This window comes from Xenopus laevis, chromosome 6L (genome assembly GCF_017654675.1).
Source record: "Xenopus laevis strain J_2021 chromosome 6L, Xenopus_laevis_v10.1, whole genome shotgun sequence".
In the NCBI taxonomy this organism is placed as follows: domain Eukaryota; kingdom Metazoa; phylum Chordata; class Amphibia; order Anura; family Pipidae; genus Xenopus; species Xenopus laevis.
Window position 1 is genome coordinate 4552359 of NC_054381.1, and position 71005 is coordinate 4623363.

General features: G+C 42.3%; 5 protein-coding genes and 1 long non-coding RNA gene across 20 annotated transcripts in view; 3 read left to right on the forward strand and 3 right to left on the reverse strand.

The window, feature by feature from the left end:
* LOC108719568 (thiosulfate sulfurtransferase) overlaps positions 1-4108 on the forward strand; it is a 7097-nt gene extending 2989 nt beyond the window's left edge. Inside the window, exon 2 of the mRNA XM_018268515.2 lies at positions 3805-4108. Within this exon, the coding sequence (XP_018124004.1) occupies positions 3805-4091 (287 nt within the window). The 3' untranslated portion in view covers positions 4092-4108. The remainder of the gene's footprint in view (positions 1-3804) is intronic.
* A 7720-nt stretch (positions 4109-11828) lies between these two features.
* LOC108719506 (oocyte zinc finger protein XlCOF6-like) lies at positions 11829-33833 on the reverse strand. Of its 10 annotated transcripts, XM_041566838.1 has the most exons (8): positions 27592-28137; positions 26611-26768; positions 21575-21635; positions 19977-20087; positions 18991-19101; positions 17996-18106; positions 16471-16581; positions 11829-14376 (listed from the first exon to the last, which is right to left on the reverse strand). In XM_041566838.1, exons 3-8 carry the CDS (start codon positions 21600-21602, stop codon positions 12362-12364), a joined length of 2487 nt encoding a protein of 828 aa, XP_041422772.1. In that variant the 5' UTR covers positions 21603-21635; positions 26611-26768; positions 27592-28137; the 3' UTR covers positions 11829-12361. The 10 variants fall into 10 exon arrangements, with proteins under 10 accessions (XP_041422772.1, XP_041422773.1, XP_018123882.2 ...); XM_041566839.1 differs by lacking the exons at positions 26611-26768; positions 27592-28137 and adding an exon at positions 33397-33833; XM_018268393.2 differs by lacking the exon at positions 26611-26768.
* LOC108719518 (gastrula zinc finger protein XlCGF58.1) lies at positions 28287-34024 on the reverse strand. The gene is made up of 2 exons (XM_041566897.1): positions 33840-34024; positions 28287-30742 (listed from the first exon to the last, which is right to left on the reverse strand). The coding sequence occupies exon 2, from the start codon at positions 30666-30668 to the stop codon at positions 28683-28685; it is 1986 nt and encodes a 661-aa protein (XP_041422831.1). The 5' UTR covers positions 30669-30742; positions 33840-34024; the 3' UTR covers positions 28287-28682.
* Positions 34025-41916: 7892 nt separating this feature from the next.
* LOC108719511 (oocyte zinc finger protein XlCOF6-like) lies at positions 41917-48061 on the forward strand. The gene is made up of 2 exons (XM_018268402.2): positions 41917-42051; positions 45738-48061. The coding sequence occupies exons 1-2, from the start codon at positions 42030-42032 to the stop codon at positions 48044-48046; spliced, it is 2331 nt and encodes a 776-aa protein (XP_018123891.1). The 5' UTR covers positions 41917-42029; the 3' UTR covers positions 48047-48061.
* A 5133-nt stretch (positions 48062-53194) lies between these two features.
* On the reverse strand, positions 53195-59573 carry LOC121394833. 5 transcript variants are annotated; one of them, XM_041566990.1, is made up of 5 exons: positions 59479-59573; positions 58966-59064; positions 58578-58654; positions 57225-57378; positions 53195-54155 (listed from the first exon to the last, which is right to left on the reverse strand). In XM_041566990.1, the coding sequence occupies exons 3-5, from the start codon at positions 58585-58587 to the stop codon at positions 53612-53614; spliced, it is 708 nt and encodes a 235-aa protein (XP_041422924.1). In that variant the 5' UTR covers positions 58588-58654; positions 58966-59064; positions 59479-59573; the 3' UTR covers positions 53195-53611. The 5 variants fall into 5 exon arrangements, with proteins under 5 accessions (XP_041422924.1, XP_041422923.1, XP_041422921.1 ...); XM_041566989.1 differs by having other exon boundaries at positions 57225-57381; XM_041566987.1 differs by lacking the exon at positions 58578-58654 and having other exon boundaries at positions 57225-57381.
* Positions 59574-65582: 6009 nt separating this feature from the next.
* Positions 65583-71005, forward strand: part of LOC121394837 — a 7007-nt gene continuing 1584 nt past the window's right edge. The window contains exons 1-4 of one of the 2 annotated variants that reach the window (XR_005962024.1): positions 65583-66801; positions 67211-67388; positions 67868-67949; positions 69312-69648. This is a non-coding gene — a long non-coding RNA (uncharacterized LOC121394837). Of the gene's footprint in view, positions 66802-66878; positions 67389-67867; positions 67950-69311; positions 69649-71005 lie in introns of those variants that run through there. The other variant, XR_005962023.1, reaches the window with a different exon arrangement.

Consider the following 71005-nt stretch of genomic DNA (forward strand, 5'->3'; position numbering starts at 1 on the left):
CCCTCATCTACTCCTCCACTCACAGGCACCCTCATCTACTCCTCCACCCACAGGCCCCCTCATCTGCTCCTCCACTCACAGGCACCCTCATCTACTCCTCCACTCACATGCACCCTCATCTACTCCTCCACTCACAGGCACCCTCATCTACTCCTCCACTCACAGGCACCCTCATCTGCTCCTCCACTCACATGCACCCTCATCTGCTCCTCCACTCACAGGCACCCTCATCTGCTCCTCCACTCACAGGCACCCTCATCTACTCCTCCACTCACAGGCACCCTCATCTACTCCTCCACTCACAGGCACCCTCATCTACTCCTCCACTCACATGCACCCTCATCTACTCCTCCACTCACAGGCACCCTCATCTGCTCCTCCACTCACAGGCACCCTCATCTACTCCTCCACTCACAGGCACCCTCATCTACTCCTTCACTCACAGGCACCCTCATCTACTCCTCCACTCACATGCACCCTCATCTACTCCTCCACTCACAGGCACCCTCATCTACTCCTCCACTCACAGGCCCCCTCATCTACTCCTCCACTCACAGTCACCCTCATCTACTCCTCCACTCACAGGTCCCCTCATCTACTCCTCCACTCACAGGCACCCTCATCTACTCCTCCACTCACAGGCACCATCATCTACTCCTCCACTCACAGGTCCCCTCATCTACTCCTCCACTCACAGGCACCATCATCTACTCCTCCACCCACAGGCACCCTCATCTACTCCTCCACCCACAGGCACCCTCATCTACTCCTCCACTCACATGCACCCTCATCTACTCCTCCACTCACAGGCACCCTCATCTGCTCCTCCACTCACAGGCACCCTCATCTACTCCTCCACTCACAGGCACCCTCATCTACTCCTCCACTCACAGGCACCCTCATCTACTCATTCACTCACAGGCACCCTCATCTGCTCCTCCACTCACAGGCACCCTCATCTACTCCTCCACTCACAGGCACCCTCATCTACTCCTCCACTCACAGGCACCCTCATCTACTCCTCCACTCACAGGCACCATCATCTACTCCTCCACTCACAGGCACCCTCATCTACTCCTCCACTCACAGGCACCATCATCTACTCCTCCACTCACAGGCACCCTCATCTACTCCTCCACTCACAGGCACCCTCATCTACTCCTCCACTCACAGTCACCCTCATCTACTCCTCCACTCACAGGCCCCCTCATCTACTCCTCCACTCACAGTCACCCTCATCTACTCCTCCACTCACAGGCACCCTCATCTACTCCTTCACTCACATGCATCCTCATCTACTCCTCCACTTACAGGCACCCTCATCTACTCCTCCACTCACATGCACCCTCATCTACTCCTCCACTCACATGCACCCTCATCTACTCCTCTACTCACATGCACCCTCATCTACCCCTCCACTCACAGGCACCCTCATCTACTCCTCCACTCACAGACACCTTGATACTGATCTATAGCCCCAGTCCTGGCAGGCAGCTCCAACTCACAGATACAAACACAGTTTTCACACGCCTGAACTCCTATGCCCTGAACTCCTATGCCCTGAACTCCCAGGCAATTTGACTTGGAACCAAACAGCCCTTATCAGTATGAGGAAATGTCATCCAGCACCGGCCCAGCAGGTTTCCCAGGGCAGCAAGAAGAATTTGGGGAGGGATAATAAGGATTTGGCACGGGATACACAGCTGGGCTTTGGGAGTAGTTGTTGTCAGGCTCATCTCCCCAGAAATAGCTTTAATGTGATTTCTCTCTCACTAAGATTCACATTCCAATAGACATCCTGAGCCTGTGAATATTCTGTGTCTCCTCTCAGCCGACTGGCACCCACTAACCAACAGCCAAACAGACATCGTGAACATCAGAAGGCCCAGTGCCTTGGGATTATCCTAGATTCTGCGCCATCCTTCACTCCTCATATCCAGTCACTTATTAAATCATGTCACTTCCACCTAAGGAACATATCCAAAATACCATCATTTATCACCCAAGATGCTGCCAAAATTCTTATTCACTCTCTCATCATATCGCGTCTAGACTACTGTAACTCTCTATTAATTGGCCTTCCCCTCCAGAGACTGTCAGCTCTCCAGTCCATAATGAACACTGCTGCGAGGCTCATACACCTCAGCAACCGCTCCTCCTCTGCCAGTCTCTCTGCCAATCCCTACAGTGGCTTCCACTACCTTTCAGAATCAAATTCAAATTAATGACCCTGACATTCAAAGCACTTCATAACTCTGCCCCACCCTACATCTCTGAACTCATCTCTATAAACTCACCCAACCGCTTACTACTCTCCTCTACTGTAGGGCAAACAGTATTCTCGTCACTATCGGCGCTGATCCAGGACACGGCACACAGACAACGGCATCAATGCAAAAAGGTTGGCTTTATTTGAACACACACATGCGGTTGTGGATTACAGCGGTGGATACACAAGGCTGTCTGACTTACGCGTTTCTTGCCGGATCACCCGGCACTTCCTCAGAGTCTCTGGACTCTGAGGAAGTGCCGGGTGATCCGGCAAGAAACGCGTAAGTCAGACAGCCTTGTGTATCCACCGCTGTAATCCACAACCGCATGTGTGTGTTCAAATAAAGCCAACCTTTTTGCATTGATGCCGTTGTCTGTGTGCCGTGTCCTGGATCAGCGCCGATAGTGACGAGAATACTGTTTGCCCTACACTGAATACCGGCAGGAAGTGGCCGGCGTCTCGCACGGGCTGCGACCGGGAAAACACAGCGCTACTGGGTGAGCTCCGATGCGGATCGCATCATTTTTTGTATTATTACTCTCCTCTACTGACCTGCTCCTCAACTCTTCTCTCATTACCTCCTCACATGCTCACATTCAAGACTTTGCAAGGGCTGCTCCCTCCTCTGGAACTCTCTCCCACGGTCTGTCCGACTTTCTCCCAAACTTTCTGCTTTCAAAAGATCCCTTATACACACGTATTTAGAGAAGTCTCCCCTCACTCTGTTTAGCTACCAAATGCAATATCATATGTTACATCTCTCACCTGCTTATTTCTAATCTTGCCACTCCCACACCTTGTGTCTCATTCCCTTCCCTTTAGATTGTAAGCTCTTTTGTGCAAGGCACTCCACCCCTTGTATGATACAAGGGGTGGAGTGCCTTGCACAAAAGAGCTTACAATCTAAAGGGAAAGGAATGAGACACAAGTGTGAGAGTTACTGGTTGCTACGTATGAAATTCTGTATAAATACATTTATTTTGCATCACTGTAAAATATGTTAGCACTCTAAAATACATTATTATTATTATTCTTATTATTAATAATGATAATAATCAGAAGCACCCAGCCATGAGAACACCCTGCCCTTGGTCATTTTGGTCATTGTCACTCAGGACACTCCCTGTAATGGGCCCCATGGGCATAAGCAGCGGCACAATCACAGACACTATGGGCATTTATTTGCAGGGGTAACTACAGAGGAAGCAGACCCTGCGGCTGCAGGAGGTCTCATGTGGCCCTACTTAATATACAATATCCACAAATAGTGGTGCAAACATATCAATAAATATATTTATAGCAAAATAAATCTATTGGACATTTTGGGGGCCTGGCAGCCCAGTAATATCTAGCAACACCACTGTTTATTGGCTCTCAGGCACATTCTCTAAAAAACCCATTTGTGAGTACGTGTGGCTTCTCCATGTATATGAAGTCACATGACACAAGGGCAGAGCCAATCAGCACTGAGTGTGACAGTTTATACAGGCAGTTACTCTGCTCTGAGTTGGTCTGGGTCTCGTCTCTTTCAGGCATTGAACCCGGACACATCTCTGGTGCCGTCAATCTTCCCTTCTCCAGTTTTCTAACCAATGAGGGTTATGAGAAGTCACCTGAAGAGATCCAGCGTATGTTCCAGGAGAAGGGGGTGGACCTGAACAAGCCAATGACTGCAACTTGCCGCCGAGGAGTCACAGCTTGCCACGTGGCCCTGGCTTCTTTCATTTTGGGCAAAGAGAACACAGCGGTCTATGATGGCTCCTGGTCCGAATGGTTCCACCGGGCCAAACCCGAGTACAAGGTGTTTGAGAAGAACTAGAGAAGCAGAGGCAAGATGGCAACTGTGTTTAGTTCATTGACCTCTGCCAGGGGCCACCAGAGCCACAGCCTCCACCGCTGTAACTGCCAAACCACCTCCTGCATTATGGAGACCTTGTAACCCATAGCAACCAGCTGGTGGCAATCATTATTCTAAGTCAGCAAAAGACAACTGCTTATTGGTTGCTATGGGTTACAAGACCCATTTCTGCATAAACAATGTTATAGACTATAACAGGAAAATGCTGTCACCATATAACCCATAATGCTTTGCTTCAACAAAAGCCAGACTTGATATCTGGATAAAGCTGCAGGGGGGGGGAGAATATATATAAATATATATATATATATATATATATATATATATATATATATATATATATATATATATATATATATATAAATATACAGATATTCCTTTAGTTCTCAGAGGATGCTGGGAATTGTGGTTCAACTAGATCTTGAGGGAGGGAAGGCTTCTCTGGATTGGAAAAGAGAATCTGGACTGCTGCCTGGTTCTTTGGGCTAAAGGTTTCCTAGCAACCAGGCATTTGTTTGAATGGCAATAAATAATTAAAAGAAGATAAATCGGTCTTCTGGTTGCTATGGTGACTGACTCTGGACACGATAAGATTTGGGCAAAATACAATGGCATATATTTTTAAAAACATTCGGGATGTTACAGGTTAAAAATTATTTTATTGGCCCAAAACTTCTGCATCGGGCAGATTTCATAAACTCCCCTTTGTCACTGATGTGGTACAATCCTTCCTTGTGCGTTTCCTTCGGACCAAATCAACGGCACGAGCTGCTGAGGGGAGAGGCTAAAGTTCTGCAATTAAAATAATAAGTGTTTCTAGGGTTTGGCAAAAAAAAAACAAAAAAACCCAAAAAGATTTGCAGCTTGAAAAAGGAACTAAAGTGTTTTGAAAGTTTGTTATGATGTTAGTGAGCCAATAAAGGGATCACCTTTGTATTTTTTGTTATACGTTTGTCCTGTGACCGGGTAACATGGTACAACAACAAAATAAATGTGTCACAAACAATCAGCTTCACAATGGGAGTTTCTGAGCAGTTACATTGAGACACATGTTTTTACAATTGCTGCATTAGGAAGTATTATACTGACACCTTGTGGCTAAATAGTAGAACTGCAGGGTGTAAATTTGATCTATAAGCTGCAAATCCAGAGTAGCAGAACAGTGGTGAACTGGCGCCATCTAGTGCTGCACAAATGTAACTGCAACACAGGCTTTCACTTATCCCTATGGCAATGATCTTCTATATTGTATGTGTTTATATTTTATTTGTATTGCGCTCCTTGAGGGCAAAGTAATGTACAGCAGAACAGTAAATAAGAAGAAAAAACAGGGGGTCATTACAATATATTGTTGGCTGGGGGGGGGGGGGCTGCCTCTATTAGGGGCTCACACAACCCACCCAGGTCCCCCAGGCCCCTGCCACAGCCACAAAGCCCTTCTGCATGTGCTTTAAGGGTTCATCTCCCAGGGAGAGAAGAGGGTCTGGATGGTGGGGCCCACTGGGTTTTTTCCTGGTGTCCTTCCGGCTCAGTCCAACCAAAAACTTACTGAACATGAAATAAAATCTGCGGCATCACCAGCTGGCACACTCAATATAGGCCCGGCCTCTATACATCAGGCCTTGTACAAGAATCCGAAGTTTGTAGCATTAATGGCCATAAGTCAGATAAAAAGGAGCTGAAACAAAAATCACAAAACAAAATAAAAATATATTAAAAATAAAAAAATTAATAAAAAGGGTGACATCTAGTGGTTGACAGTAAATAATGCAGGTCATTCACTTACTGCAGTGAAAAGAAAAGGGTGACACCTAGTGGTTACAGTAAATAATGCAGGTCACTCACTAACTGCAGTGAAAAGGAAAGGGTGACACCTAGTGGTTACAGTAAATAATGCAGGTTACTCACTAACTGCAGTGAAAAGGAAAGGGTGACACCTAGTGGTTACAGTAAATAATGCAGGTCACTCACTAACTGCAGTGAGAAGGAAAGGGTGACACCTAGTGGTTACAGTAAATAATGCAGGTCACTCACTAACTGCAGTGAAAAGGAAAGGGTGACACCTAGTGGTTACAGTAAATAATGCAGGTCACTCACTAACTGCAGTGAAAATGAAAGGGTGACATCTAGTGGTTACAGTAAATAATGCAGGTTACTCACTCCTGTAGTAAAAAGGAAAGGGTGACACCTAGTGGTGGAGTGATGTAAGTGCACTTACAAATCATTTCTATATGATTAGTTATCCATGGCCCTGGATCCATAGGCAAATCGAGTTGTAGACAGTAAAATCAGACACAGGGTTGGTGACATCTCTTGCTTAGACATGATAGTGGCACAATATCCAGCTAATAAGGGAAATAAAAGTTGCTGTAGTTGTAAATGTTAATTTTCGCGATAGTTCCCCTTTAAGTGGGTCACTAGTAATCACCTTGAGCTTCTGTGACTTGACAAAGTGACTTGGACGGTGACTATTAAAATAAACAAAGTTTCTGTTAGTGAAACACGTATATGTCACGCTCTGTCCGACTTTCTCCAAACTTTTCTGCTTTCAAGAAATCTCTTAAAACGCCCTTCCTTAAAACAAATGTGACTTGTCGCTCAAATGGTAAAAAAAACGTGTAAATAACATAAACACAATCCCACTTTAAATAGGAAAAACCGCCAACATTGTGACTTTTGCGCAACACAGGATATGATGTCACTGACATGATGATGTTGAGGATGAAGCTTCATTGTATTAAATACATTTTGATAAATTAGCAGATTTACGATAGTTCGTCTGAGGGAAAAATCCGCCTGGCGAAACGCAGATAAAGTTCCCCAGCGACAGATTTAATTAGGGGGTGCTAGAAATTTTCAACCCATACAAGTCTGAGATTTCTATAGAACATTTGGTGGACAAACAAGGGACTTATTAAATCAGCTGTATAATTCATTTGTTGGGGATCTTATTACAGAATTGAAATTTCCAACATACAGTCATGTGAAAAAGTTTGGGAACCCGTCTTAATTCTTTGGAGTTTTGTTTATCACAGGCTGAGCTTTCAAAGTAGCAACTTCCTTTTAGTATATAACTTGCCTTATGGAAACAGTAGTATTTCAGCAGTGACATAAAGTTTATTGGATTAACAGAAAATATACAATATGCATCGGTACAAAATTAGACAGGTGCACAAATTTGGACACCCCAACAGAGATATTACATCAATACTTAGTTACAAATGTAACATCCTCTAGACGCCTCCTATAGCCTTTGATGAGTGTCTGGATTCTGGATGTGGCTATTTTTGACCATTGGTCCATACAAAATCTCTCCAGTTCAGTTAAATTTGATGGCTGCCGAGCATGGACAGTCTGTTTCAATCATCCCATAGATTTTCCATGATATTCAAGTCGGGGGACTCCAGAATATTGTACTTGTCCCTCTGTATAAATGTCTTTGTAGCATCAGCGTCAGGTCCTACCACTGCCAACTGAGAGACTTTGGGGTGAGTGATTATTTGTACCCTGGGTACCCCTGGAACTATAGCAGGGTGACACCCCAATGTTTCTATATATCTGTAACCTTGTTATGAGCTAAGGGGGCCCAGTCTGAAGGTCAGTTAGGGGGAGATTTGGGGTGAGTGCTTATTTGTACCCTGGGAACCCCTGGAACTATAGCAGGGTGACACCCCAATGTTTCTATATATCTGTAACCTTGTTATGAGCTAAGGGGGCCCAGTCTGAAGGCCAGTTAGGGGGAGATTTGGGGTGAGTGATTATTTGTACCCTGAGTACCCCTGGAACTATAGCAGGGTGACTGTTACCCCAATGTTTCTATATATCTGTGACCTTGTTATGAGCTAAGGGGGCCCAGATTTCAAAATTGAATATAAAAAAAAAATCTGTTTGCTCTTTTGAGAAATGGATTTCAGTGCAGAATTCTGCTGGACTATCACTATTAACTGATGTGTTTTGAGAAAAAAACATGTTTTCCCATGACAGTGTCCCTTTAACTCCTGATTGTTAGTTCCCCAGCAAAGACATGTCTGTTAATTAGGTGCCTTGTCTTACATTGTATCAACAGTCTGAGCCAGCCGTGCAGAGAATAGAAAAGACACACAAACACTGCTTTCAACAGCAATACATATACAGACACACAATGTAAAAACCAAAAGAAAAATTGTAATGAATGTATATTAATAAAATTATATATAGGAGCAGATTTATTAAGGTTGGAATGGTAAATTTGAATTTTCAAATCTTTTTTTACCTGCGGGTTGCGGGTAGAAGTTTCGGGTGTGGGTATAGACGCGGGTCAGCAGTTCTGCAGGTTTGTGGGTTGGGCCGCGGGTCTTCTGAATAGCGATTTTTACTCCTTTTTTCTGATCACGTCTACTTTCGATGATGTCACTTCCGGTTTACAATGACAGCACTTCCTGATTTTTGATCAGTGGGTCCGGGTTGCAGGTTGTGGGTATGGGTTGAGTACTGCGCAGGACTCCAGCATAGGGACGTGGATGTCATGGTATGTACTGGGTGCACGGGTTAGTTAGACCAGTGAAAACGGGCAGCTGTTGCTCCAACTAGGAGGTAGAGGGAATAGTTCCCGACAGATATTTTGTCAGTTGGAGTATCACTAAAGATTAGTCTTTTATACAGGGTCGGACTGGGGGGCCCAGGGCCCACCGGGACCGCTTTCCAGGGATCCCCTCCGGCCTCCGCTTCCGCCCCCTACTGAGGCGCCACTCAGCGCGCACACACGCATTAGGGTACGAACAGTGAATGCACAAACGGCGCCACCCAGCGCCATAATTATTTTTGGGGGGGATTCAAAATATGGGGATAGGGTGTCTGGCCCGGCGGGGGGCCGATGAGGGTCAGGACCCACCGGGCCAGTCTGACACTGCTTTTATATTTGGAATTTAACCTTTAGGTGGGATGCTCCTACTTCCAGCCCTGATTATGAATATTGTTCTTATGCTCCTTCATATTCCCACCTCCCTCCCATAATATTGTGTATATTTAGGTGCCAGAACGTTTGTGGGGAGTTTTGGGCAGCTCCATATATGAGAAATCAGACCCAATGCCCTTTCTGCTCCGCACTTAACCTGCACTAGCGGAGCTGAATTTCTCATTTTAAACCCAGAAATTTGATTCAACGGCAGATTTATTGATGTAGTCAAAGAAAGTGCAGCCAGTCGGGCAGGTAAAAAAGAAGCTTTATTCCATTTTGTTAAAAGTCAAACGTCCTAACGCGTTTCGTATCAAAGGATACGTAATCATAGGCAACTAATCATCGCCCCTATGATTACATATCCTTTTATACGAAACGTGTTACGACTTTTAACAAAATGGAAAAAGCTTCTTTTTTACCTCCCCGACTGGCTGCAGGAGTGCGGCACTTTCTGTGACTGAATTATCACCACAAGCTCCGGGTTCGGCACCCAGAGCCATTTACTGTTTTTTTGGAGTGCGATGATTGCTGACTTCAATGTTTACAATGTTAATTTAAACGGAGATATTTAAAGTGTCGGACCTGGGGTTTCTACACCCAGGTCACCTCTCCCTACGGGTGAGCTATAGTTCTGCAATTGTTTTTGGCACTATGTGCAGAGAATTGTTCTGTGCTTTATTAATGTTACTAAGTTGTATGAGGGATTAGAGCCTGCTGTGTTTTTCTTTTTGTGCAGATTTATTAATGGTTGAAATTCAAATTTTTTTTTATGGTCAAATTCGACTGGGGAATTATCCAAACTCGATTTGAGCTTTTTAAAAAATGTGATTTTTAAGATTTATCCTACTCTGGCCCTTTAAAGAATTCGACTATTCGCCACCTGAAACCTGCCGAATTCATGTACAAGCCAATGGGAGGGGTCCAGTGATCATTTTGGAGACGTTTGTAGTCTTCCTGACGTTCAAGTTTTTTGGGGGGAATTTGAATCAAATCTAATTCGAGTTTTCGGATTGGTAAAATTTGGCTAGGTTTTAACAATTCGATTTTCAACAAATTTCCCCCAATCGAATTTCGAATTCAATCGAATTTATTAAGAGTTAAAAAAAAACTCATGAATTCAAAATTTGACCCTTGATAAACCTGCCTGTTAAATTTACCAGATACAGCTTTTTGCTGCCCCTTGAATTCACTTCTAATATCCTTATAAATGACAGTTGGGTGCAGATACACAGCATCAGACACATCACTGTAAACACTCCCCCCCTCCCCCCAGTCCCAGCTGTTTCAATGAAATTTGGGGCCTAAAGTGAAAGTGAAGCTCGAGGCACAGTGCCAATCATTTGTTATTTATTTTCTATATTTTTTTTATTTTTTATTATTTATCCAGACATGCAAGTAAGATCCCTGCAGAAATGTCATGCTAGTAAGAAATGGCTAATGAGTTTATTAACCCCATACATGCCAGTATAAAATGGACAATGAGCATGTCAGTAACGAGTATATTAAAGGGATACTGTCATGGGGAAACATGTTTTTTTTTTCAAAACACATCAGTGTTGCTCCAGCAGAATTCTGCACTGAAATAAATTTTTCAAAAGGGAAAACAGATTTTTTTTATGTTCAATTTTGAAAGCTGAAATGGGGCGAGACATATTGTCAGTTTCCCAGCTGCCCCCAGTCATGTGACTTGTTCTCTGATAAACTTCAGTCACTCTTTACTGCTGTACTGCAAGTTGGAGTGATATCACCCCCTCCCTTTCCCCCCAGCAGCCAAACAAAAGAACAATGGGAAGGTAACCAGATATCAGCTCCCTAACACAAGATAACAGCTGCCTGGTAGATCTAAGAACAACACTCAATAGTAAAATCCAGGTCCCACTGAGACACATTCAGTTACATTGAGTAGGAGAAACAGCAGCCTGCCAGAAAGCAGTTCCATCCGAAAGTGCAGGCACAAGTCACATGACCAGGGGCAGCTGGGAAATTGACAAAATGTCTAGCCCCATGTCAGATTTCAAAATTGAATATAAAAAAATCTGTTTGCTCTTTTGAGAAATGTATTTCAGTGCAGAATTCTGCTGGAGTAGCACTATTAACTGATGTGTTTTGAAAAAAACATGTTTTCTGATGACAGGATCCCTTTAAGTCTTTGTATCACTATTAGATATATTGTACTGTGTATTATGTTATACTAACAGTAGGTGGTGCTGTATAAAGAGGTATAAAAGGAGATTTTGCACACTTGTATGTATGTTAGCTTGATAAAGAGCCGTGACGGGCTTGAAACTTTGCTGTGAAATATTGCCCTGCTATTGAATAATAAAGGCTTTTTATTCAACTCTGGAGCGCTGCCCATTCGCGGATTCCTTGATAAAACTAACCCCAACTGGTGTGAATATAATAACAACCTTAGATTGTGAGTTTCGCTGGGGCAGGGACTAATGTGAATGATATATAATCTCTATAAAGTCTGATTATATGGATAAAACACAATAAATACTTGCCTGTAAAAAACAGATTCTCTGATGAAAACGGTTTAGATAACCCTTAACATCGTTACTGCAGTGGTGTAACTATAGAGCAGTGATTCCCAACCAGTAGCTCATGAGTAACATGTTGCTCTCCAACCCCTTGGATGTTGCTCTCAGTGTCCTCAAAGCAGGTGCTTAGTTTTGAATTCCACCCTTGGAGGCAAGTTTTAGTTGTATAAAAACGAAGTATAGTGCCAAGTAGAGCCTCTTGCAGGCTGCCAGTCCACATAGGGGCTACTAATAGCCAATCACAGCCCCGATTTGGCACCGCAAGGGACTTTTTCATGCTTGTGTTGCTCCCCAACTCCTTTTACATTTGAATGTGGCTCACGGGTAAAAAAGATTGGGGACCCCTACTATAGAGAAAGGGTGGCCTAGGTCTGCTTCCCCAATAAAAGCAACAATGTGAGGGATTGTGGGTGACCAGAAATACATATGAAATTGTGGGTGACCTGCAATATCAAGTCACTCATGGGGGGCAAAGAAAAAAATAATTGTGGGCCAGTTAGGCCATTGCTTGTATGAAGTAATATGTGGCCACTGACTCCATCTGTGTTTGGAAAGTTTTTCCTGTTCAGGGTCCCTCTCCTGTGTGAGAAGATGAGTATTTTGGTTCTACTTGCTCTTGTACATTTCCCATAATCGATGCGGACAAATGGTTTCTCATCATCAGGTGGTGCCCAAGGCTTTTCTTGTTCAGGAATTGTCTCTCACAGTTGTGAATCCAAATGATTTAATCCCAGTGTGAGTCAGCTGATGAGATTTCAAACAATATCTACGACCGAAGCACTTTCTACATTGTGTTCACTGGAATGTTTTTTTCCCTTGTGAATCTTTTGGTGGCTATTGAGGATTGAACGAATTGCAAAGCTTTTCCCACACTCTGTACAATCAAATGGTTTCTCCCCAGTATGGACATATTGGTGGCATTTCAGTTCATACTTTTGTTGAAAACATTTCCCGCACTCTGTACAGGGGTAAGGCTTATCCCCGGTGTGAGTGTCACAGTGTCGATTTAAGGTTTCCTTAGTGGTAAAACTTTTGCCACATTCGGGACAGGTGTAAGGTTTCTCTCCTGTATGTCTCTGCTGATGAACCTTAAGATTTCCCTTCATTAAGAAGGATTTACCACACTCATTACACTGATAGGGCTTCAGACCAGTGTGAGTCTGTTTGTGGGACTGGAGCCAAATCTTTGATAGGAAGGTTTTATTGCACTCTGTGCAGGCAAAGGGTTTCTCTCCTGTATGAATCCGCACATGAGCATTTAGGCTCCTCTTCTGCCTGTAGCTTTTCCCACACTCATTGCAGACATAAGGTTTCTCACCGGTGTGCATCATTTGGTGTTGGCCGAGGCTGTGTTTGTGAGTGAACTGTTTCCCGCACTCTGTACAGACAAATGCTTTAATCCCAGTGTGAATCTTCATATGAGAAGTGAGATGGCTCTTATGACGGAAACATTTTCCACACTCTGTGCATCTATACGGTTTCTCTCCTGTGTGAAGATATTCATGTGATCTAAGGTTCGCTAACCTGGCAAAACTTGAATTACACTCTTTGCACACAAATGGTTTCTCCCCAGTGTGTAAGAGGTGGTGCCTTTGCAGTTGGACCTTTGTTGCAAAACAATTCCCACACTCTGTGCAGGAAAAAGGCTTATACCCAGTGTGAAGACGACGATGTCGATGAAAATTTCCCCTGGACACAAAACGTTTCCCACATTCGGGACAGGAGTATGGCTTTGATCCAGTGTGAGTCCGAAGGTGACATGTAAGAAACTCCATTAGTCTGAAACGTTTCCCACATTCAGGACAGGCAAATGGTTTCCCTCCTGTGTGAATCAGGAAGTGCTCGTGCAAAAGTTGTTTTGTTATAAATATTTTCCCACACTCTTTGCAGATAAAAGGTTTCTTTGTAGAATGAATAATTGAATGTCTACTAAGCGCCCCGTTCTGGGAAAAGCCTTTACCACATTTGGTACAAACATAAGGCTTCTCTCCGGTGTGTGTGCGTTCATGAATGCGCAAAGTTGTTTTTGTTTTGTATGATTTGCCACACTCAGTGCAGGGCAATGGTTTCTCTTTAGCACCCGTCCCTTGGTGCCTGTGAATGTTGCCCTTACCTGATGACATTTTATTGCCCCCAGTGCTGTGGGTGAAGGGTCCCTTTCCCGTATGAACCCGGCGGTGCTGTCGGAGGATGGTTCTGTGTGAGAAACATTTACCACAATCAGCGCAAGAGAAGGGTCTCTCTGTGTGAATGCGCCGATGGATGAGGAGGTTCCCATTGCTGCCGAATCGTCTCTTGCACTTAATACAGACAAAGGGATTTATAATTCTGAATGATTTAGGGAGTACATTTTGTTTGGTGCTTTTACCAAATGCTTTCCTTGTCTGATTTTGGGTTTTGCCTGGAATATTATTGATCTTTTTCTGACTTTCACAAAGCTTTTCCTCAGCGTCAGGCTGTGTGTGTTTTGTTAATCGGTGGGTTAAAAGCAGCTTCCCCCCTGTTACTGAACAAAGTTGGAGCATTCGGTTCTGTTGTGCTTTTGGGGCAGAAGTCGTCTCCTTGGTGTGAGGTTTCTGAAGCATCGGAGGTTGGTTACTGTGGGCAGATCTGGCATTACATGTAGAGGACTTCCTGTTTGTGTCACTTCCTGTCTGGTTCCTCACACCAAGCCCTTCTCTCCTCTCTCCATTCATCTTTGTGATTTCTGATCCATATGGAACCAGTCTGTATCCAGCAGCGCTGAGTCTCCTCCTCTCCTCTTTGTTCTCTGTCCAAATAAAAACACAGAAATGTCCCATAATTATTATTTCTCTAAAAGAATAGTTTTGTTTTCTTGTTGTGACCATCGTCCTGACATAACATGTCACCATACTTAGGGTTTTGAATAATTTTACCAGCAGGGGATGGGGAATGGCCAACAAGAGGTGTTTTGTGATGTCAATGGCCAGGATTTTGATGTCATAGGGGGCTGAATCATCCATTTGTGAAGGGTGGATTGGCAACAGAAGTGTAAGAGCTAGGGAGGGGAGACATGGGCAGTTTAATGTGGGCCTGACAATGCCAGCCTTAGGCACATTTGACCAATTGAGTCCAATTGGGTCTCCCACTAATGGGGGCCCCACACCAGTGTAGCTTCGACACCTTTTCACTTCATCCCCCAGTAGTCCGGCCCACCCACAATCCCAACCCCGCTCAGTCTGCCTCTAATCCCAGTTGGCTTGGCCCATTCCCAAACCCGATGGGGCCCAGCTCACCTTCAAACCCAATTGACCCAGCCTACCCCAAAACCAGATTGGTTCAGTCCATCCCCATGGGAAAAGTAGGATATTGGGAGATACAGAAAGGAAGAGAAAATGTATTTGTAGAACATCAAATAAATGTGTAAAGGTGGGTGATCCACTGGCAGAGGTGATAGTGTGGGTGAAATATGGGCAAATGAAAGTTTAACAAAGAAAAAGAATATCTGGTATTTAAAGGGATACTGTCATGTGAAAAACATTTTTTTTCCAAAACGCATCAGTTAATAGTGCTGCTCCAGCACAATTCTGCACTGAAATCCATTTCTCAAAAGAGCAAACTGATTTTTTTATATTCAATTTTGAAATCTGACATGGGGCTAGACATATTGTCAATTTCCCAGCTGCCCCTGGTCATGTGACTTGTGCTTGCACTTTCGGAGATAAATGCTTTCTGGCAGGCTGCTGTTTTTCCTTCTTAATGTAACTGAATGTGTCTCAGTGGGACATGCGTTTTTACTATTGAGTGTTGTTCTTCGATCTACCAGGCAGCTGTTATCTTGTGTTAGGGAGCTGCTATCTGGTTACCTTCCCATTGTTCTTTTGTTTGGCTGCTGGGGGGAAAGGGAGGGGGGTGATATCACTCAAACTTGCAGTACAGCAGTAAAGAGTGATTGAAGTTTATCAGTGCACAAGTCACATGACTTGGGGCAGCTGGGAAATTGACAATATGTCTAGCCCCATGTCAGATTTGAAAATTGAATATAAAAAAATCTCTTTGCTCTTTTGAGAAATGGATTTCAGTGCAGAATTCTGCTGGAGCAGCACTATTAACTGATTCATTTTGAAAGAAAATGTTTTTCCCATGACAGTATCCCTTTACGAGAAGCACATAAGAGCTGAAATGCTGGGAGAAGAAAAGACTAGGGGGCATTTTTATCAAAGGTCGAAGTTAAAAAAAACTTCGAACTTCGAATTCAAAAAGACTTTGTGCTTGTGCCACTACACACTGTCTCACTGTGTATAATGTGATTGTGTCACTACACACTGTCTCACTGTGTATAATGTGATTGTGTCACTACACACTGTCTCACTGTGTATAATGTGATTGTGTCACTACACACTGTCTCACTGTGTATAATGTGATTGTGCCACTACACACTGTCTCACTGTGTATAATGTGATTGTGTCACTACACACTGTCTCACTGTGTATAATGTGATTGTGCCACTACACACTGTCTCACTGTGTATAATGTGATTGTGCCACTACACACTGTCTCACTGTGTATAATGTGATTGAGGTGCCGGCAGCCACTGACTTCCACTGCATATAATATGCTTGGTGCATCATTGCCATAAAATGCTTGGGGACCATATTGTGCCATGAAATGTCAGGGCCAAAGGAAAAATAGAGAGAAAAAGAGTTAAAAGGCAGGTCACACAGCAGAGAGACAGGCATTACTTGCTCACCCAACCCTGGAACCCTGTGCCAGCCAACAACACGCCTTCTGTCCCAGTGGCTGCACAGATCTTATTTGATCCTAATGTAAGAATCAGTCCTGTCCTGTAGAATCTTCATCTTCAAACAAAATGAATTGGCTGAGTAACTGAAAGTTCACTTACCCATGTGAAGCCCAATCATTTTTTGTTGTGTTTTCCCTTTAAAATCTTCAGACATTGTCTTATATTTCCCAGTATGGAACTGTAATCTCTCCAACCGAACCACTGGGAAACCTGCAAAAACAAGAAAAACGTATTCCCATATGAGAATTCATGATATATTGGGTTATCTGACATTTACTCTAATGAATAAACACTGCTTGCACTTATATGTAAAAAATATGTAAATCATCTAAATAATGGCAGGTCTGAGATCCAATTCTGGTCCAACAGAGCAGCCCGCGGGTGGTTATTAAGTGCTAATTGTGGGGCCAAATGATTCAGTAAATGCTAAAGTGTGTGGTAGGGAGTGGGAGCCCTCAGCAGTACGAGGGAAAGTGGGGGGTTAGTAACCCCCAGCGGACGCCCTACAGAGGAGGGATTTCAGTAAGGAGGGACTGAGGGACCTGTGATAGAATGGTCACATACCTCCATTGTATATGTAATGCTACTGAATGATCTGCTGGGAGAATGGATGCTGCATACATTGAGATGAACAGCCAGTGTTCAATGAAGTAACTTCTATTTTTTTAATAATCTTTAATCTACATTAAGGGGCATATTTATCAAAGGTTGAATTTTAGAGGTATTTAAGCTTTTTTAGACAATGGTTTCTTATTTAAGTTGGGACAAAAACCCGAATACTCAAATTGATCAAGTTTTTCCACGGAAAAACTCGAATGGCTCGAATTATTTGATTTTTTGAGTGAATCCAGTGTCGGACTGGGACACCAGGGGCCCACCCAAAAACTTTAGTCCAGGGCCCACTCTCAGTACTAATATTCTTCATTTCCTCAATCAACCTCTATTCTCCTAGTTTGTTTTCTTTACATATTATAATCTATTGTTTTATTCATTTAACCTCTTTGTTCTCATAGAAATAGGGAATGGCCATGAAATAAGCAGCAGGAGGGCCCACTGACACCTGGGCCCACCGGGACTTTTCCTGGTATCCTGATGGGTCAGTCCGACACTGAGCGAATCCCACCGAAAAAACCTCAAACATCACGAACGCTACAAACATCTTCAAATGGTTCGCGGGACCTCTGCCATTGACTTCTACATGACCTCGACAGGTTTAAGAGAGAGTAATATCGGATTCAAGCTATTTCCAGCTTTGGGGTATAATAAATGTCAAAAAATTCAAGTTCTTTTCTCAAAAACCCAAAAAGTTCAAATTTTTTTTTTTAAAACTGAAAAATTTTAGATTTTACTGAATAATACCCTTGCAAACCCAAATTTTTCAGGGAAAAAACAACTTGAACATTGAGAAATCTGCCCATAAATCTATAGTTTCTGTGGAACAGCCACTGGCACCAGTGATTTCTTCTGAAAGAATCTGTGAGTGTTATAGTTCAGCCTGGACAGAGGTGAGATTTACAGATCTTATTTGATCCCTATTTGATCCTAATGTAAGAATCAGTCCTGCTCTGTAGAATGTTCATCTTCAAACAAAATGAATTGGCCGAGTAACTGAAAGTTCACTTACCCATGTGAAGCCCAATCATTTTTTGTTGTGCTTTCCCTTTAAAATCTTCAGACATTGTCTTATATTTCCCAGAATGGAACTGTAATCTCTCCAACCGAACCACTGGGAAACCTGCAAAAACAAGAAAAACGTATTCCCATATGAAAATTCATGATATATTGGGTTATCTGACATTTACTCTAATGAATAAATCCTGCTTGCACTTACATGTAAAAATATGTAAATCATCTAAATAATGCAAAAATAAAAAAATATAATGTAAATCATCAAAAAAATTATTTTTTTAATAATCTTTGTTCTACATTAAGGGGCATATGTATCAAAGGTTGAATTTTAGAGGTACGTGAGCTTTTTTAGACATCGAATGAACTCAAATGAACTCACAACTCAAATGGTTTATTATTTAAGTCAGGATGAAAACCTGAATACTGGAATGAATCATGTTTTCCCCTGGAAAAACTCAAATAGCTCGAGTTTTCGAGCAAATCCCACCGAAAAAAACCTTGAACATTATGAACGCTACAAACATCTTCAAATGGTTCGCGGGACCTCTGCCATTGACTTCTACATGACCTCGACAAGTTTAAGAGAGAGTAATTTCGGATTCAAGCTATTTCCAGCTTTGGGGTATAATAAATGTCAAAAAATTCAAGTTTTTTTCTCAAAAACCCAAAAAGTTCAAATTTTTTTTTTTAAAACTGAAAAATTTTAGATTTTACTGAATAATACCCTTGCAAACCCAAATTTTTCAGGGAAAAAACAAATTGAACATTGAGAAATCTGCCCATAAATCTATAGTTTCCGTGGAACAGCCACTGGCACCAGTGATTTCTTCTGAAAGAATCTGTGAGTGTTATAGTTCAGCCTGAACAGAGGTGAGATTTACAGATCTTATTTGATCCCTATTTGATCCCTATTGTAAGAATCAGTCCTGCTCTGTAGAATATTCATCTTCAAACAACATGAATTGGCTGAGTAACTGAAAGTTCACTTACCCATGTGAAGCCCAATCATTTTTTGTTGTGCTTTCCCTTTAAAATCTTCAGACATTGTCTTATATTTCCCAGAATGGAACTGTAATCTCTCCAACCGAACCAATGGGAAACCTGCAAAAACAAGAAAAACGTATTCCCATAGGAAAATTCATGATATATTGGGTTATCTGACATTTACTCGAATGAATAAATCCTGCTTGCACTTACATGTAAAAATATGTAAATCATCTAAATAATGCAAAAATAAAAAAATATAATGTAAATCATCAAAAAAAAATTTTTTTTTTAATAATCTTTGATCTACATTAAGGGTCATATATATTTATCAAAGGTTGAATTTTAGAGGTATGTGAGCTTTTTTAGACATCGAATGAACTCAAATGAACCCACAACTCAAATGGTTTCTTATTTAAGTCGGGACGAAAACCCGAATACTGGAATGAATCAAGTTTTCCAGTGGAAAAACTCAAATAGCTTGAGTTTTCCCACCGAAAAAAACCTCAAACATCACGAACGCTACAAACATCTTCAAATGGTTCGCGGGACCTCTGCCATTGACTTCTACATGACCTCGACAGGTTTAAGAGAGAGTGATATCGGATTCAAGCTATTTCCAGCTTTGGGGTATAATAAATGTCAAAAAATTCAAGTTTTTTTCTCAAAAACCCAAAAAATTCTAGTTTTTTTTTTTAAAACTGAGAAATGTGAGATTTTACTGTAAAATACCCTTGCAAACTCAAATTTTTCAGGGAAAAAACAACTTGAACATTGAGAAATCTGCCCATAAATCTATAGTTTCTGTGGAACTGGCACCAGTGATTTCTCCTGAAAGAATCTGTGAGTGTTATAGTTCAGCCTGGACAGAGGTGAGATTTACAGATCTTATTTGATCCCTATTTGATCCCTATTGTAAGAAGCAGTCCTGCTCTGTAGAATGTTCATCTTCAAACAAAATGAATTGGCTGAGTAACTGAAAGTGCACTTACCCATGTGAAGCCCAATCATATTTTGTTGTGCTTTCCCTTTAAAATCTTCAGACATTGTCTTATATTTCCCAGAATGGAACTGTAATCTCTCCAACCGAACCACTGGGAAACCTGCAAAAACAAGAAAAACGTATTCCCATATGAAAATTCATGATATATTGGGTTATCTGACATTTACTCTAATGAATAAATCCTGCTTGCACTTACATGTAAAAATATGTAAATCATCTAAATAATGCAAATCAAAAAATATAATGTAAATCATCAAAAAAATTTTTTTTTTTAATAATCTTTGATCTACATTAAGGGTCATATATATTTATCAAAGGTTGAATTTTAGAGGTACGTGAGCTTTTTTAGACATCGAATGAACTCAAATGAACTCACACCTCAAATGGTTTATTATTTAAGTCAGGATGAAAACCCAAATACTGGAATTAATCAAATTTTTCCGCGGAAAAACTCAAATAGCTTGAGTTTTCGAGCAGATCCCACCAAAAAGAAACAAACTCGAACATCATGAACGCTACAAACATCTTCAAATGGTTCAAGGAACCTCTGCCATTAACTTCTACATGACCTAGACAGGTTTAAGATTCGTATTCAAGCTATTTCCAGCTTTGGGGTAAAATAAATTTCAAAAATGTGAGGTTTAATTTCAAAAACCCCAAAAAATCTAGTTTTTTTTAAACTCAAAAATGTCAGATTTGACTGAAAAAATAGCTTGAACATTGAGAAATCTGCCAATAAATCTATAGTTTCTGTGGAACAGCAACTGGCACCAGTGATTTCTTCTGAAAGAATCTGTGAGTGTTATAGTTCAGCCTGGACAGAGATGAGATTTACAATTTCTTTAATGTAAATTTCTGTAATTTCTACACTGCTGCAGTTATTTTCTGTTAGAGCAGAGATAACATGAACCATTTCTTTAAAGGGATACTGTCATGGGAAAAATGTTTTTTCCAAAACACATCAGTTAATAGTGCTACTCCAGCAGAATTCTGCACTGAAATCCATTTCTCAGATTTTTTTATATTTAATTTTAAAATCTGACATGGGGCTAGACATATTGTCAGTTTCCCAGCTGCCCCAGTCATGTGACTTGTGCCTGCACTTTAGGATGGAACTACTTTCTGGCAGGCTGTTAATTATCCTACTTAATGTAACTGAATCAGTCTCAGTGGGACTTGGCTTTTACTATTGAGTGTTGTTTTTAGATCTACCAGGGAGCTGTTATCTTGTGTTCGGGAGCTGCTATCTGGTTACCTTCCCATTGTTCTGTTGTTAGGCTGCTGGGTGGAGAAAGGGAGGGGGGTGATATCACTCCAACTTGCAGTAAAGAGTGACTAAAGTTTATCAGAGCACAAGTCACATGACTGGGGGAAGCTGGGAAACTGACAATATGTCTAGCCCCATGTCAGATTTCAAAATTGAATATAAAAAAACCTGTTTGATCTTTTCAAAAATGGATTTCAGTGCAGAATTTTGCTGGAGCAGCACTATTAACTGATGTGTTTTGAAAAAAACATGTTTTCCCATGAGAGTAACCCTTTAACACTGGGTTAGAGTTGGTCAGAGATATCACAGCAGGTACTTACTTTGCAGGCGGGGATCCAGGGAGTCCATGTCAGCAGCAGAACCAACACCCACAGTGTCTCTCTGGGACAGGAACAGAAAGATCATCAAAGAAAATATTTCAGTAAAGGCAAATAAACATTCCTTCAGGCTACTTAGTTACACGCAGTGCATCATATTATCTCACACTTTAGCAGTGACTCAGTGACTTGTATAGTGAAGCACAATAGCCGGAGCACACGTGTAACCACAATATGACAGTTGTGTTATTTTTGTCGGCAGCTCATCCTGTTACTCTGCACGTAGCCCCGAGGGTTAATAATGAGGGTATATAATCATGCTGCATAGAGACATAAACCAACAAGTCTTGGCTCACATTTTCTGCTTGTGAGTGGGGTACCCCAAGGGCGTGGCAGGTCAAGGAGGTCAGGAACCCCTACAATGCTAATGTAGTAGGTGGGGCGGTTCCCTTGACTGACCAGTCAGAGCCAATAATTACAGAGTTACATTAACATGAAATGACAGTTGAGCTGATACCCAGCTGTTCTGGAGACAAAATGTCTTTATTTGCTTCATTCGAATCTTCATGTGGCCCTTTAGAGGCAAAGTTACATTGATTTTCCAGACAAATGACACTCTAAATATAACTAAAAGAGTTGAGCGAAGCTTCTTCCAAAACCTTTCAATGTTTCATACACATATAAAAGTTACTTGTTGGATGTTAAGTGTTCCTACAGGGCTCTTGTCATTTCTGTGTGAGGGGAACATACAGCGAGTGAGGGGAACATACAGCGAGTGAGGGGAACATATGGCGTGTGAGGGGAACATACAGTGAGTGAGGGGAACATACAGCGGGTGAGGGGAACATAAAGCGTGTGAGGGGAACATACAGTGAGTGAGGGGAACATAAAGCATGTGAGGGGAACATACAGCGCGTGAGGGGAACATACAGCGAGTGAGGGGAACATATGGCGTGTGAGGGGAACATACAGTGAGTGAGGGGAACATACAGCGGGTGAGGGGAACATAAAGCGTGTGAGGGGAACATACAGTGAGTGAGGGGAACATAAAGCATGTGAGGGGAACATAAAGCGTGTGAGGGGAACATACAGTGAGTGAGGGGAACATAAAGCATGTGAGGGGAACATACAGCGGGTGAGGGGAACATAAAGCGTGTGAGGGGAACATACAGTGAGTGAGGGGAACATATGGCGTGTGAGGGGAACATAAAGCGTGTGAGGGGAACATAGAGCGAGTGAGGGGAAAATACAGCGGGTGAGGGGAACATACGGCGTTTGAGGGGAACATCCAGTGGGTGAGGGGAACATACGGCGTGAGGGGAAGATACGGAGTGTGAGGGGAACATAAAGCGTGTGAAGGGACCATACTGCTTGTGAGGGGAACATACAGCATGTGAGTGGAAAGGGGAACATACAGCGGGTGAGGGGAACATACGGTGTGAGGGGAACATACGGTGTGAGGGGAAAATACAGCGTGTGAGGGGAACATACAGGGCATGAGGGGAACATACAGAGTGTGAGGTAAACACAAAAAAAACACAAAAATTACCTCCCAACATTTTGGAAATAGAAAATGTGTCAGGTTATAAATGTTTGAACACATTTCTGTGGTTTTTATGTGTTATTACAGTTTTGCTAATGAAGGTGAATTGCCCTTTAAGCTGCGAGTCACAGTTTCCCCAAGAGCCCTGCTTATCTTAAATTGTTACAATTGTTTCTTTGCTGATCTGAAATTGTTACAAAAGTATCTAAGTGCACCTGCCACATATTCTGGGCTCTCTGCCAAAAGTCAATTAAGTGTTAGAAACGCTGTATCTATTTCTGGCTGTTCAGTGCAGGAGATCAAAGTGGAAGTCGGGACATTTCAGTAACAAGCCGGGACTGCGGGTTGAACTGTCAAAATCGGGACTGTCCTGCGAAAAACGTGACAGTTGGGGGGTATGAAGTGCAGCGGGTGTGAGTAAGTGCTGTTTCCTCCAAAACAAAATGACACAGAGCTCAAAGTGTAACAGACTTTCTATAATCCCCACATGCTATTAAGCAACTTACTGTGAGTATGAAAAAGTCCCACGTTGTATACGTTGCCCAACGGTATCAGTGTCCTTCTTAAGCACATGTCATTGGCTTCCTTCCTCCCATGTGACTTTTCTCCCTGTGTCTGCTGGGTCCTAGTGCTCTCACTTCTAGTCTCTCCACTCACAGCACTTCCCCGGCAGGGGGCAACCCTAGGTCTGTCCATTTAGTTTCTTAGCAGAGATTTTGTTTTGTGTCTCCTACTCTACAGTTGAGGCCAATTTCCCAGCTGCCCCTGGTCATGTGACTTGTGCCTGCACTTCAGCTGCTGTTTTTCCTTCTCAATGTAACTGAATGTGTCTCAGTGAGACATGGGTTTTTACTATTGAGTGCTGTACTTAGATCTACCAGGCAGCTGTTATCTTGTGTTAGGGAGCTGTTATCTGGTTACCTTCCCATTGTTCTTTTGTTTGGCTGCTGGGGGAGAAAGGGAGGGGGTGATATCACTCCAACTTGCAGTACAGCAGTAAAGAGTGATTGAAGTTTATCAGAGCACAAGTCACATGACTTGGGGCAGCTGGGAAAATGACAATATGTCTAGCCCCATGTCAGATTTCAAAATTGAATATAAAAAAATCTGTTTGCTCTTTTGAGAAATGGATTCAGTGCAGAAGTCTGCTGGAGCAGAACTATTAACTGATTCATTTTGAAAAAAAATGTTTTTCCCATGACAGTATCCCTTTAAGGAACAAATGGAGTATGGGAACCAGTGTGTGAAGGATGTGTGAATGACAAGTCATGAGTGTACAAATGAAACATTTTCAAACTTAATTAATACTGGAATATAACAATTTTTCCAATACCCAATATTTAATAGCATATCCTTATGCCCAATCTATTACCCAATGGGGAGAAGGTTTAATCTAGGAAATGTACGTCTTGCTGACTGTACTGACCACTAAACTGTATACTTCAGGTGTTAGTATTTAAGTAGGTCAAGAATTCATTTAGGCTTCCTGGGGACCCACCCCAAATAAAAAGGTAGTCATCTATATATCTCTTCCATATCAATAATCCCTCAGGATTCCCCACTAAATGTCTCCTCCCAAAAACCTATGAAAACATTAACATGTCTACGTGCCACTTTACTTCCCATGGCCGTAACTTTCTGTTGGAGATAGAAGGAATCCTCAACCCAAAAATAATTATTTAATAATAGAAATTCCATACTTTCCTCTACAAAATGTTTCTGGGATTCTGTTATGCCTAATTCCTTGCTGAGAAAATGAGAAACCGTCTCCAAACCTATTTTATGTTGTATAGTAGTGTATTAGGGTAACGTCCACTGTCACTAAGTAGTAGTAGTGTGGTTGCCAAGTCAAGGTTTCAAGAAAGTGTATAGTATTCAATGTATCTTTCAAAAATGAAGGTAGATCATTAGATAGGGGTTGTAGTATGATGTCCACATAATATTGCTACCAATAAGCCTACCCCTGATATGATTGGACGCCCTGGAGGGTTATTTAGGCTCTTATGAATTTTTGGGAGAATATAGAGCACAGGTACCTTAGAGTATTTTCTATTAATAAAATCCCTTTCTTTCCTATTTAGGATGTCTTCTATCTACCATAGTATATCATTATATAGAAATATCAATCGTCTCGGATCCTTATTAAGTTTTTTGTACGTATCAGTGTCCACCAGTTGCCTATTTATATTCTTGTCGTAATCTTTCTTATCAAGGATCCCTATAGCCCCACCTTTATCCACCAATTTAATGACAATTTCTTAATTTTTCAACGACTCACTTTCTTACTTTGAAAGATTGGAAACTTTTTTCTTGCCGAGTGAGTTTATATCACTTAATACCAGATCTCTAAAAGTCATCTGGTGACTCATCATATGTGTGGGGGTTAAAAGTGGAGTAAATATGTTTAATTCCTTTACTCCCCTCCTGTTTATTTTCTTCACTGGGATTTTTCATACATAATTTACACATATTTATGTATTCAATGTAAATATTCAATGTATTTATCATCTGGGTTGGAGCATATTTGAAACCTTTTCTCAATACTGAAGATTTGGTAATTGGGTGGGTACTGAGGTTATATATAGAATTACCTATATTTATACACCTGCATTTTTTATTCTTGATCAATCTTTTCTTTGTAATGTTACCTCCTCTCTTTCTCTTTCTGTTGACCTTTTCCACTTTGTTTCTGGGGTATGTGGGTGGGCATTTATTTCCTCCATTAAGGCTGTATCTGGTCTTGTCCCGCTGATATTTGTCACCCCCGACCCCTCCATTTTATTTGCACACATTTTTATCATTGGGACCTGAGCAATGGGGATTGGTGCATGGAAAATTCCAAAAACTATTTTATCTCCTGCGCATCCCCAGTATTTCTGAACCAATGTGGGTGTGGTTGTCGCCCCATAAAATCCTGCTGCCCTAAGTGGCCTTTCCACAAATCCGGGCCTGAAAATCCCTAGCCTTGTGTTGATTATAAGCAACCTTATTAATATTGTTGGTAACACTTTTTTTTTTATAATTTATGTCTCTACTGAATTTGTGTCTTTTCTTGCTTTTTAATTCCTCCTCCACTTTTTGTAACCTGTAGCCAATCCTATCCGTTATTTGCTTATATTCTTCACTTTCTTCATACTGTTCTATTTGTGCTCTGGTGATATTAATTTCCTCCTCCCCTTTCCCCATCTCAGATTTATGATCAAGGATAATAAGACTCATCAATTCAAAGGAATTTTTTTGCAAGATTCCTTCCCATTTTTCCTTCAATGAAGGGTCTATAGTTTTTAAAGGTAGTGGGTCCTGGAACCCCAAACACATTATATACAGTGATACGGTCCTGTCCAGGCATATAAAAGATACCGCAGTATTCAGGCGCTGACTTCCAGAATGCGCAACAGTTTATTTCCAGGCTTCTCAACTCCCAAGGACTGAACTAAATACATTCTTAAGGAACTGAATAAAATCTCTGAAATACTTTACATAAATGTATGCCCACCCTGTATGTCCATCTTGCTCAGCGGGGCCGTGTACCTGCTAGGGTTGTTCCTTTCAAAAACTCCCACTTGATGTACCCAGTATAGCCTTATGTATAGCACCATGGGTTCTGGAGGAACGTTATTTCGTTTCTACTATGTACTGTATTTCTGTATATGGCTGAAATGACAATAAAATCCACTTGACTTGACTTGACGTCCTTTCCTGTCCATGTATGTCCAATCATGCCCTGTACTTTCATGCCAAGACAGGACATTCCTGGACATGGTATGAATGGACATGCAAGCAGGTAACAGTAGGGAGTAAGAGGGAGCAGATTTGAATTCCAATGTCTATGTGAAGTGGTAGTTGGAGAGAAAGTGCTGGCTTGGTCTAACCCACTATTAACTCCAGCTCCAGCGCTGATTCTGACGTTCATATGTCAATCTCCCTCCCTTAATATTGTGTATGGTTTTGTGCTGGAATGTCATCATAAACTTTTTTGGGGAGTTTTGGGTGGAAATGATCTGAGCATTGGCTGACAGGGTTCCCTCAGCATCAGGTCAGCCAATATGGCCACTGTGCCACAAAACTTGATTCTGTGATGAACACTGCTCATTTAACCCTTATTGCATTGTATAACTTTAGAGGAAGGAGGGGGGGCCAGGTCTGCTACGTCAATGAAAGGAACAGTAGGGGGAACATAGGTGATCATCCACGCATGCCATGAGGCAAGATGAGAACCTTCCCGCAGTGAGCAGCCAGTTACAAGTGGCTGAAAAAGCCGCCTCTTATAACTTTAAGAGCTGAATTTCTAGATTTAAACCTGGATATTTGGCTCCACTAGTGCACAGAGCAATATAGCACTCATTGCATTAGTGATGCAGCCTCCCTTTTGACCAGCTCCGCCCAGTAATGGAAATATATCCTGTGGGGCCTGGGTGCAGGCTTTGCAGCAGGGTCCCCCACCTCCCTCCCAAGCCAATTTTCGCAGTTGTATTACCTGTGAGATGACCGGCGGTGGGCCACGAGGGGGTGCAGGCCTTGGTGCAGTCACATACCCACTAGTTCTGCCACTTCCTCCACCAATGAAGTTTCAAGCATGAAATGGGAGACAGGGGCATCATTTAGGCTTCTACCTCAGGTGTCAGCAGTCCCAAGATGGCCCCATGACCACAGAAAGAAATTGTGGGATGGCCAGTTAGGCCACTGCTTGTGTGATATTGATTGTGTTTGCTGACATCATTCTCTAGTTAAATTAACTGTAACAAATGTTTAGCAACAAATCCACTCTACCCTGCTCCAGTAACAGCTCCACCCTGCAGAAAGTTTATTAAATTCAATGCTTTGTCCAAAAAAAAAAAATATAATAAATCTACCGCTCACAGCTTACAACAGCAAGAACTAGCCAACTGTTCAGAAGTCTGGTTAGGAGGAGATGTGGCGTTGACCTTGCCGTTTCACCGAATTGGGAAAACATCCGGAAAGTTGTATGAGGGTATTTTTGATAAAACATTGAATGTAATAAACTTGACACAGGAGCTGTTATTGAAGCAGGGTAGAAAACATTTTTTAGTGTTAATGTTCCTTTAAAAAGTTTTGCCACAATCTGTGCCGGCTCAAGGTTAGAGACTATGCATGTGTATTTAGGTTTTTCTTTATCTCATAGCTTTTCCAACACTCACTGCAGATAAATGGTTTTCCATTTTGAAGCAAATGTGATTTATTTAGCCCATATACATCAGAAAAATGGCAACATTTTGGACCCCTCGAGCGTGTTGTGAGTTTTCTCACTGGTGCGAATCACCAGGTTGCGGCTCAAGGCTTTGACTGTTCAGGAATTGTGTCACATTTGTACATCCAAGATATTTAATCCCAGTGTAAATCAGCTGGTGAGATTTCAAATCATCTCTATGACTGAAGCACTTGCCACATTTTGTGCAGTCAAATGGTTTCTCCCCAATGTTGATATTTTGATGGCATTTCAAGTTGATTCTTTTGTACTCTGTACAGACTAAATCTTTAATCTCGGTGTTAGTCAGCTGAAGAGATTTAAAAAGATTCTCTATGGCTGAAGCCCTTGCCACATTCTGTTCACTGAAATGTTTTTTTCGCTGTATGAATATTGCGGTGTCTATTGAACCTTGCACGAGATGGAAAGCTTTTCCCACACTCTGTACACTCAAAAGGGTTCTCCCCAGTATGGCTATATTGGTGGCATCTCAGTTCATACTTTTGTCTAAAACATTTCCCACACTCTGTACAGGGGTATGGCTTTTTCCCAGTGTGAGTGTAACGATGGTGATTAAGGGTTACCTTAGTGGTAAAACTTTTCCCACATTCGGCACAGGTGTAAGGTTTCTCTCCTGTATGAGACTGTAGATGCACATTAAGATTCCCCTTCCTTGAGAATAATTGGCCACACTCATTACACTGAAAAGGCTTCAGACCAGTGTGAGTCTGTTTGTGGGCTTGGAGGCAACTAGCCGATAGGAAGGTTTTATTGCACTCTGTGCAGGCAAAGGGTTTCTCTCCGGTGTGAATTCGCAGATGATCATTTAGGCTTCTCCTTTGCTTGTAGCTTTTCCCACATTCAGTGCAGACATAAGGTTTCTCACTAGTGTGAATCCGCTGGTGTTTGCGGAGGCTGTATTTGTGAGTGAACTCTTTCCCACACTCTGTACAGATAAATGCTTTAATCCCAGAGTGAATCTTCATATGAGAAGTGAGATGGCCCTTAAAACGGAAACATTTCCCACACTCGGTGCATTTATACGGTTTCTCTCCTGTGTGAAGATGTTGATGTGATCTAAGGTTTGCTAAACCGGCAAAACTTAAATTACACTCTGTGCACACAAATGGTTTCTCCCCAGTGTGTAAGAGGTGGTGCCTTTGCAGTTGGACCTTAGTTGCAAAACAATTTCCACACTCTGTGCAAGAAAAAGGCTTATCCCCGGTGTGAAGATGAAGATGTTGATAAAAGTTTCCCCTGAAAGCAAAACGTTTCCCACATTCGGGACAGGTGTACGGCTTCAACCCAGTGTGAGTCAGAAGGTGACTTGTAAGAAGCTGCTTTAGTCGGAAAAGTTTCCCACATTCAGGACACGCATATGGTTTCTCTCCTGTGTGAATCAGGAAGTGCTCGTGCAAAAGTTGTTTTACTATAAATGTTTTCCCACACTCTGTGCAGATAAAAGGTTTCTTTGTAGAATGAACAAGTGAATGTACATTAAGATGCCCCTTCTGGTAAAAGCCTTTACCGCATTCGATACACACATAAGGTTTCTCTCCGGTGTGTGAGAGTTCATGAGTGCACAAAATTTGTTTTGTCTTGAATGATTTGCCACACTCCTTGCAAGTAAATGGTTTCTCCCCGGTGTGTATGAGGCGGTGCCTTTGCATCTCAGCCTCTGTCGTGAAAGATTTGCCACACTCAGTGCAGATAAATGGTTTCTCTTTAGCACCCGTCCCTTGGTGCCTGTGAAAGTTGCTCTTACCTGATGACATTTTATTGCCCCCAGTGCTGTGGGTGAAGGGTCCCTTTCCCGTATGAACCCGGCGGTGCTGTCGGAGGATGGTTCTGTGTGAGAAACATTTACCACAATCAGCGCAAGAGAACGGTCTCTCTGTGTGAATGCGCCGATGGATGAGGAGGTTCCCATTGCTGCTGAATCGTCTCTTGCACTTAATACAGACAAAGGGATTTATAATACTCAGCGCTTTAGGGAACATGGTTTGCTTTGTCCTGTAGTAAAAAGCCTTTCTTTTCTGACATAGAGTAGAATTTATGTTCTTCCCTGAAATATTATTTATTGTTTTCTGATATTCACAAGTGTTTTCTTCGGCATTGAGCTGTAGTTGTTTTGATAATGTGAAGTTTAAAACCAGCTTCCCCCCTGTTACTCTATGAAGTTGGAGCATTCGGTTCTGTTGTGCTTTTGGGGCAGAAGTCGTCTCCTTGGCGTGAGGTTTCTGAAGCATCAGAGGTTGGTTATTGTGGGCGGGTGTAGAGGACTTCCTGTTTGTGTCACTTCCTGTCTGGTTCCTCACACCAAGCCCTTCTCTCCTCTCCCAGTTCATCTTTGTGATTCCTGATCCATATGGAACCAGTCTGTATCCAGCAGCGCTGAGTCTCCTCCTCTCCTCTTTGTTCTCTGTCCAAGTAAAAACACAGAAATGTCCCATAATTATTATTTCTCTAAAAGAATAGTTTTGTTTTCTTGTTGTCACCATAGTCCTGACATAACATGGCACCATAATGCAACTCTGTACATACAATCTGATACATATTGCTGAAATAAATAATTCACCTGTATGTGTGTTTATTTTGCTATACAGCAAAGGGTACTACCATTTCATTATACCTGTACATATGCACATATTTCATGAAGTAGAAGGCACACACCCTATCTAATCCCCATTGTAAGCAGCAGTCCTGTCCTGCTTTATGGCAGCTGAGATTCTAGCTATCTGTATAACAGAACATTCTGTCCCAGTGACTGCACAGATCCTATCTGATCCCCATTGTAAGCAGCAGTCCTGTCCTGCTTTATGGCAGCTGAGATTCTAGCTATCTGTATAACAGAACATTCTGTCCCAGTGGCTGCACAGATCCTATCTGATCCCCATTGTAAGCAGCAGTCCTGTCCTGCTTTATGGCAGCTGAGATTCTAGCTATCTGTATAACAGAGAATTCTGTCCCAGTGGCTGCACAGATCCTATCTGATCCCCATTGTAAGCAGCAGTCCTGTCCTGCTTTATGGCAGCTGAGATTCTAGCTATCTGTATAACAGAACATTCTGTCCCAGTGGCTGCACAGATCCTATCTGATCCCCATTGTAAGCAGCAGTCCTGTCCTGCTTTATGGCAGCTGAGATTCTAGCTATCTGTATAACAGAACATTCTGTCCCAGTGGCTGCACAGATCCTATCTGATCCCCATTGTAAGCAGCAGTCCTGTCCTGCTTTATGGCAGCTGAGATTCTAGCTATCTGTATAACAGAGAATTCTGTCCCAGTGGCTGCACAGATCCTATCTGATCCCCATTGTAAGCAGCAGTCCTGTCCTGCTTTATGGCAGCTGAGATTCTAGCTATCTGTATAACAGAACATTCTGTCCCAGTGGCTGCACAGATCCTATCTGATCCCCATTGTAAGCAGCAGTCCTGTCCTGCTTTATGGCAGCTGAGATTCTAGCTATCTGTATAACAGAACATTCTGTCCCAGTGGCTGCACAGATCCTATCTGATCCCCATTGTAAGCAGCAGTCCTGCCCTGCTTTATGGCAGCTGAGATTCTAGCTATCTGTATAACAGAACATTCTGTCCCAGTGGCTGCACAGATCCTATCTGATCCCCATTGTAAGCAACAGTCCTGTCCTGCTTTATGGCAGCTGAGATTCTAGCTATCTGTATAACAGAACATTCTGTCCCAGTGGCTGCACAGATCCTATCTGATCCCTATTGTAAGCAGCAGTCCTGTCCTGCTTTATGGCAGCTGAGATTCTAGCTATCTGTATAACAGAACATTCTGTCCCAGTGGCTGCACAGATCCTATCTGATCCCCATTGTAAGCAGCAGTCCTGTCCTGCTTTATGGCAGCTGAGAGTCTAGCTACCTGTATAACAGAACATTCTGTCCCAGTGGCTGCACAGATCCTATCTGATCCCCATTGTAAGCAGCAGTCCTACATGGATCTACCAGATCAAGCAAGTAATGTCACAAGAAAAACAAGTGCAAAGTGTTGTGCAAAGTGAAATGTTACCTGATAAAATCATGTTACAAGAGAGAAATGTGTGCAAAGTGTCAGCTCTGTGATTTCTGCAATTGAACATTGTGATAAAATGAAAAGCAAACAGTGTTCTATTTCCACTGATCAGGTTCCCTCCATGTAAGCCTTGTCTGAGGAAAAACTGTGTGTGGAGAGCACCACAAAGCAAACAGAGCAAACAATTGGAGCCTGAATGTGGAGCGGCTGCTTTGCACCATACGGCTGAGTCTCAAATAATTGATTGTCAGGGAGGGGTTCTTAAACTTCCCCTGAGAGGTACCAAGCACCCCTTGATTTAGCAACAAAAACTGCCACATTTGCAGAGGTACAGGTGGTGTCTACAGCCAGTACAGAATCGGAGGAGGCACTGGGTACGGAAACTCCAGCGGCCATGTTGCTGCTCCCTCTACAGAGAGATATGTTGTTGTAGGAAACAGCCATCTTAGTACTCCAAGATTAGAGAAAAGCTATGGGAAGCTTTTCTCTTACCATTTCTAAAAACAGTATGCTATTTCAGATCAGCACCATGATCAAATGTCTGACAGTAATGAACTGGTTAAATTAATAAAAGTAGCAGATGAGCAGGAGTTGCAAAGCGAACAAATGAAAGCTGAGTTGGAAAAGCCTTTAATAACTATGCAACTGCTGCTGAGGATAAGCAAGACTCTTATTTAGCGAGATTTAACAAAATAAATGAAAGAGAGCCTTAGGGTTAGTTCACACGAGGAGATTCGGGGAGATTTTGTCGCATGGCGATCTCCCCGAACTGCCTCATCGTGTCTTCCCATAGGCTATAATGAAAAAGTCGCTTGCGCTAAAGCACATGCGGCGCTGCGTTTTCCATAGTCTCCCGAAGTTGCCTCACTGAGGAAAGTTCGGCGGCTTTGGAAAATGCAGCGCTGTGTGTGTTTTAGCTTTAGCCTATGGGAAGACACACTGCGGCAGTTCAGGGAGATTGTCGCTTAGAAGACGAGGCAATTAGTCGCCAGGCGACAAAATCTCCTCATGTGAACTAACCCTTAGAAAAGGAGATTTTCTTACCTGGAAAAATCTTTTTCTTGAGATGGCTGCAATTGTTTAAATGGAGGTCCGTGAGATGTTTGTTCTTGGGGCTCGGTGTTGCTGACTGCCAGCAGGAGGGGCTGGGGTTTCTCTAGTTGGTTCTTTTCAACCCCCTCCCCTTGACTCACGGCAGGTTTGGAAAGGGAGGAGATTAAAGCTTGAAAGGGAAGGGCTAGATAACTTTTTGTTTTTGTTGGGGGGTTGTGTGAAACAAAGGACATCAGAGATGGGGGTAGGGAAGTGCTGCAGGGGACATTGAGAATGTCTCAAGAGAAATATTCGGATTCAGATAATGAGTCTGTTGGGGATTTGATTTATAAGACACTTAAGATATATTGAAAGATGTTTAAAGGAGAAGGAAGGGTTAAAACTAAGGAAGCTTCACTAGAAAAGGCAATGTAAATACATCCAAGTACACTCACGGTATTGCTTCTCTGAGTCCTCTTTGAAAAGGCCGAGGCATTATTTCCCCCCTATTCTTTACACATGGAGTTTGGTGTCAAATTTCCTTCTGTCAGCTTAAACCTCTGCCCTGTGGCTGCCATGTCATGCGACCTCTCTCCCCTTCCCCCCCTTGCTGGAATCTGAGTGTAGAGTGGAGCCGCCGCCAGCGACGCAGAGAGACACAGCAGGGAAGTTACAGCAGTGCAGGAAGTTACGTCACATAGATCTGATATGGCAGCTGCGATCTTAACAAACATCTAGCATGATAGACACACAGTTATTACTGTATAAAAGCTGATTGTGTGTCTGGTTTGTTTTTAGTTATTTCACCTTTCGATCTGCAACTCACTAGGCAGTGTTTTCAGTAGCTTACTGAAAAAATCAGGACAGAAAGAAAAGTCATGAGTTTTGCCTTTGGTTGCCAGGGTCAATGACCCCAGTAACCATTTAGCCTTCTAAACGGGTGGTTCACTTACCATCACTTTTTTCAGTTCAGTTGTTTTCAGATGGTTGACCAGAAATAAAGACCTTTTCCAGTTATTTTCCATTTGTGGCCATTTTCCTAAAATTGAAATGTTACATTTCATTTTTCATTACTTCTTTCTAGTGGCAGTGACCAATGAGGAGATTTGTCGGCCATTATAGAAATGCACAACAAAGGCCATCTCCATTGGAAATCACTGGCGGTAAAACCAACGCATTGCTTCATTCTTCCAAAGTTGCCTCAGGAGAAAACTTTGCGTTATGTTGATTTTTACCACCATTGATTTTATTTATTTCCAATGGAGATGCATTTTCCACAGATTTGTTGCCCGCAGTCATGCATAAATAATTGCAGGAAGCAAATCTCTCAGTTGGCCACTGCCCTTAAGGACAGAGACAAACGTGGAGATTCAGGGAGATTTAGTCGCCCGGCGACAAATCGCCTCTTCTTTGGGCGACTAATCTCCCCGAACTGCCTTCACGCCGGCTAGAATCGAATTTGCCAGTGGGATGGCACTTGGAGTGTTTAATTTTCCAAAATCACCCGAAGTAACCTCACGAGGAAACTTCGGGCGACTTTGGAAAAAGGAATCGCTCCGAGGGCCATCCCGTTGGGAATTGAGATTCTAGCCGGCGTGAAGGCAGTTTGGCAGTTATCTGTTATCTACTATGTATACCGTGCTTGAATTGCCCACATGGCTACACAGCAGCTTGTTTATATAAACTATAGTAGTACTTATCTGTTATCTACTGTGTATCCCGTGCTTGAATGGCTGCCCACATGGCTACACAGCAGCTTGTTTATATAAATTATAGTAGTACTTATCTGTTATCTACTGTGTATACTGTGCTTGAATGGCTGCCCCCATGGCTACACAGCAGCTTGTTTATATAAACTATAGTAGTACTTATCTGTTATCTACTGTGTATCCTGTGCTTAAATGGCTGCCCCATGGCTACACAGCAGCTTGTTTATATAAACTATAGTAGTACTTATCTGTTATCTACTGTGTATACTGTGCTTGAATGGCTGCCCCCATGGCTACACAGCAGCTTGTTTATATAAACTATAGTAGTACTTATCTGTTATCTACTGTGTATCCTGTGCTTAAATGGCTGCCCCATGGCTACACAGCAGCTTGTTTATATAAACTATAGTAGTACTTATCTGTTATCTACTGTGTATCCTGTGCTTGAATGGCTGTCCCCATGGCTACACAGCAGCTTGTTTATATAAACTATAGTAGTACTTATCTGTTATCTACTGTGTATCCTGTGCTTGAATGGCTGCCCCCATGGCTACACAGCAGCTTGTTTATATAAACTATAGTAGTACTTATCTGTTATCTACTGTGTATCCTGTGCTTGAATGGCTGCCCCCATGGTTACACAGTAGTTTGTTTATTTCAACTATGGTTGTCTTTGTGAAGCAAACACACAGCTTTCACCAGTGCCGGGCAACAGTATATTATATTGTCATTCTATTAAAACACTTTAATTATTTGGTGTTAATGTTACTTCAAGGAGGCAGATAAATGAAAAAGGGGAGTATGAAAGTCAGAGAAATAAGGGGTTACAGAGGAAGAAATGAAGTTGCATCAGCAGGGGATACATATACTTGAGTCGTATTTCTGACATAAGTATGAGTTGTGATGTGTGTAAACAGCGGGAACAATACATTTCTACAGTCAAGTATATTTCTGCTGTGTATGATACATTTACTAGTTCTGGTAGTATGCTAACTATGGTCCCAGTATGATAGGGAGAGTAGGAACAAATGAGAGGGGTGGTTCACCTCTAAAGGGGAATTCTGGCTTCCAAACCAAAATTTGGTAAAGAGGCCCAAATATCAGGACTATTATATACACCCTGTAGTTTCATCTGATTCTTATATACTTTTCCTCCACAACCCATATCTGCTCTCTATCATGTACTTGTTTTTTTGCAACATTTCTCTTTCTCTAAATGTTTCTATGGATCACCCAACTTTACTCCGTATCTGCCATTCTCTGTAGCTCTTTCTATTTCTATCTCCTTCTATTTTCTACAACAACTCCTTCTATCTTATTTACCAACATTTCCCCTGTGATCATTGCCCCCAGTGTTTCTATCGGTGCAGCAGGACCAGACATAAGTTACTTGCAGGCTGTACTATAGGTAGAGAGCAGCCGACTGAACGAGTCTGACCCTCTTTTTCTGCCCATGTGAGCAAGCACAGCCAATGGGAGACCTACAAATACAGATGAGATTTTATGCTGAAAATAAGTTGTATGGGAATCTGTGTGATTGTAAGTCATTTGTCTGGGAGCTACAGGCCTATTTGTCCCTAACATAATGTTTCTAGTGGTACCAAAAATGTCCTATTTCTTGCTGAACATAAGGTAGTGTCTAATCTGCCTCCTTTAACTCAAAGCTAAAACCCACATGAAAAAATGTTGCCATAAGACAGTAATGAAAATAACCACTCAGACAACAGAATTCATTTTGGAAAATAAAGGGGAGGTCATATTTATTAAAAAATCTTAGTGAATAATTTTCCAATAAAAAATGCGGGCCCCCAAATCATTCTCATCTAAAGGATAACACACTTAGCACCATTGCAAATGGGCAGGCCCACCTCCAGTTGTCATAATACACATGTATGGGCTTCTCCTGTAGGGAAACTCCCTGACCCGGAAGCAAAAACCAGTGCCAGTGAGCCCCTCAGTGGTTGCCATTAAAATAGGCTTTACCTGGTTTACCCCCGAGGCCTGAAAGCAAAGTGCCAGGTGGATTCCCAGTCGTTGCCACAGTTCCAAGGCCTCCCAAGCATCACATGGGGCCCGCATTGCCGCTGCACCATTGCGAAATAGATCGGCATTCCCATTTAAGGGATAACATACTTTGCACCATTGCAAATGGCCAGGCCCACCACCAGTTACTATAGTAGACACTTAAAGGGATCCTGTCATCGGAAAACATGACTTGGGACAGCTGGGAAATTGACAATATGTCTAGCCCCATGTCAGATTTCAAAATTGAATATAAAAAAATCTGTTTGTTCTTTTGAGAAATGGATTTCAGTGCAGAATTCTGCTGGAGTAGCTCTATTAACTGATGTGTTTTGAAAAAAAACATGTTTTCCGATGACAGGATCCCTTTAAGGGGCTTCTCCTGTAGGTGACTCCTTGACCCAAAAGCAAAACCAGTGCCAGTGAGCCCCTCAGTGGTTGCCATAAGAATGGGCTTTGCCTGGTTATCCCACAAGGCCGGAAAGCAAGATCAGTGCCAGGTGGATTCCCAGTAGTTGCCCCCACAAAGTTCCAGGGCCTTCCAACCACCACATAGGACCAGTATTGCCTCCATGGATTCAAAGTTTTAATACTTGTACTATCTTCTTAATCCAAGAAAAAAACTTAGGGAGGGAGGGTGGGAGAAAATCACATTTTAGTAATGCAGCCTCTCTGTTTACTACCACTCTACCCTTGTTATCCTTGTCCCACCCACAGATTTTGCCTCCTCTCTAGCAGCCTATTGTTTTCCAACAGAAAACCCCCCAGACTGGTCTCACCACCTCCCCCAGCAGCCAGCCCATTGCTTACAAATGAGAAACCCCCAGACTGATTTCATTGTCTTTTTCAGCAGCCCATTGTTTCCACAAAACCACTCACACTGGTGTTGTCTGACATGTTACTACACATGGCCATTATTGGGCTTCACTTGTAGTCACTGCACTCAGTCCCTGGTTTCTTACTGAAATGTCCACAAGAGACTGAGTGCAGTGACTACAAGCGAAGACCCATAAGGACCGTGTGTTGGAATCTGCCAAATGGAACCAGTATAGAGGTTTTGTTGATTGGAAACAATGGGCTATCACAGTGATCCCCAACCAGTAGCTCGTGAGTAACATGTTGCTCCCCAACCCCTTGGATTTTGCTCTAAGTGGCCTTTAAAGCTGGAGCTTATTTTTGAATTCCAGACTTGGAGGCAAGTTTTGGTTGTATAAAAACCAGGTGCACTGCCAAACAGAACCTCAATGTTGGTTGACAATCCACATAGATGCTACTAAATGGCCAATCGCAGTCCTTATTTGGCACCCCAAGAATTTTTTTCATGCTTGTGTTGCTCCCCAACTCCTTTTACTTCTGAATATTGCTCATGGGTTCAAAAGGTTGGGGATCCCTGGTCTATCAGAAGAGCAAAGCCAGTGAAACAAGTTCTGTAGTTTGTTGATTGGGAAACAATAGGGAGGCCAGTCTGGGGGTTTTGCATTCAAAACAATAGGCTTGGGGAAATGTGGGAAAATATGGGGGAGGTAGCAATTAAGTAGGAGCATAAAGAGAGGAGCATAACAAACCTGAGCTTTTTCTCCCCCCCCCTTCCTCCCTAAGATTTCTAGGATTATTAAAATATAAAATATGGCAGGAGAGCAGGGGCAATGTGGGCTCCATGTGGTGCTTGGCCACTGGCCACTGTAATGATGTGGGACAACCACTGGGAATCCACCTGGAACTGATTCTGCTTTCTGGCCTTGGGCTAAAACCAGGCAAAAGCCCATTTAAGAAGAGAGGCAACAACTGAGGGGATCACTGTTTTGTTTCCAGGTCATGGAGTTTCCCTACAGGAGAAGCCCATAAATATCAACTATAACAACTGGTGCTGGGCCTTCCCATTTGCAACGGTGCAAAGTATGTTGTCCCTAAATAGAAATGATTTTTAGGGCCCACATTTTTTATAGATGAAATTTGAGTGAAAGTTTTAATAAACACAACCTCATCTTTTCTCCAAATCAATTTTATTGTCTGAGTGATTATTTGGTTACTGATCGCGGTGCGGTGTTTTTGGCCGATTACTCCACTACAGACCTTATGAGTTTCTTTTGATCTCCTGCACTGACGCCAGAAAAAGATACAACTTTTCTGAAACTTAATAAGATAAGAGGCTTTTTGAGCTCAGAACACTCCGCAGCCGCACTTGGATACCTTTGTAACAATTTAAGATAAGCAAAGATACAATTGTAACTATTTAAGATAAATAGGTTTATTTGGGAGAACTGAGACTAGCAGCTTAAGGGCAGTGGCACGCATGAAGATTTGTCACCCGCAATTTTTTATGTGCGACTGCAGGCAAATGTTTTTTTTTAATTTTTTACTATCTATGGGCAACTTAAAATCAGTCGCAGGCAGCTCCCACTCCCACACTCCCAGCCGGAGTCACACAGACAGTCCTGACTCTAAGGGCAGAGACACACGCTGCTATTTCGGGAGATTAGTTGACCAGCGACAAATCAATTTTTCTTCGGGCGACTAATCTCCCCGAACTGCCTTCCCGCCGGCTACAATGTAAATTGCAAGCGGGATGGCACTCGGAACACTTCATTTTCCAAAGGCGCCCGAAGTACTCGGATACATCAGCTTTCCAAAGTCATCCAAAGTTTCTTTGTGAGGCAATTTCGGGCGACTTTAGAAAATGAAGCATTCCCAAATTTACATTGTAGCCTGCAGGAAGGCAGTTCGGGGAAATTAGTCGTTGTCGCTGGGCAACTAATCTCATGAAATAGCAGCGTGTCTCTGCCCTTACAATTATTGTGCAGCCAGATGAGATAACTAGAGAGTAGTTGATACTGTTTTGCTCAGTTCAGTCGTAGCCTTGGCCCTGCTGTTTGTCCTCACTCCCTCCGGAGCCAATCAGATAGTCCCACTCCCAGAGACACTTTATAGTTGTTTTGCCCCCAGCTACATCAAACAATCCTTTTATTCCTGCTCAGGTACAATGGACAGACAGACAGACAGACAGAGCACTAGGAGCTGTAATTGACCAGTAGTTTTGCTCACGGCCAGGCATTTTATTTGTTTCTATATATCTGTAACCTTGTTATGAGCTAAGGGGGCCCAGTCTGAAGGTCAGTTAGGGGGAGATTTGGGGTGAGTGCTTATTTGTACCCTGGGTACCCCTGGAACTATAGCAGGGTGACTGTTACCCCAATGTTTCTATATATCTGTAACCTTGTTATGAGCTAAGGGGGCCCAGTCTGAAGGTCAGTTAGGGGGAGATTTGGGGTGAGTGCTTATTTGTACCCTGGGTACCCCTGGAACTATAGCAGGGTGACTGTTACCCCAATGTTTCTATATATCTGTAACCTTGTTATGAGCTAAGGGAGCCCAGTCTGAAGGTCAGTTAGGGGGAGATTTGGGGTGAGTGCTTATTTGTACCCTGGGTACCCCTGGAACTATAGCAGGGTGACACCCCAATGTTTCTATATATCTGTAACCTTGTTATGAGCTAAGGGGGCTCAGTCTGAAGGTCAGTTAGGGGGAGATTTGGGGTGAGTGTTTATTTGTACCCTGGGTACCCCTGGAACTATAGCAGGGTGACACCCCAATGTTTCTATATATCTGTAACCTTGTTATGAGCTAAGGGGGCTCAGTCTGAAGGTCAGTTAGGGGGAGATTTGGGGTGAGTGTTTATTTGTACCCTGGGTACCCCTGGAACTATAGCAGGGTGACACCCCAATGTTTCTATATATCTGTAACCTTGTTATGAGCTAAGGGGGCTCAGTCTGAAGGTCAGTTAGGGGGAGATTTGGGGTGAGTGTTTATTTGTACCCTGGGTACCCCTGGAACTATAGCAGGGTGACACCCTAATGTTTCTATATATCTGTAACCTTGTTATGAGCTAAGGGGGCCCAGTCTGAAGGTCAGTTAGGGGGAGATTTGGGGTGAGTGTTTATTTGTACCCTGGGTACCCCTGGAACTATAGCAGGGTGACACCCCAATGTTTCTATATATCTGTAACCTTGTTATGAGCTAAGGGGGCTCAGTCTGAAGGTCAGTTAGGGGGAGACTTGGGGTGAGTGTTTATTTGTACCCTGGGTACCCCTGGAACTATAGCAGGGTGACACCCTAATGTTTCTATATATCTGTAACCTTGTTATGAGCTAAGGGGGCCCAGCCTGAAGGAGGGACCCAGGTTGGGGTTTTAGGTGCTGCCACTGGGTGGAGGTAACCCCAACTGATCCTAACCTGGGTCTGTCTGTTTATATATCATCATCCCACTCTCTATGTGGTGTATGAATATACTGAGAGCACATATCTGTACAATACATTAAGGTACTTGTGTCCAAACATTCTCCTACATTTCCACGTCGTAGTCAACCTGCCCATCTTGCTTCTGAGGAATCGTGTGTCCCCCCACTTTGCCTGTGTGTCTATTCTCTGCACTGCTGGCTCAGACTGTTGATACAATGTCACTACAATGTAAAACAAGGCATCTGATTAACAGACCAGCTGGGGGAACTCAGACTTTTGCAACATTGTTTAGAAAGTAACAATCAGGAGTTAAGCAAACGCTGTTTTCTTTTATTAGGCAAATTTTTATTTTAAGGTTGACTTGCCCTTCAAAATCATCAGCCCGCCCACAACCCACATTCCCTGCCCCCTTTGTCAATCTGCCACGGCTGTAGGTAGAAACCCTGCTCTTTATCCTTGGATATGTCGCTGGCATTTAAAAGTGACCAACTGCACAGATGCATTTCAGTGATCTAATGCGCTGTCTTTCTGCTCTCACTTCATATTCATCATTCACCCACGTTGTGAACCTCCTGTAAAACCAGAGCATGGAGGGTTAAAGAGAGTTGAGTGTCAGTTTAGCTGTTGCTGTCTCACTTCCTGTAGGATAGCTCCGCCCCCACATGGCAGTTAGGGGAGATGCCACAGATCTGCTCCCTGGGTAAGTTCCTGATCTGTCGTAACTCTGTGCCTCCCCTCTTTGTTATCTCTAATTATCCTACATTCCCACGAGACACTGATCTTTGCAATCAAGCTGCCACTGAACTACAACTCCCATGATCCTTACTGCCACTATGCACAGAACTTTGTTCATTTTTATGCCTCACCAGGCAGGAAGTGAAATGTGCAGAAGGAAATGATTCCCCAAACTACTGAGGGATGCACTCCCTTTGCAATATCACTGCTTTTGCACAAAGAATAAGTAGAAAGTCATTTATTTTAATGAGATATTATGTAGGAATATAATATATATAGAGAGAGATGCAGGGAACGTGCAGACAACAAAGGACACTGGGAGTTTGTTCTGGGCAACTGCAGAAAAGAAATGTATTGTTTAAAGGGCAAATAAGCAAATGTCTTGCTCTGCTGATAAATAGGGGCATTTACTCTTGAGCGTTTGTTAGTGGCACGGAGATACTATTAACCCATTACCTGCCAGCAACCTAGAGTGTACAGCGAGCGCTGGTCAAGCATCACTGAGTGGCAGTAACGCAGAATCTGTTTGAAGGAAAGGAAAATTGGAGCAGCCCTGATTGCCGACTGTCAGCTCAGGAATATAAATTAGTAGTAACAAACAAGGGGTCATTGGAATAAAAAGTAACAATAAGTGCATTATTAGAAATACAATTCACATAAATATAAAATATAATTACAATACAGAATAAGTGCTCAGTGTCAAGGAAACAAAAGGCTAGAGGACCCTACCCCATAGAGCTTACAGTCTAAATGGGAGGGTAACATACAGACACAATTCAGAGGGGTATTAAGGTGCTGTGGGTTACAGTTTGTTACACTGTTATATAAGTGCCAGTTCAGGTGTAATTTGGATCTCCATACCTTAAAGGAGAAGGAAAGCTCCAAGACAGTTTATTTTCAACAGATTAGCCACAATAGTGCAAGCTAGAATGATATATTTATTCTGCAGAATGTTTTACCATACCTGAGTAAATAGCTCTAGACACTGTCTCTGTTTGTTTAGGATAGAAGTTGCCATATAAGCTTTGTGTGACATTACAGCAGGGATGGGAGGGGGAGAAGCAAACTGAGCATGCTCAAGCCCAAGCCCTGGAGGTTTAAGCTGAAAACAGGAAGTCTGATACAGAAGCCCATGAGTACACAATAGAAGGAAAGAAATGTGGGGTTTCTTTTGACAGAGGACTCAGAGCAGCATTACTTTGAGGGGTTACTGGTGTATTTATATAGACCTTTCTGATAAAGCTTACTTAGTTTTAACCTTTCCTTCTCCTTTAAGGCTACTAAAATAATATTTCACCATTAATTAAACCCAATAGGACTGTTTTGCCTCCAGTAAGTCTTATTTATATCTTAGTTAAGACTAAGTAGCAGGTACTGAAAAAATTAGAAATCATTTAAAAACTCTGTGAATTATTTAATTAAAATGGGAGTCTATGGAAGACAGCCTTCCAGTAGTCTTAACTGGTTTCTGGATAACGGATCTAGATTTGCCACCTGTCCGGTTTTGCCCCTGACAGCCCTGGTGATGTGATCTCCCCGCCCCCTGCCTGGAGTTAAGTGCAGCTAAAGTTGGCAACCCTAGGGGTGACGTTACTAGTACCTAGTGCAGCGCTCTAAAATAAATGCGACGCTGTGTTGAGACTGATGCCAATCATTACACATACTTGCACCATACACTCCAGTCTCCTTGTGCTAGCTAGCCCAATTTACTGATGTATTAGCCTCAAGTGCCCCCACTGACACTAGTGTACCCCGACATTGCTAACAGCTTGGACATGACCTAGTTCTAGGGTTCTGAATATGACGTTAGACATCCCTTCACTTCAGCATGTTTACATTACATTATTGTCTAACTATATAGAAAACATTTTTATTTTGCACAGCCTATTCATTTAAAGGGGTACTGTAATGGGAATTTTTTTTTTAAATGTTAATAGTGCTGCTCCAGCAGAATTCTGCACTGCAATCCATTTCTCAAAAGAGCAACAGATTTTTTTTATATTTCATTTTGGAAATCTGACATGGGGCTAGACATATTGTCAGTTTCTCAGCTGTCCCCAGTCATGTGACTTGTGCTCTGATAAACTTCAATCACTCTTTACTGCTGTACTGCAAGTTGGAGTGATATCACCCCCTCCCTTTCCCCCCAGCAGCCAAACAAAAGAACAATGGGAAGGTAACCAGATAGCAGCTCCCTAACACAAGATAACAGCTGCCTGGTAGATCTAAGAACAGCACTCAATAGTAAAATCCAGGTCCCACTGAGACACATTCAGTTACATTGAGTAGGAGAAACAACAGCCTGCCAGAAAGCAGTTCCATCCTAAAGTGCTGGCTCTTTCTGAAATCACATGACCAGGCAAAATGACCTGAGATGCACCTACACACCAATATTACAACTAAATACACTTGTTGGATCAGGAATGACATTTTATATCGTAGAGTGAATTATTTGCAGTGTAATTTAGAAATTAAAACTACATCATAAAAATCATGGCAGAATCCCTTTAATGTAATTACTTATTTGAGTTCCGATTTTTTTTTTTTAAATGTACCCGGCTGGCTAGATTGGTGTCTATTTTTATAGGGCAGATGTAACTAAAGGAATAAAGAAGAGCTGAAGGCCAAAGAATCGATGTAAAATTGTCCAAAGTGCTCCTCTGAGCACTTTTGCAAATGACATTAACTTTTGCATTGGAATCACTTACTGATATGAGGTTGAATCTGAATGTGTCTCAGTGGGACCTGGATTTTACTATTGAGTGTTGTTCTTAGATCTACCAGGCAGCTGTTATCTTGTGTTAGGGAGCTGCTATCTGGTTACCTTCCCATTGTTCTGTTGTTTGGCTGCTGGGGGGAAAGGGAGGGGGTGATATCACTCCAACTTGCAGTACAGCAGTAAAGAGTGATTGAAGTTTATCAGAGCACAAGTCACATGACTGGGGGCAGCTGGGAAACTGACAATATGTCTCGCCCCATGTCAGATTTCAAAATTGAATATAAAGAAATCTGTTTTCCCTTTTGAAAAATGTATTTCAGTGCAGAATTCTGCTGGAGCAGCACTATTAACTGATGTGTTTTGAAAAAAATATTATTTCCCCATGACAGTATCCCTTTAACTTTGGCAATACAGGATGTATTTTATTTATCTCATTTTAAAGGGTATATCTAGTAACCCTGCTTTAAATTACACAGGCTGGTCTTATACAGAAATGTAACTAGAGGGGGTCAGGCCCCCGTCCCCCTCCGTAGGCCGGAATCGGCCCGGAATTAGCGGTGCACGAACTGCCGGGGGGCCCTGAGGGGGTGCGGGCCCTGGCCTGCTCACACCCCCTGCTCCCCTGGTAGTTCCGCCACTGGTCTTATAGAATTCTGTGTAATTGATTTGTAAGCCAACACTGAGCAAATACTCCATGCAAAACTGACCACTAAACACAGCCTGATCCACAAAAACTCATATGCAAAGAAACCAATATATTCTGCATCATGGTTGACTATTATTCTAGAACCATTGGGTATATTATAGGAGATTGTGTTTGTATAGATGAGCCAACAATCCCAACAGCAGGCCTTGGTTTTTTTTACTGTTGGATCAAATTTTTAAAAAACATTTAGTGACTATAAGACTTTTTGTCCCCTTATCTTTTAAAGAGAACGGCTGCATTGATGGGAAGAGACCTTGTGTTGGAGACGACAGATACAATGTAGATCCTTATGAAATGATGGACACTCAGAAGGATAAGAACATGGATTTATTGTGTGAAGGAGTAACTTTGTTAAAGAATGTGAGTGAAGTGGATCCTTGTGTGCTCAGAACTATCAATAAAAGTGTAGTGTATCAACAGAGCACACAAATAAACTCCAGTGTAAAACCTGGTGGTGGAGACGACACAGTGAAACCTTTTGTCTGCACAAAGTGTGAGAGGCGGTTTTGCAGCAGAAGACAACTTCTCACTCACAAACGTATCCACACCACTAGAGATTTTGCCTGTTCTGTCTGTGGGAAAGGATTCTCAGAGAGAATGATCCTCCTAGCGCATCAGTGGCTTCACAATGGGGAGAAACCATTCACCTGCACTCAGTGTAACAGAAGTTTTCTGTGGAAGAGAGACCTTTATAAGCATCAAGATGTCCACCAGAAAGAGAGACCGCATGTCTGCACTACGTGTGGAAAAAGATTTAAGATCAAAATGACTCTGATCCAGCACATGAGAATCCACACTAAGGAGAAACCTTTTGCCTGTTCAGAGTGTGGCCAGTATTTCCGCTACAAGTCAAACCTTCACACACATCAACAGATCCACACCGGGGTCAAACCGCATTCCTGTGCCGAATGTGGGAAAAGCTTCACCCAGAAGGGAAATTTTCTTGGACATTGTCGTATTCACACAGGAGAGAAACGCTTTGGCTGTTCCGAGTGCGGAAAAAGGTTCCAGTTCAGGCACCACCTCCTAGAGCACCAGTATATCCACACGGGAGAGAAACCATTTGCCTGTTCAGAGTGTGACAAGTCCTTCAGAACGAAAGCAAACCTTCGCAGTCACCACCGCATCCACACCGGAGAGAAACCGTTCGAGTGCCGAGAGTGTGGCAAATGTTTCCGGATAAAGACTAATCTTGAGTCACATCGACTAACCCACACCGGGATTAAATCATTTGAATGCTCTGAGTGTGGGCGGCAGTTCAGTCGCAAGTACAGACTAATTCAGCACCAGTTAATTCACACCGGGGAGAAGCCGTTTGAATGTGCCACGTGCAGAAGGCGGTTTAGCCGTAAATTTACCCTTAATAAACACCAGTTGGTTCACACTGGGGAGAAACCCTATGTCTGTACTGAGTGTGGAATGGGCTACAAGGATAAAAGGAGTCTGGTTGCTCATGTTCGGACTCACACAGGAGAAGCAGGTATTCCTTGTACCGAATGTTCAAAGACTTTTCGATCAGAGAAAAACCTTAATGTCCACAAGCTGACGCACACTGGGCTCAAGCCTTTTGCCTGTAAAGAGTGTGGGAAATCCTTCTTACGGAAGTTGCACTTCGAGAGTCACATGCTAAACCATGGAGGGGTAAAGCCCTTTGAATGTACCGAGTGTGGGAAACAGTTCACCCGCAAGCAGGCTCTCCACAATCACCAGTTAAATCACACCGGCCAGAAGCCCTTTGTCTGTACGGAGTGTGGGCTGAGATACAAGAGCAAGACAAGTCTTCAGAATCACCTTCTCTGTCACACAGGGGAGAAACCATTTGCGTGCACTGAGTGCGGAAGGAGATTCCTGCTGGAGAGAACCCTGAATAATCACAAGCTGACACACACTGGGGAACAACGCTTTGCCTGTGGAGAATGTGGGCGAAGATTCTGTCGTAAAGATGCCCTCAAAAAGCACCAATTAATCCACACGGGGGAGAAACCCTATGTCTGCTCTGAGTGTGGGAAAAACTTTAAGGCCCGGAGCAGCCTCAATACTCATCTTCGGCTGCACACAGGAGAGAACCCCTATAAATGTAATGAGTGTGGCAAATCCTTTGCTTCTGAAATGACACTCCGTATTCACAACCTGACTCACACAGGGGAGAAACCCTTTGCCTGCGAGGAGTGCGGAAAATGCTTCTCACAGAAGGGAAACCTGAACACTCACAAGCGCATTCACACCGGGGAGAAGTTTCCTTGTCAAGAGTGTGGCAAATGCTTCTCCCGGAAAGATTCTCTCCTTATTCATCAGCGACTTCACACTGGGGAGAAACCATTTCAATGTCAGGAGTGTGAAGAATCATTTTCCCGAAGGGACCTCTTTCTGGCTCACAAGAAGTCCCACAGCAGGGAAAAGCCTTTTCAATGTAAGTTGTGTGGGAAAACCTTTGAGAATCAGAGTTACCTAAAGAGGCACGAGAAACGTCTTCATTCAGCCGAATCCCCAAACCCTTTCGTGAAAGATTTGGTTGAATACCAAACCGAATCCTAATTTGCATATGCAAATTAGGGCCAGGAAAGGAAAAAGTGGGATTTTTTTTATACTTCCTTGTTTTGTGACGAAAAGTCACGTGATTTCCCTTCCCGCCCCTAATTTACATACTGTATGCATATTAGGATTCAGATTCAGTTTGGCATGAATCCTGGCTGAATCCCAAACCAAATCCTGGATTCGGTGGATCCCTACTTGAAACCATTTTTAATTGCACTTTAGACATCAATTTTATGTGATGTCCATCACCATAGGAAAGAGAGCAGCCCAAAGAGAAACATTTCTTCAATGATCACAATGTCCTGACAATTTTAATGCAATATTTGATGCTTTTAATATTCGTAATGTATTCACCCATTCAGGATTGACTCCCAGTTAAAGGGCAACTAAGGGCTTGAACTTTCATTCTGCTTGCCTTTAGGTTCTTGACAGACCCAGCCCACTCTATTCAATTGTAATGGCTAAATAAACAGAATAAGGCACCTATATTAGTCACCCAACTTCCCTGTATCACATGGTGGAACCAAACGTCTGGTTGGGTACTGCCACATACTTCTGCCATGGTGGTTAAGCTTCATTGGGATTGCAAGAAACCAAAGATTTAACTTGGTTATAAGAGAAAGGGCCTCACTTATTGTCATATGAGATTAATTAATTAATGAATTAAAGAATTTGCAATCAGAGGAGTCGCTAATAAGCTATTCTGCATTCCATCTATACTATAATCACCCTCCTGCTGTTGCCTACGCTGTATATTATTTGGTATAATAAAGTTTTTGCATATCCGTTTGGTCTCTGTGTGCACAAATCAATGAGAAGTATTGTTTTTTTTATGGAAAACAGTGGAAGTGTGCCTGCTAAGTAAACATCAGTCCACAATATATCATTTAATCAGTTAAAGGAGAAGGAAAGCCATCCTGCACTTGTTCCTATCAGCAGAAAACTGCACCGGCCCGGGGATCCTCTTCCGCCTTCTGATTTCTTTGCGCGGTTGCGCATGCGCAGCAGAACGAAAAGCTGAACTTTAACTAAAAAGTCGCTATTTTGTTCTACTGTGCGTGCGTCTGCCCCAGGAAATTCAAAGCAAAAAAAATCAGGACCGCTCCGTGGTGCTCACTAGTGCAGTTTTCTGCTGATAGGAGCACCGGCCCGGGGTTTCAGGTAAGTCAATACAATCACTTGGTGGTGCCTAACATTTGGCACCCCCAAGTGCAGGATGACTTTCCTTCTCCATTAAAGGGGACATAATGGTGGCAAGAAGAAGAGAAAGGGTAGGAGTGTGTGGCGTGAAACCAGAGCTGTGATTGGCCACTTTCTGTGGTTCTGGCGAAGGAGCAGTCACCAACTACACATTTGTTGCACAGACCAGGGTGGCTTTATGTTCCAATAAATGTGATTTTTAAAGGTAAGTCTGGTAGTGACCAGTACTAGCCATCCCACTTGTCCTTGCTGAGTTATCATTCATGAGAGCTAGTCAGGGGCGAATCTTTGGGGGTCGAGGCCCCAATGTGAAAACATTTCTTGTACCTCTCTGTCCCTTTGTGATTTTGAAGGTGGGGTTGCTCTCATCCCGAGTCACCTGTAACCTCCCCCGCACAAAATCGCAGGTGACTACCAAGAAGCAGAAACTCATTGGGACCCCTGTACCCCCAGTTCCCTCCATCACTACCTTCCTTGGTAGTTACACCACTAGATGCAGTGGCACGAAGAACTTTCATGATATGCTACACTGGGATCCCCAACCTTTTTAACCCATGAGCAACATTCAGAAGTAATAGGAGTTGGGGAGCAACACAAGCATGAAAAATGTTCTTGGGGTGCCAAATAAGGGCTGTGATTGGCCATTTAGTAGCCCCTATGTGGATTGTCAACCTACATTGAGACTCTGTTTGGCAGGACACCTGGTTATTATACAACTAAAACTTGTCTCCAAGCCTGGAATTCAAAAATAAGCACCTGCTTTGAGGCCACTGGGAGCAACATACAAGGGGTTGGAGAGTAACATTTTGCTCACGAGCTACTGGTTGGGGATCACAGTGCTTGACTATCTTGTGGGCGGACAATGAACAGATCCCCAGTCAGCTTTATATCCCTATGTGCAGGGCTGTGATTGGCTGCCCTCGTCCTACTGTGCTTCTGAGCAAGGGCCATTAGGAAATGCCCACCACTAATTATAACAGACACAGACCAGAAAGGCATTAGGGGGAACTCCATTGATAAAGGTAATGATCATTTTAAGCTCAGTTGTAATAAAACAAATATATATTACCAACAGTGGGGTACATGATGAGTGATCATGCATTAAAAATGGCACCACCTCTAGAAACTATCAGATGTGCAAAAAGCAGCCAATTAGAATGTTTCCAGTACTGACCGTGTGTGATGCGCTTACACGACAAGATCTCTTGGCTTCAGAAATCCGAAGACTACGGGCAGGGCAAGGGCACCTGAGATGTTTGAAAAGACAATAATACTGGTGTCAATATGGTCTCAATGCAGCTCTATAAGATAAAATGGAATGTGTGCTTTTATAAACCACCGGTGGCTTACAAGCCAACATCAGCCAATAACAACACTGCGTTTTCTGGCCAAAGTGTCGGCAAAATGTCATAGGCAAAAATATAGATGAATGGGGTAAGATGCCCAATGAAAATGATGGCAGCAATTAAATATGCAGCAGTTCAATTAAAAAATACAGATGAGGAAAATCGCTCGCAGACCACCCCAGTCTGAGGGTGCAAATTTGCAATTAGACAATGTGAGATTCCCAAAAATCCAAACAATAATAATTAAAAGTAAAAAACACATTTGTATATGACTGAAAAAGTCTTAACATGTTTTGTGCACTGGGGCACTTACCTATAGGCCCCAACAGGCACAAAATGCGTTAGGCTTTTTCAATCGTGTCCTAATAAATGTTTTTGTACTTTTAATTATTGTTTCGATTTTTGGGAATCTCACAAGCCATAGAACACATACCCATAGAACAAAATATGATCCACAGTGTAGCAGATACACTTGGGGGATATTTAATACTAAAAACTTGAATGACTTGAGTTTTTTTTTTACTATAAAATCTGATTTTTTTGTGGAAAAGAAACCCTAAATTTTTATAGATTTATTATATCTCGAGGCAGCAAAAAGCAAGAATCCAAAAATCTTCCATCTCACACCTGCTGAGTTTGTATATAAGTTAAGAGGTCCATATACTATTTGGAAGTTTCTGTGTTCTGAGCTGGAATTAGCCAGAAAATCCAACTATTTCAGGCTTTTGATTAAATCAAGCTTTTTTAATAATAAATAAGGTCAAATTGTGGATTCTAGTTTGGTTGGACTTTTTTAAATTATATAATCAGAAAAAATTGGATTTTGATAAAGAACCCCCCTCGGTGTTGTATTTATATCAGATCATAATGACACCATTAAGTCCGTAAACATAAATTGTAGCAAAGATTCACAAAAATGGATCCATAATGAACACTATACATGGACCACTTGAGCTATGCAACTAGCTAATATGGTAGCTTCTAAGCCTTGGCTCCTAACTACATGGGTTACAAGGCTCAGAGAACCTTACTGTGGGTTTAAAAGATAACTTTTATATCTCAGAAGGTTTGACCCCAGAGGAACATAATGTCACTGTGCCTAAGTAGGTCATTTTTCTTCTCTAATTTAAATCAATCGCTCTTTTTGATTTAAGGATAACTAAATATTTTTAAAAACCATGTCAAATTGTTCAGGGAGAGATCTGTTTAGAAGGGAAACGGAGAAGAGTTTGGTACAGGGGTTGTACGTCAGTGCAGGTTCCTTGCAAGTATTCCATTTTAAGACACAATGCTCGAATAGACAGCACCAGGCAGTGACGTTGAAAAAGCCTTTAGCTGAAGGGGAACTAAACCTACAACCTGCCTGTTTTAAAGGAACAGGTCAGTATTCAACTAAAAAAAAACAACAAAAAAACAGATTTATTCAGGGGCAGGGTATGTGCCTGGGGATTCAGTGTACAGGGGCCCTACACTTAGGGGCAGATGTATGAAGGGTCGAATATCGAGGGTTAATTAACCCTCGATATTCGACTAGGAACTAAAATCCTTCGACTTCGAATATCGAAGTCGAAGGATTTAGCGCAAATGCTGCGATCGAAGGATTATTCCTTCGATCGAACGATTAAATCATTCGAACCGAACGAATTCGAAGTTTTTTTACTTCGAATCCTTCACTCGAGCTTCATGAATCGGCCCCTTAGAGAGGGAAAGGTTAAAATTAAGTAAGCCTGATCAGAATGATCCACCTAAATATACCAGTAAACCCTCAAAGTAATGCTGCTCTGAGTCCTCTGTCAAAAGAAACAGCACATTTCTTTCCTTCTATTGTGTACTCATGGGCTTCTGTATCAGACTTCCTGTTTTCAGCTTAAACCTCCAGGGCTAGGGCTTGAGCATGCTCAGTTTGTTCCTCTCCCCCCCTTTCCCTTCTCTGCTGTAATCTGAGCCCAGAGCTATAAGTGAGCAGGGAGAGACTCAGGCAGGAAGTGATGTCACACCAAGCTAATATGGCAGCTGCTATCCAAAACAAACAGAGAGAGCTTCTAGAGTCGTTTACGCATGTATTGTAAAACATTCTACAGAATAAATATAGCATTCTAACTTGCACTATTGCAGCTAATCTATTTGCAATAAAATGCCTCCGTAGCTTTCCTTCTCCTTTAAGGGAACAGTTTAGTGTAAAAATAGATAAGACTGTGAAAATATGTTAAACATCCAATCACTCCAGCCTTTATAAATTACATTTTAGCCAGCTTACTATATCAGAATTTTTTATTTATTTTGCATGTTCTATTTACCCAGTTTTTATTTTTACACTGAACTGTTCCTTGTAGGTGTGCGGTTAACCGAAATTTCTTGGCTACTGTTCCTTATAGGGCCCATGTACACTGAACCCCCAGTCACATAGCTGCCCCTGAATAAATCTCCAATCTGTTCTACTGTGCCAAGGGTACCCCACTATTAACCCTAATGATGCTGGAAATACTCCTTTCTGGAGAGAGTATACCCAAGTACTAAATCAGAAACCCAAACTGTATGATATAAAAAGACGAATCCTTAACGTAACAGTATGTAAAGTCCCAATATGTAAAGTCCCAATATGCAAGATTAAAATCCAATACTTTAAGGTACAAACATTAAAATATTAACATATCGGCTGAAACACAAGTTATAGCAGCACTGGTGGAAATAATATTTCTCATGTATACAGACACTGAGCAAGCCTCCAGGTCACGGGGGATACGTGTAGTTGCACCCATCCCATGATGCTTTTATAACTCCACCCAGTAACATTAAGCCCCACCTCCTGTCAGATCTGCAGCATTGGGAATGTCAGACTGGTGGGAAACTGACCAACAGGTGGCGCTGTTGTAACAAAATGTATTCATGTTAACAGTACATGTATCATTCAATATCTTGGAACATAAAAGAAACAAATAATGAATGTACATTACACAAGGGCTTAGAATAGCACCCTCATCAACTTTACATTCACTTATTTTTAAGGTTTACTTATCCTTTAAGGAAAAGGGTTACAAGCCTGGGTAGTGGATTGGTGCCGAGCCTGTAGGAGGAGGGTTCCCTTGGTATGGGGGAGGGGAGTTATACCAGCCAAATAGAGTGGGGGGTGTTGGCATAGGGAATGGAGGGTAGGAGTGATTAGGAGGGGGGATGGTACTGGGGGTACAAGAGGTTGGTGTGGGATATAGCTGACAATGCGTTGGAAGATCTCAGCTTTACATGCAGCGCGTCTCTCTGGTGGGACCAACTTCATACCCGGCAGCATGGATTTAAGGAAAACGAGATCCGGACAATCTTCTACTTTACTCTCTGCATTTTGTTTTGTGAGAACGTCCACAAGGCAACGCAACATTCCCACAAGTGTTCCCTCAACTCCCTCCAAGCGACTGCGTTTCCTACTGGGAGGCGGAGTCTGAAGAGACAATGAAGTTGATGGGAGGGGAGCAGCGGGGGATGGGGGATCAGTTCTGCTCATGGGAGGGGGGCGGCCATTGAAAACTGCTCCCTTCTCTCCTGGGGGAAGCGCCTTCTTCCTTAAATGGCTGAGAATCAAGAGTAAATGGAAGGGTTATATACTCAAGAGTCACTTACAGTAACCATAGAATCTATAACATCAGGTCATCATTAAAATACACAGCTATGAATAGCCAAGAAAATATATCCTTGATACACAATGAATATCCTGTAAATTATATCCTTATAATACACAAAAGCCATGAATATCTTGTAAATTATATCCTTATAAACGGTGACTAGTGATGTCATTTCTGTCACATGACTCACTGAAATTTGTGTATTATAATAAATAAAGTACCCCAGTTGTAAAATATGAGGATATTAGAAGTTACCTCGGAGTTCCATGACCTGTATAAAAACACTCGGCCTTCGGCCTCGTACTTTTATATGGTCATGAAACTCCTCTGTAACTTATAATATCCTTATATTTTACAAGAGGGGCTACTTTATTCACTATATAATACACAAAAGCCATGAATATCTTGTAAATTATATCCTTATAAACGGTGATAAGTGGTGAGTTCTGATGTCATCATTCAACCGTGAGTAGTGATGTTTTTTTTGTCACAACTAACTGAAATTTGTGTATTATATTAAATAAAGTACCCCCAGTTGCAAAATATGAGGAAATTAGAAGTCACCTCGGAGTTCCATGATCTGAATAAAAACACTGTTTTGTCCTCGTGCTTTTTATATGGTCACGAAACTCCTCAGTAACTTATAATATCCTTATATTTTACAAGAGGGGGTACTTTATTCTATATCTATCTATCTATCTATCTATATAAATAAATCCTTCGTGATCCGCACTCCACTGGAATCAAAAAGCCACCCAGGTGCTACTCATATAAACATGTATAGATATAAGTCCGAGAGGCATGAGTGCACACTGGGGTTTACTTAAAAATATAATTTTATTTTGTACATTAAAAACAGGCCTGTTTTAATGTAACAAAATAAAATTATATTTATATATATATATATATATATATATATATATATATATATATATATTCACATAACTCCTCTGTGTTTTATAATTTCTTTATAAATTACAGCAGGGGGTACTTTATTCACTATATAATACACAATGAATATCCTGTAAATTATATCCTTATAAATGGTGCTTAGCGAGGTCATGAGTTAAAATTGGAGCTTAGTGATGTCATTTCTGTCACATGACTCACTAAAACTTGTGTATTATAATAAATAAAGTACCCCTTGTTGCAAAATACAGGTATGGGACCTGTTATCCAGAATGCTCAGGACCTGGGGTTTTCCAGATAACGGATCATTCCGTAATTTGGATCTTCATACCTTAAATGTACTAGAAAATCATATAAACATTAAATAAACCTAATAGGCTGGTTTTGCCTACAATAAGGATTAATTATCTTTGTTGGGATCAAGAAATGAAAATAATTTTGAATGTGATCCCTTAAAAGGGTGGTTCACCTTTAAGTTTACTTTTAGTATGCTAGAGAATGTCCAATACTAAGCAATTGGTCTTCCATTAGCTATTCTTTATAGTTTCTAAATTATTTGCGTCTTTCTTCGGACTCTTTCCAGCTTTCAAATGGGGGTCACTGACCCCATCTAAAAACAAATGCTCTATAAGGCTACAAATGTATTGTTATTGCTACTTTTTATTACTCATCTTTCTTTTCAGGCCTCTCCTATTCATATTCCAGTCTCTTATTCAAATCAATGCATGGTTGCTAGGGGAATTTGGGCCCGAGCAACTAGTTTGCTGAAATTACAAACTGCAGAGCTGCTGTATAAAATGCTAAATAAATCAAAAACCACAAATAATAACAAATGAAAACCAACTGCAAACTGTCTCAGAATATCCCTCTACATCATACGAACAGTTAACTCAAAGATGAACAACCCCTTTAAAAACTTTCAAATAATTTGCCACCACTGATGTCAGACTTACTGGCCTATAATTGCCAGGCTGAGATTGTAATCCTTTTTTTAATACAGGAATGACATCAGCTTTCCTCCAGTCCAATCCATACGTACCATACCTGATAAAAGTGAAAGAGAATAGAGGCTAAAACTGAACTAATTTCTTAGTACCGGAGGGTGTATTCCATATGGCCCTGGCACCTTGTTCACATCAGCTTTGAGTAAATCTATATGTACAATATCTTGTATTATATAAATACATACATTACATATAGAATTTTGCCATCAGTTGTGCCTTTAATTCTTAAAGTATGTATTCTAAAAAAATAAATACACTTAAAATATGTAATAAAATTTAAATGTAGGGCAGATGTCAAGGCATTCCACAGACTCATATCTTTATGTGGTCAAACAACCCCTCAGTGACTTCCAATATCCTTATCATTTACAGTAGGGGGTACATTATCCCTTATAATACATGAATGATACTCAGAGTTCCCTGTATAACTCAGCCTGCAGCCTTGTGCCTTTATATGGTCACAGAACAACCCCTCAGTGACTTCTAATATCCTTATCATTTACAGTAGGGGGTACATTATCCCTTATAATACATGAGTGATACTCAGAGTTCCCTGTATAACTCAGCCTGCAGCCTTGTGCCTTTATATGGTCACAGAACAACCCCTCAGTGACTTCTAATATCCTTATCATTTACAGTAGGGGGTACATTATCCCTTATAATACATGAGTGATACTCAGAGTTCCCTGTATAACTCAGCCTGCAGCCTTGTGCCTTTATATGGTCACAGAACAACCCCTCAGTGACTTCTAATATCCTTATCATTTACAGTAGAGGGTACATTATCCCTTATAATACATGAGTGATACTCAGAGTTCCCTGTATAACTCAGCCTGCAGCCTTGTGCCTTTATATGGTCACAGAACAACCCCTCAGTGACTTCTAATATCCTTATCATTTACAGTAGGGGGTACATTATCCCTTATTATACATGAGTGATACTCAGAGTTCCCTGTATAACTCAGTCTGCAGCCTTGTGCCTTTATATGGTCACAGAAGAACCCCTCAGTGACTTCTAATATCCTTATCATTTACAGTAGATGGTATATTATCCCTTATAAAATATGCTTAGTAATGTCAAATTATTATGATGTATTGAACTCACCCTCTTGCATATAAAGTTGGCAGGAGGAACTGTAATCTATCTGCATATTTATATTTCTTCCTTGGGTGACCTGCTCTCCCTCCTTGGCATTGGTTCTTCTTCCTGATGGGATCCTTTCCAGTGCTTTGCTTCTCACTGCTCTCAGTGTCCATCCCTGCTAATAAAATATACATAATTATTGCTCATCAATAGTCTTCCTGTTCTTGTGCTGCTCTCTTTCCCACTGTCAGAGAGGAGTGGGGGATTGGAACCTGGTTGGAAGATTTGCACAATGCCTTAAAGGAATTCTCTCATGATTTTTATGGTGTAGTTTTTATTTCTAAATGACACTGTTTACACTGCAAATAATTCACTGTACAATATAAAATGTCATTCCTGAACCAGCAAGTGTATTTAGTTGTAATATTGGTGTGTAGGTGCATCTCAGGTCATTTTGCCTGGTCATGTGCTTTCAAAAAGAGCCAGCACTTTAGGATGGAACTGCTTTCTGGCAGGCTGTTGTTTCTCCTACTCAATGTAACTGAATGTGTCTCAGTGGGACCTGGATTTTACTATTGAGTGCTGTTCTTAGATCTACCAGGCAGCTGTTATCTTGTGTTAGGGAGCTGCTATCTGGTTACCTTCCCATTGTTCTGTTGTTAGGCTGCTGGGGGGAAAAGGGAGGGGGTGATATCACTCCAACTTGCAGTATAGCAGTAAAGAGTGACTGAAGTTTATCAGATCCAGGGCTGGAACTAGGTGTAGGCAGAGTAGGCACGTGCCTAGGGCGCAAAGCTGGAGGGGCGCAAGGCACGTACCTTCTCTGCTATCCCCTAGTCCGGTCCCTGCTCTGGCCAAGGTGCGCGTATCTTTGTTTTGCAAAGCGCCCAATACGCACTAGTATTTTTTCACGCATGCAAACTCGCGTATTGGGCCGTTTGCAGGGCCAGGCTGCCTAGGACGCCTGCCCGCGTTGGCCCGGCACTGATCAAAGCACAAGTCACATGACTGGGGGGCAGCTGGGAAACTGACAATATGTCTAGTCCCATGTCAGATTTCTAAATAAAATATAAAAAAAATCTGTTTGCTCTTTTGAGAAATGGATTTCAGTGCAGAATTCTGCTGGAGCAGCACTATTAACTGATGTGTTTTCCCATGACAGTATCCCATTAACGTGTGTGTGGCCAGACCAATCCAGACAATAGTGTCGCTAATTGATCTGGTAACTTTACTGAAGTATAGATCAATCCATTTGGAATCAGTCCCTTCACTGATGTCCGGCCTCTGCTGATACTGGACAAATGGCAATTGGATAGCTGGATAGGGATAAGTGGGAACCTTTCACAGGAGAATAAGAATAAGGGGGCAAAGTACCTGGGCCCATGATTTATCCAAAGTAGACTTTTCAGAGTTTTGGTTTTTCTCAGGTACAGGCAGCTGTGCAGTTAACTCTGTATATTGGGAAAGATTGGATTCAGTTTCCTGGGATATACAGGAAGGTACTTTGGATTCTATATTAAAAATACCCAAATACATTGCCTAATGAGAGATATTATAATTTAAACCAAAACAAGCTATTTACATAATTTCAATGGACCGTTGTAAATGTAATTTCTATGGGTTCTGTCTAACAAAAATAAAGAGATTATTTGGATCTCCTCAGATAAATGTTATCACTTTGTGCTAGAGACAAGGGCTACTGAACTCCTCAAATGATTTCACTATCTGCCCCAGAGCACAGAACTAGTCTCTGGCTACTTACCCCCACCAGCAAGTGGAGCTGCTGTGAATCCCATTGGGTGCGGATGATCCTTCAGTTCTTTCTTTATCTCTATTATTTCACGTTCTGCCTCCTGGGAAGCTGCCAGTAAAGACAAAGCCATGAATGTGTTTCCACATTCAAATTATTTTTGCAAATTATTTTTGCAAGTAAAAGAGAATGTGATTCTAATCTTCCCAATTCACATTCATTAAATATCTGAAGGAATTTATATTAATGTTAAGTGCAAATGTAATTGCTATGGAAAACGGGGCCTGTTTCTATTTCACACTGCTGGTTATGACTCCTGAACAATGTAGCAGACCGGGGCCTAACTAGGAGGAAGAAGAATCTGCAATCGTGTGGGGGGGGGGGCAGTGAGACCCTAATTAATTAGCAATTGAGAGGGATAGGTTTGTGTAGAGCAATACTAATCGATGCAGGTAACACAAGTAAGCAAAGCTCTTACCCTCAAGCCCACAAACCCTCTTTTTCCCATCAATAGCCCCAAGTTACCTCTGGGAGCCCCACACAGTAGCAGGACCTGCAGGTGCACAGGGGGAGGCAGCAGTGCAGCTCTCGTGGGAAACTCACCTGACTATGTAAATACCAGTGGTGTAAATGGAGCTCAACCTGCAATGTGATTGGTAGATTAGACATGGGCGGAGCTTGCAGTTTAATTGGACCGTCTAGAACCCAATATCTTACAATAGCCCCCCAACTGCAAAATCTAAGCAACTTTTCAACTGACCTTTTTGCTTTCTGTTTTATAGTTTTTGAATTATTTGCCTTCTTCTTCTTCTGACTCTTTCCAGCTTTCGCTTTCACTGACCCCATCTAAAAAACAAATGCTCTGTAAGGCTAAACATTTATTTTTATTTCTACTTTTTATTACTCCTCTTTCTATTCAGGCCTCTCCTATTCATATTCCTGTCTCTTATTCAAATCAATGCATGGTTGCTAGTCGAATTTGGACCCTAGCAACCAAATTGCCAAAATTACAAACTGCAGAACTGCTGAATAAAAAGCTAAATAACTCAAAAACCACAAATAATAAAAAATGAAAACCAATTGCAAATAGTTACAGAATATCACTATCTGTACCATATAAAGAGTTAATTTAAAGGTGAACAACCCCTTTAATTCTGAGGGAACTCCCACCACAAGTATGATATATGTTGGGTGTCGGACATCTGTGCTCATGTGCAGTGCAATGTTTAAAGACCCAGCCCCCACATTTCCCAGGAAATAATTTTAGGTAAATACTGAATGTCACTGCACCAAACTTGCTGCAACTCCCTGCCTGCAACTCCCTGCATGAACTTCAAGGATTAGCCTATGGCTGGGGCCCAGGAAGAGAACCCCAAATAACATATAGGGTGGGGGCCATATAACTGTGTCATGTTATAAATGGATATCACAGGGCCCCACAGCAACATTATTTGGGGTCACACTAAGGAATAACAATTTTCTTTATAAATAGATTTTAAAACAGTTTATCAGCCAGTGTCCAACTCACTGTACCCCAATACCCACTGGGTCCTGAGGGGGCAACTCCTGATAAAATAGGGGCGTGATGCTGTTTCCCCTGCAGTATCTGGGTCTCTCTCTCTCTCTCTCTCTCTCTCTCTCTCTCTCTCTCTCTCTCTCTCTCTCTCTCTCTCTCTCTCTCTCTCTCTCTCTCTCTCTCTCTCTCTCTCTCTCTCTCTCTCTCTCTCTCTCTCTCTTCTCTCTCTCTCTCTCTCTCTCTCTCTCTCTATATATACTGTATATATTTAATGCACTGTGTGAATTCCCTGGTCTCTGAGCAGTGACATACAAGTGAATCTGACGTTTTATAGAATAGTTCTGTATGGGTAGGGAGCAGGACCGCCATCAGAAATCGCAGGGCCCCATACGACAAAATTTCCTGGGCCCCCTGGGTTGCGCCCACTGCAAGTCCCACCTACAGGTCCGCCCTCTCCACCGCACAGTAAAAAAACAAAAAAAATATTGGTGGCTAGGGGTTCCCACATGTTAATAAAAAATAAAAAGATATTGGTGGTCAGGGCCCCCCATAAAAAAACACTTGTGGCCAAGGCCCCCCCATTAAAAAATATTGGCCAAAATTGGTGGCCAGGCCCCCAACCACATTATAATAAAATTGGTGGTCAGGGCTCCTTAAACGTCCATGTCTTCCCAAAGTCAGCAGCTCTCAGAAAGATGGGGGCCCGGCTAATCAAGTAAGTGTGGCGTGGCCAGGGCCCCCCTTACCCTCGGGCCCCCTACAACTCTCCGCCCTGTCCCCCCTGATGGCTGCCCTGGTAGGGAGGGAATGGACCCCTGGGTGTAACTCACAGATAAAGGGAAGCTAGCAACTGTGCAGGGCCGCAACTAGTGGTAGGCAGAGTAGGCACGTGCCTAGGGCGCAAAGCTGAGGGGGTGCCAGGAACATACCTGCTCTTTCCCTACCCCCTTTTCCGGTCGTGTGGCTCCCTGGCTGCCGCTGGTAATTTGCGTTAAAAGCGTTTGCGCGCATGCGCTTACTTTTGCGCGCTGTCGCGTACTTTCACGCATGCGCAATTCAACACACACTAAGCCGGCACCATGACCGGCCAGGTTGCCTAGGGCGCCTGGCCGGGTTGGCCCGGCTCTGCAACTGTCAGCAGGAATCTCTAATACAGTAATATTTGCCCACCAATGAAATGGCCGACACCCCCTCTGTCTCAGTGACAGCTCCATCTCATTGGTTTTTTATTGTGTGGCCTCTATCCAATCTCAGCAGCAGCATAGTGAGGGCACTCAGGTTCTCAGTGAGACAGGTATGAGTGAGACAGGTATGAGTGAGACAGGTATGAGTGAGACAGGTATGAGTGAGACAGGTATAAGTGAGATGGGTATCAGTGACAGTTATGAGTGAGACAGGTATGAGTGAGACAGGTGTGAGTGAGACAGGTATGAGTGAGACAGGTATCAGTGACACAGGTATGAGTGAGACAGGTATGAGTGAGACAGGTATGAGTGAGACAGGTATGAGTGAGACAGGTATGAGTGACACAGGTATCAGTGAGACAGGTATGAGTGAGACAGGTATCAGTGAGACAGGTATCAGTGACACAGGTATCAGTGAGACAGGTATCAGTGACACAGGTATCAGTGACACAGGTATGAGTGAGACAGGTATGAGTGACACAGGTATCAGTGAGACAGGTATGAGTGAGACAGGTATCAGTGAGACAGGTATCAGTGACACAGGTATCAGTGAGACAGGTATGAGTGAGACAGGTATGAGTGAGACAGGTATGAGTGACACAGGTATCAGTGAGACAGGTATGAGTGAGACAGGTATGAGTGAGACAGGTATCAGTGAGACAGGTATAAGTGAGATGGGTATAAGTGAGACGGGTATCAGTGAGACGGGTATGAGTGAGACAGGTATGAGTGACACAGGTATCAGTGAGACAGGTATGAGTGAGACAGGTATCAGTGAGACAGGTATAAGTGAGATGGGTATGAGTGAGATAGGTATCAGTGACAGTTATGAGTGAGACAGGTATGAGTGAGACAGGTATGAGTGAGACGGGTATGAGTGAGACGGGTATGAGTGAGACGGGTATGAGTGAGACGGGTATGAGTGAGACGGGTATGAGTGAGACGGGTATGAGTGAGACGGGTATGAGTGAGACAGTTTATAAGTGAGACGGGTATGAGTGAGACGGGTATGAGTGAGACGGGTATGAGTGAGACGGGTATGAGTGAGACGGGTATGAGTGAGACAGGTATGAGTGAGACAGGTATGAGTGAGACAGGTATGAGTGAGACAGGTATAAGTGAGATGGGTATCAGTGACAGTTATGAGTGAGACAGGTATGAGTGAGACAGGTATGAGTGAGACAGGTATGAGTGAGACAGGTATGAGTGAGACAGGTATGAGTGAGACAGGTATAAGTGAGATGGGTATCAGTGACAGTTATGAGTGAGACAGGTATGAGTGAGACAGGTGTGAGTGAGACAGGTATGAGTGAGACAGGTATCAGTGACACAGGTATCAGTGAGACAGGTATGAGTGAGACAGGTATGAGTGACACAGGTATCAGTGAGACAGGTATGAGTGAGACAGGTATGAGTGAGACAGGTATGAGTGACACAGGTATCAGTGAGACAGGTATGAGTGAGACAGGTATCAGTGAGACAGGTATCAGTGACACAGGTATCAGTGAGACAGGTATCAGTGACACAGGTATCAGTGAGACAGGTATGAGTGAGACAGGTATGAGTGACACAGGTATCAGTGAGACAGGTATGAGTGAGACAGGTATCAGTGAGACAGGTATCAGTGACACAGGTATCAGTGAGACAGGTATGAGTGAGACAGGTATGAGTGAGACAGGTATGAGTGACACAGGTATCAGTGAGACAGGTATGAGTGAGACAGGTATGAGTGAGACAGGTATCAGTGAGACAGGTATAAGTGAGATGGGTATCAGTGAGACGGGTATGAGTGAGACAGGTATGAGTGACACAGGTATCAGTGAGACAGGTATGAGTGAGACAGGTATCAGTGAGACAGGTATAAGTGAGATGGGTATGAGTGAGATAGGTATCAGTGACAGTTATGAGTGAGACAGGTATGAGTGAGACGGGTATGAGTGAGACGGGTATGAGTGAGACGGGTATGAGTGAGACGGGTATGAGTGAGACGGGTATGAGTGAGACGGGTATGAGTGAGACGGGTATAAGTGAGACGGGTATGAGTGAGACGGGTATGAGTGAGACGGGTATGAGTGAGACGGGTATGAGTGAGACAGTTTATAAGTGAGACGGGTATGAGTGAGACGGGTATGAGTGAGACGGGTATGAGTGAGACGGGTATGAGTGAGACGGGTATGAGTGAGACAGTTATGAGTGAGACGGGTATGAGTGAGACGGGTATGAGTGAGACGGGTATGAGTGAGACGGGTATGAGTGAGACGGGTATGAGTGAGACAGGTATAAGTGAGATGGGTATCAGTGACAGTTATGAGTGAGACAGGTATGAGTGAGACGGGTATGAGAGAGACGGGTATGAGTGAGACGGGTATGAGTGAGACGGGTATGAGTGAGACGGGTATGAGTGAGAATTACACACACACAGAGCCAGTGAAAGCAGCCAATGGGAACATTTGGGTGACTTTATTCTATAAATCAGTAGAAAAAGACACTTTTTGATATTTTGTATTATACAAATCAATCATGAAAGAAAGAGAGAAGATGAAACGTAATGAATCCAGCGCCTGGTGTTACTGTGCTACATATTGCTGGAATACAGAGAAACATGGTAGAAATAATAAGGGGGATCGTTACTTGTGTTTAGCAGTTGAGCTGACGATTAAAGGGCCGGGGAGCCAACCAATCTGTAGCCCAGGAGAACATTTTAGCCCTTCATTATTCTCACTTTGGCCGGGAGCAGCTCTGTCTAATGAACATTTCTTTGCCTCAAGCACTTTATTCCTTCATTAAACTGCATTCAGTGTTTCTTCTCTTCAGCGGAAATAGAGAAATTCTGGTTTTCATAGTGTGATTCTTTTAGTGAATGTGCCTCTCGCAGTTCTCACATTATCATGGGGATTTAGCAAACGGCCAATCAGTGGCCTATGTCTGGCTCCTGGAGCTAACGCTCTAACAGGGATTCCATGGGCCCCGTAGCCTTATGGGTTGGGAGGTTGGAGGATATAACATAACAACTCTACCCCAGTGTTCCTTGGTCTTTTTTTATTGGGGGCCCTGATTGTTCTGGAATCAGTTTTAGTGTTTGGGAATTAATTGTGTGACTCATTTTAATTGCTTTTAAAAATGACTTTATAAAGGGGTGAAGCAGGTTCTAAACACGCAACATTCTTTGCCAAAGGTCTCTCCATCTTTCTCTCTTGGTTCTTTTATTAAAACCATTGAATATAAAGTGATTTCTCTTTTGTTTTGTCATTGGCTTCTATATTGGTGTTTAGCTGCCATTCTTCCCTGCCTGACTTCTCCAACCTCCATTTTCACCCAGGAGGTATATAAACATGATGACAGAATTCTGTCGTGATTTTATGGTTTTGTATTTTTATAAGTAAACATTTAAACATTTAAAATGTTATTCCTGAACCAACAAATGTATCTTTTAGTTGTAATATTGGTGTGTCGGAGCCATCCCAGTAAATTTTGCCTGATCCTGAGCTTCCAGAAAGAGCCAGCACTTCATAATGGAACAGCTTTCAGATAAGCTACTGTTTCTTCTGCTCAATGGAACTGAAGGAATCACAGTGGCACTTGGATTTGCACTTGGAGTCACATGATATATTTTGTAGTAAAGTGATGGTTCTTGGAGCAACTAAACTTTCACATGACGTATGTATTCCATAGACTTCGGTGAACGTTTATGTAGAGGGTAAAATAAGTAGGGTCGTGGCTATATTAATCCGTTCCATGTGAACAATGAACCTCAAGCATGGGGGTACCAGAGTTGTTCCCAATAGGAAGAAACATTTGTAGGGCTCCAGATGGTGGGCCCTTGATATCAGGATCTCCGGTGGGTTATTAGTGTCCCAGTCCAGCACAGAGTACAAGGGTGAATAGTCTCCTAATGGGAGTCAGTGGGTCCCCCAAGTCTGTGTTACCCCTGTAGGTGTGAGATATTAATGACAAGACCATGATATTATCCCAGGACAGAGGCCACTTATGTGAATAGAAATGGGGGGATGGGACTTGGGTCAGTGAGTGAGACCAGAAGTAAAACACTTGGGCCCCTCGTGGCAAAGAGATAAAAGTAGAAATGACCGAGGATTCCATTGTGTAACAACTATATACTATTTCTAGCATTCATATCAGGCCTCTGAACTGGGACCCCCTGTATAGTCTGAACTACAACTCCCGGCATCCTACTCCACTGCTGCTGGGATACTGGGAGTTGTACTAGAGCTGAGGGAGCAGTGAGCAATAACCTCATTACTACATAAATACTGGCAATAGTGAACTCTCCTCACACAAAGGAATCACAAGTCTGTGTCATTTCTCAACATGGGACCCAATCCTTTGTGACTTGCCTGGGGGAGGGGCCCTTGTGTCCCTGAGCTTGACATCAGCTGTGTGACAGGAAAGAGATGGAACTAACCAGCATGCACTGCTCTCATCCACTCTCAATTCTACTCAGTAACAAGCAGAAAACAGTCAAACTCATCAGACACATCCCTTTAACTGACACTCAAATCCCATTTGTCTCTAATCTGGTGCCCACGTGTGACTGACCCTGCACTGCCAGCTCTCCTGATTAGCATCTGCCCACCAGCAACATGGCCGTGTCTGTGCAGTAGGGACAACTCTGACACACAATCATTTCATTGGTCTCAAACCAAACAAGCTCATTGGCTAAAGGGCGGAGCTGCCTTACCAGGGGGAGGAGTGAGAGGTATTTGTGCTTCTTTCTGTACCCAGACCTGATAGAGGGAAAGGCTGAACCTTCCTGTAACTACTTCCTGTTTCCTGTGTCCCTGGGCTGCTGGGAAATAGATTTTCCCTCCTCCTGCTGCTGCTGTAATGTCTGTGAGAGAGAAGTTCTCTCCTCAGTAACAGTGATTGTCAGACACTAGAGAGTTTGCTAAATACACAGTTCATAGGGCTTCTGAGGCACAATCCTGTGGTGATATTTGTTTGTTTAAATGCACTGATAGAATAGTTCTATGAAACAACAGGGAGACATTGTTTTGCTTTCCCACATCCCCTCATCCTAGTTAATGGCTGCAGCCTCTCTTTATGGCTTTGCTGCAAGTTTGGATGATCCCATTCCCCAGGAGAGGCGTGTGTGGGGCCTGTCAGCAGAACAAGGGACAGACGTTATAGAGGGTAATTCTAAGCAACTTGGCCCTCGTTTTCAAAATGTGGGTCACTGACCATCTAAAAAGAAACGCTCTGTAAGGCTATGGGCTCACAGGCTGAAGGCTCCGGCCTGCAAACACACACAGGCTGAGAGAAGCAGATCTGCTCAGTGTCCTGCTCCATTCACTTGAATCAGCCTGTGTCACATACAGTGGAACTGAGATCAGCCCAAATACATGAAAGGAGACATCTCAGGGCTGATCTCAGTTCCACTGTATGTGACACAGGCTGATTCAAGTGAATGGAGCAGGACACTGAGCAGATCTGCTTCTCTCAGCCTGTGTGTGTTTGCAGGCCGGAGCCTTCAGCCTGTGAGCCCATAGCCTAAGGCTACAAAATGTTATTGCTGCTTTTTATTCCTCCTCTTTCTATTCAGGCCTCTCCTATTCATATTCCTGATAAATCTGCAGCGGGTTCCTGTACACGGCATTTCAGATGGAATGAAATAAAGGGAGGCTGTTGGCTCACTGTGGCTGCTCATGTGCCAGGGATATAGTGAGACTGTAACTCTCTATTGCTGAATACAGAGGTGCAAGGAATTCCTTGTTAAAGGGGTGAGTCACCTTTCAGTTAACAAAGTATGTTATAGACTGGCCAATTCTAAGCAACTTTTCAAATGGCCTTGATTTTTTCTTTTTTTATAGTTTTTGCCTTCTTCTTCTGACTCTTTACAGCTTTCAAATGGGGGTCACTGACCCCATCTGAAAAACAAATGCTCTGTAAGGCTACAAATGTATTGTTATTGCTACTTATTATTCATCTTTCTGTTCAGACCTCTCCTATTCATATTCCAGTCTCCTATTCAAATCAATGCATTGTTGCTAGGGTCATTTGGAACCCAGCAACCAGACTGCTGAAATAAACTGGAGAGCTGCTGAATAAAAAGCTAAATAACTCAAAAAACACAAATAATAAAAAAAGAGAACCAAATGAAAATCTCAGATATCACTCTCTACATCATACTAACAGTTAATTTAAAGGTGAACAACCCCTTTTATAGCTTTACTCACTTCTGTCTCTTCCTTACTGGCAGCTTTCCTGGATCCACAACCAGAAATTACAGGGAATGGAAGAACTGAACACTGAAAGTTTAGCAGTACCAGTTAGTGATGGGGGTAAGTAGACAGGGAGTATGTGTGTAACACTGATAATTATCCCCCTGCTTGTGCCAGTGAGACAGGTATGAGTGTGAGTTCCCCAGGCAATGCCATAGATACCAGAGAAATCAATTGCAAAGTTGTACACAGTCTGTGGTGTCTCTCAAGCAAACACATCCCTTCCCACCTTTAACCCACACCAGCACCATTGTAAAGCCCAATTTAATCAAGATCCAGGGAACAGTGAGTGAAGTGTATAGTCTTGTGGAGTTGCGCTGCAGTGTGTTGTTTGTTAAACATGTTTTGTGTAACTCTTACCCTTTATCATTTTTATGACTGTGGCAATGTGATAACAAAAGACATATTTCACTCTGCAGCTCTACATGAGTATATGCTTCACAGACATTTTGCTCCATCTATTGGACAGCTCTCTGTCAGCTTCCTAGACCTCGGCTCTCCAGCTGGCACTTTGTTTCTGTCCCCTAGCCTTCCTTATGGCCATTCACTTATTCATGTGACAACACAAAATCCTTATCTTATAATAATCCCACCCACAAACATCTGACATAAGGAAGAGTTTCCCAGTAAATGAGGAAGACATTCTACTGTATGTCAGCAACGTTAGCTCTTCAATAGAACCCATGCAGTGTTTACTTGTGAATTATCCAGCTGAGCTATTGTGGGTTCAGTTGTAGCATAAATATGATGATTGTGATACTGGCAGATAGTTGGTGATTGGGCAGCAGGCTAAGGTATGTAGCAGTGGGTGTGGGGTGTCTGTGTGCAGTACATTCCTACACTGGGAGTCTCACATGCTACAAGATAGGTCTCATTCTGATAAGGACACCCACATTCTCTATATAGAACCTACCTTCATAGCATATATATATATAGAAGTTGATGGCATCCAGTCTAGTTAAGCACTGTACATGCAGAGCAGCTCCCAATGCCCATATGAGTGCTAGAACTTCCCTTGTGATCATTATCAACAGACTAAATATAAATTGCCTTAGTTAGATAAGCTTAATAATTAGCCATCCCCTATGTCCCCCCTAGTACTCACCTAAGGTCTCTTCCACGGTCACACATTTTTCCACCCTCTAAATATTCCAAGTGGGAAGCACTCAGGTGTCACTTACCCCTTGTAGCTTAGCCACACACATATATATATATAAACCCAGCAAAACTGAATAATAAAAGGAGCAGCGCTAACGTATAGATAAAAGTAAACTTTATTCAAATATCTGATTTAGTTCATGTTCAGCTTTTATATCTCCAACCCTTTATCATAAAACACACACACAATGTAAACTCCATTCTCTGATTATGATAAAGATTGCAGTTCAGGAACATTCCTCTAATATATTCATTTCCTTACAGATGATCTATATTCCCATTCAGCTGTACAGAATATGGAAAAACTTATAATAAAAGCAGTGGCCTCTCTAACCATAAGAAACACCACACGGGAGAAATCCTATTTATGTACAGACTGTGGGAAGTTGTTTTATGTAAAGAGACACATTCAAAGTCACCAGAAAATTCACCTGCTCAGAATGTGGAAACAATTGTCTTTAATGTTTGAACTTGGAAAGAACACAGGAGAGAAACCATCTACATGTACAGACTGTGGGAAATCATTCACTCAAAAGCCCACCTTCATAGTCACCAGAAATGTCATGCTGGGGAGAAACCATTCACCTGTTTAGAATGTGGGGTAAGTTTTACTGAAAAACACGCCCTTGAAAAACACCTGAGGATTCACACCGGGGTGAAACCATTCACCTGCACAGAATGTGGGAAAGCAGTATATCATTTTCTCTGGGTGTTTCAGACTAAAATTCATGTCAGATATCTTTTTGTGAAAAACAGTTGTGTGACTTGTATGGATTTCATTTCAGTTCCTTAAAACAACTTTAAAGGAGATATTTGGGCTTTGCCCTTGCTGTTTTTGAAAAACTATGTCCAACTGTTTCTGAATACGTCACCATTAACAAAATGTCATGTACGTTGGTTTTTAGACTCTACATCCTGCTGAGCTCTCTAAAGAGAATTGGGACACTACTAGGGGGTTAATGCAAGTGCTAAAAATGTTGTGACCATAGTAATGGGATAACAGGAAAATTTGAGATGGTCAACATTGAGTTACAACTTGGTAGAAGTTAGGGTGAAACAAGCAACAAACTAGTTGTATCTTTGCATTTCTAGTAGATGAGTTTAAAAAATGAAAATATTTTCTCATTATAAAACAAAGTCGAACTAAATCCCATCCACAGATTTAAATCATTTATCAAAAAATCAGATCTAAAAAATCAGTGTCAAAAAAACGACATTGCGAGTCAATTTGAAACATGCAAATTTTTTGAATTACCACTCCGAAAAGTCAGCTTTATGGAATTGTCACCGTGACAACTCGAATTTAACGGATGAAAAGCAGCGCAGATCACAATGTCAAGAAACATCTCCAGGGACATCTGCCATTGACTTCTACACGACTTTATCACAATCTGTATGAGTTGTGTAGTTGCACTGTTTTTATATTTCTACATGACTTTGACAGATTTGAGATGGAGTATTTTCGGATTCTGATTTCTAGGTTATAGTTTTGTTAAAGGGGTGATTCGCCTTTAAGTATACTTTTAGTATGTAATAGTAGGGCCAATTCTAAGCAACTCCTCCATTGGTTTTCCTTATTTATTTTTTATAGTTTTATAATTATTTGCCTTTTTCTTCTGACTCCTTCCAGCTTTCAAATGGGTGTCGCTGACCCCATCTAAAAAGCAAATGCTCTAGAAGGTTAAATAACTTCAAAAAAATCTCCAAAACATGCTGATAAATTTTAAAAAAGTACAAATGTATTCATCTTATAAAACATCAAATAAACCCCTCATGGTGCCTAATGCATTTCATGCTTACCTAGCACTTAGTCATAGGCAATCTCGCCATGCTAGGAAAGCACGAAATGCAATAGGCGCCAGGAGGGGTTTATTTGATATTTTATAAGATGTAATACATTTGTACTTTTTTAAATTTATCAGTTTGTTTTGGAGATTTTTTTGAAGTAATTTAGCTGT

Excerpts from the sequence above, each read along its gene's own strand:
- LOC108719511 (XM_018268402.2), top strand. The coding sequence starts at position 42,030 with ATGCCACAGATCTGCTCCCTGG. Across the intron at positions 42,052-45,737 it reads GCCACAGATCTGCTCCCTGG|AGAACGGCTGCATTGATGGG; the intron begins GTAAGTTCCTGA and ends TATCTTTTAAAG.
- LOC121394833 (XM_041566987.1), bottom strand. The coding sequence starts at position 58,999 with ATGGGATTCACAGCAGCTCCACTTGCTGGTGGGG. Across the intron at positions 57,382-58,965 it reads AGCTCCACTTGCTGGTGGGG|CAGGGATGGACACTGAGAGC; the intron begins GTAAGTAGCCAG and ends ATATTTTATTAG. Across the intron at positions 54,156-57,224 it reads CCAACTTTATATGCAAGAGG|CCATTTAAGGAAGAAGGCGC; the intron begins GTGAGTTCAATA and ends CTTGATTCTCAG.
- LOC108719506 (XM_041566839.1), bottom strand. The coding sequence starts at position 21,602 with ATGGACTCCCTGGATCCCCGCCTGCAAA. Across the intron at positions 18,107-18,990 it reads AATGATTGGGCTTCACATGG|GTTTCCCAGTGGTTCGGTTG; the intron begins GTAAGTGAACTT and ends TTGTTTTTGCAG. Across the intron at positions 14,377-16,470 it reads AATGATTGGGCTTCACATGG|AGAACAAAGAGGAGAGGAGG; the intron begins GTAAGTGAACTT and ends TTATTTGGACAG.
- LOC108719518 (XM_041566897.1), bottom strand. The coding sequence starts at position 30,668 with ATGAACTGGGAGAGGAGAGAAGGGCTTGGTGTGAGGAACCAGACAGGA.